Source organism: Photinus pyralis, unplaced genomic scaffold (genome assembly GCF_008802855.1).
Source record: "Photinus pyralis isolate 1611_PpyrPB1 unplaced genomic scaffold, Ppyr1.3 Ppyr1.4_LG4, whole genome shotgun sequence".
NCBI lineage: Eukaryota > Metazoa > Arthropoda > Insecta > Coleoptera > Lampyridae > Photinus > Photinus pyralis.
This window is the reverse complement of record NW_022170511.1, coordinates 36,253,953-36,326,041: the sequence shown is the minus strand read 5'-3', so window position 1 is coordinate 36,326,041 and position 72,089 is coordinate 36,253,953.

Genomic DNA, 72,089 nt, shown 5'->3' with positions numbered 1-72,089 from the left:
ACTATTATTTGGAACATTTTTCCATGAAATAGATGTTTACCAAGATGTGCACTACTACATACAATCTGTAAAGGCAATGGTCTAGTAGCCTCTTAAAAATATTTAATTTTAATAAACCAAAGATTTACAGCATTATCCGGTTGTGAATTATTCGGGAGCGAATTTTTCGAGTGCGAATGGTCCGGGTGCGAATTATCGGGGAGCGAAATGTCCGGGCGCGAATTGTCCGCACACGCTATGGAACCAGTTCATTCTATCTTCTTGGAAAAGAATTAAAGATGTAGCGCCAGATTTGGGACACTTAATAGCATATCAAATTAGATAAAATGTATGCCTTTATAACCACACCTTAAAAGTATAGGATTTAAAAAATCCCCATAAGAAACTTCGCCTCAAAAAATGTACGAATTCGCCTTCATAATTATACATTCGCCCCCGAAATAGTCGTCAGGATTTTTATTGCTTGCTAATGCATTACTTATCATCAATTTTTGTAGAAAATTTACTTAGGGATTCAGTCATTTTTGACCGCACAAGCCGATTATTACTGCTTCTTTACAAGACTCCGTGCCTGCTCCACGTATTTTTTAGTATGTCTGGTACATCGGTGGTACGTCTCACCTGGACTTCGTACGACAGATCGGTGCGGCAATCAAACGTTCGAATTCTGTAAACGTAGCAAGTGAGAGGGCTATTATTTGTGCAAATAATTGAAAAGACGCGGGTAGAGAAACTTTGCCGACGTTCTCCTCTTTAATTACTGACGTTAGCGTTATCAGACACATGCTTTGCCTGGAAGCTTTATTTTAGACGAAACCCCTACTGCCTACTTAAGATGTACAAAACGCGACAAAAGGATAATGTAACGAGCCTATTGTCTCACTCATACCTAAGATTATGTAATAAAGTACATCAGTACTACCCTTAATACTGTTGATTATCACCTGAGAGCCTAGACGAGGGTTCGTAATTAATGGATTGTAATATCGTTCAAAATCCATTCCATATACTTGCACGTGTTCACTTCCTACGATATCCCTCGGCTTGTCAGAGTCTTGCTATAATTATATCCCTATTATTGCAATATCATGTTACGGCTTTGATGCAAAAGTCTGAATTAAGAGCGACTTTCAATACCCGCCTTTGTAATTAACGGTATCATTGTCATTTTATAATGAGGAGAAGCTTACTTTGTGACACAGATACAGAAGCAACTGCTTCGTGCTTTCTAATATTAGCGTAACTCGCCAAAAGAGACAGGCATCGCATACATTAAGAAGCTTTTAAAACCTAAATTAGACAAGAATTAAGTTACAAGAAAAACTAAGCGCTCTTACTCATTATTATTCGGCATGGACGCCAAGCGACGCTCACCTGTAAAGAGAAAATGAATCAGATTTTCACACCAGAAATCATAATTTTACTGGGTGCAAGATGGTCGAGAGAAATTTTACGGGCGACCCAGTAACACCAGCGTATAATGTAGCGTTTAATATTAGGTAGCTCTACGTAAATGGGACAGTTTCATTACCTATGCTCTATCTCTCTATGATAACTTCATTATTAACTGCACTGGAAGACAGATATCCTGACTTCCGCGACATGCAAATATAGTAAAATGAACTTGGTCTTACTCTTCCCTGCGATATTTTCACATTAGCTCCAAGCTGACGTGATAAATTTCGCGAGAAATCTTATTGAACCTGAATAATGGTTGTTGGTTGTCGAGCAGATTTCCTAATAAACTCTGTGCTTGGGGGACAAACGAAGGAAAACTTACTGAAATTAAATTGACCATGATCCAAACAACCAATTTCAAAATTATGCTGGTATTCTGAACTAACGCAGAAACTAATAACTAAGTAAAATTGTATTTGTCAGGACTTACTAACTTCATTTTCAAAGTTGACGTATATGCGAAAGTAACAACATTCAATAAAGACTGGAATAACTACTTCACTACAGCTTCATAATTAATCAAAGCGAAAAGGTCAAGCATTATATTTTTAAGGTTACCCTTTCACGTTTAAGATCTAAGATTGTTGGTATTATCTTCAAAAATTATTTAAACCTAGAAATTCAGAGTTAATCGTCTCAACGTACCTACTGTTTTAATTGGGAAATCTCTGTATTCTGAACGTAGTTTTTTTTCAAACGGTTAATCCCTGCGTTATCGATCGCAATCCAGCTTCTTTAACTATCACAGGAGTGTAAGGCTAATGGTGGGCAGAGCTGCGCAGTATTCGATTTTGTAAATACTTTTTAGTATTCAAATCCTTTAAAGTATTGAAATACTTTGTAATGAAATACTTTATGGAAGCAATATATTTTTGTAACTCAAATACTTTCACAAATATTAAATTTAGTATTCGAATACTTCGCAAAGTATTTGGATACTTCGCAAGGTATTTGAATAGGTACTTTGAGAAGTATTCGAATACTTAACCTTCCTTTTTTTACCAAAAATCGACTACTCCAAAATTTCTCGGGAAAACACTTTTTCTTATTACTTTTGGTGCGTAGAATCCAAAACAATTCGTACTTTTTCGATCAGACTTCTCAATCAAAAGGTATAGACTAGAAACCAATTTCGAAAGAAAATTCAAAGGGCTGTAACTTTTGAACTAGTAGCCTAATCTTGGAACTGTTTGAAATTATGGATTCTGCAGGCCACATTCTATAAGAAAATTTTTTTCCCGGTCGATCTGAGATAATTTTTTTTCGGGCCTCAAAAAAAGACCTTCCTTTTTTACCAAAAATCGACTATACCAAAATTTCTCGGGAAAACACGTTTTCTTATTAATTTTGGTGCGTAGAATCCAAAACATTTCGTACGTTTTCGATTAGACCTCTCAATAAAAAGTTATGGACAAAAAACAAATTTCGAAAAAAAATTCAAAGGGCTGTAACTTTTAATCTAGTAGCCCAATCTTGAAACTGTTTGAAATTATGGACTCTCGATCGATCTCCATCTCAGACAATTTTTTTTTCCGGCCTCAAAAAAAGGTAGTACTTTTAAGTTCTTCAAATATTTGAGAACAATTTAGAAATGTTTAGGGAAAGTTTCCATTGTCACAAAATCAAATATAAAAATCCGATACATCTGAATACCGAACTCGATAGTCTACGTAACTTAAAAACAATAGGGACCCTTCTTATATCCTTAAGACCATGTGTACCAATTTTCAAAGCGATCGCACGTTTCTAAACAAGTTATCATGCACACGGACAAACGGATGGTCAAAAATGGATCTGTTCCAAAATCGTTAGGATTAATTTCAGAAAGGCGTACGTATCATGTGCACGACGTACGATCGCTTTGAAAACTGGTACACGTATTCTTAAGGATATAACTGGTATTAGAAAGGTCCTAGTAGGTACCTCCTATATAATAATATAATACGCTTTTACTCCCCTTAAATTTGTATATAACAATAGAAATATAAAAAAAGCTAACCCCATACAAAGTACAACTTGATTTTTTAAGTAGTATTAAGCCTTTTATCTAGTATACTATTTTAAATTTTTAATGTATTTGAGTGACAAGTATTTGAATACTTTTCACTGTATTCGAATACTTTTCAAAGTAAGATAATGAAATACTTTTCAAAGTATTCGAATACTTTTTATAGTATTCGAATACCTTTGATAGTATTAGAATACTTTTGAAAGTATTCGAATACCTTTGAAAGTATTCGAATACATTCTAAAAATCTAAAGTATTTGAATACTTATTTTTTTAAGTATTTGAATACTTTTCAATGTATCTGTATCTAGTATTCGCTTGTGCTGGACGTAAAAGTATTTAGTATTCAAATACCTTTGATTTGTGTAAAGTATCTACTATTTAGTACCTATTCAAATACTTTTTGAAAGTATTCTGCCCAGCTCTGATGGTGGGTTAATACAATCATTATCATTAAATCACTATCATTAGATCATTCAGACATAGCCAATAGAAACAAAGGTATGGCTTCGTTGGTTAACGACGCACAGTAAACCTTTGTTTCTATGGTCTAATGCGCGTCTCTATTTCCTTTCAGCTGCTCCAATCATCTGTGGTTCCTAGATATTCACAGCTTTCTAATGTTCCAGCATTTCATCTTTCACACACATTTCCACTTCTTCTGCCCCTACACTTCTCATTACCTTAGTCTTCTTCTACTTTATAACTAAACCATATTCTTTCTCCCCATGTTCAACTTGTTCAATTACTTTCAGATCTTCTGTATTTTTTGCAAACAGGAGAGTGTCAGCAAAGCGAATAAAATTCTTCTTCCTCCAATATTTACGCCCTTATCACCTTTCCAACACTTTGAAGGCACGTACTCGGCGTATATATTAAATAATGTCGATGATAAAGGGACACCCCTTCCTGAGGCACTTACCAAGTTCAAACCAAAACATTCCCCAGATTCGTATGAATGATTACATAGAGATGTTACTTGCTTCATTCCTTCTTCCTGAAGGCACCTTAATATCTCTACTGGAATTCCATCTATTCCCGTAGCTTTACCTGATCTTTCATTGCTGTTTCTACTTCGGTAAACATAATGCATGCTCCTTATATATTCTTCCCATCGACTTATAATTTCTTTCTCATCTTTCAGTACTTTTGCATTTCTGTCTTCCTCCTAATTGCTACAACCAGTTCTTGATGATCTATCCCAGGTAACTTCTTTAATCTTATTGTAAATAATATCGTGCCTTCCTATCATATCAAGGTTTTCTATTTCATTACATTGATTTTCCCACCACATTTTCCTAGCTTACTATCAATTTCTTTTCTCAACTCCGTATTTAGCCTCCAATATTGTCTTCTTCCTCCTTCGTTATTGATGTGTTTGTAGGTACCTCTTTTAATCTTTGCTATCATTTCCTAATTTATGGAAGGCTTCTTTGACCTTGTTCAATTCTTATACTTTCTCTTCAGCTGCTTTGATTATTCTCGCCTTGATTCTGTTCCACTCTACACCTTCCTCGACTTGTAGTAATTTCTTCATTCTTCAATTTCCCCACTTCATCGGTCATCCTTGTCCATAAACTAAATTTGTCTAAAGTTTGATTTTGTTTTGTTCCGTGCTCTTTTTGCCATTTTAAAGGTAGGTACACATCTACAGGTGCACGCCAAAGTCCCATTGTGCCTACCCGCCTTTCTTTCGCAACTAGGATCAGTACTCGTTCCTGTCAATAAAGGATAGAACCCTGTTTAGCCTAAGTTGCTTCACACTCCCCAATTCCAGGTAGCTGTCGCCAAGGAGTCTCTGATCAAGGCAGACCACATGCCCGGTAGTTTCATCTAGCTCGCCACAGAACCTGCACGTGGGCTCCTCCAGAAGCCCAATGTTATACAGGTGATAGGGCATCATACACAACCATAGATTACTGTGATTACACACAAAGTTCCTTGCTGACAATAAATCCTATTCCGTTTTTCCTCTTTTGCATCATCGCAATTATTCTGTCCCTGTCCTCCCCATCTTGCTTCACTTACTCCAATCAAATGCAGTCTACATTTAATCATTTCTCGCCGTAGACTTTGAAGCTTCTCCTCCTGTAGTACAATAGTACTAACGTTGCAATCCTCTATTTACATTTTTCCTTCGCCTCATTATATTTATTGAATGTACTCCTCGGATACGGTCAACTCCGCAGATCCGGGTTAGAGACTATTTTAACTGCAGAAAATTTAATATTCGAAGAATCCATATTTCTTTTCACTTTTCTCTGACACTCAAGGAGTCTTCTCCATCTAGATGCCATGGATTCTGAAGAGTTCTTTTGCTTTTAGAGTGATTTCTCACTTCCTCGACAGCAAGGTGCCCCGACCCTGTACCCCTCAACCGCCCTCCACAGAACATCGTATGCTTTACGAATGTTTTTCTCAACTTATTTCGCTGTTAGCCCAAAACCGAATCGATTCAAAACTTATTTTTAACTAAATAACGCCTACAAAATGACTTCTTATTAACGAAAACGGCGACTGTTAATCACTGATTCGTATCTTTCGTTCTTCCTTTACGAATTAAATTAAAGATCAATACTCAACATCTCAGGTATTGTTAAATAATGTCACGCTGTATTTTATATAAATACAAAAATTTAAATACGCAGAACAAAAATGTGATTGCCAGTTTAAAAATGTAAACTGTGAACTTTCCCACAAGTTTAAATTTACCCAAATTTTGAAATTACCTTGCACACCTCTAAATAAATCTCCGAAATAGCTACTTTCGAAATCTAAATTAAGATCCACAGTTACACTACCATAGAAAGATACTCCTTAATTGACTTAAAACTCTGCATAACATAAATTTCACGAAAATGTAGGAACAGTGTCGTAGCTCTTGTGGACATTTGGGAAAATACCACAAATGTATCTACTTGTTGCACAAATAAATACCACGGAAAAGAATTCTAGTTTGCATCGGCACAAAGATCGCGTGGTAAGAAAAATTGCGTAAGTGTACTAATCGTAATTCCTGATGTAGCAACCCTCTCTACATTTTCTCCCAGTTATAAATCTGTCATATTATGAACTAATAATGGGGTTTCACCTGAAAAAGATGATAAATCGACCTACAAGTAAGAAATATTATTCCACCCTTACGAGCTGAACAAAGCAATTCGTAATCGCAATGGTAAAACTTAAAATTCCGCCACTATTTATGTTCCGCGTCAAAAAAATTATTAATTTCGAAGATGGAAATTCATAAAGAAGCACTTCATTACATTTTAAATGATGCCTCCCTTTTCATATCTTCGAAAGAGAACCTAATCGATATATCATTATAAGAGACATGATCAAAAATAGATTGACTTCCTGCCTAAACGTCAGAATATAAATCTTTTATTTGCACAATATTTTGTATTGGTATTGATTGGGGTAGATAATTCTACAAAGAAGCGGTAGTTCTAAAAGCGATTAGTGTGGGAGTTATTATTCTCATTAGCGAAGCGTTTATAATATAATTTTATTATCATCAATTCTAATAACGCTGCGATGATTGACTTTGACTGGCGTAACCCAACCACCCGACGACAAATTCAAGTTAAGCTTTGCTTTTCTGCAAAATAATTACTCAGAATGCTCATTTATTTAAGTATATTAACGTTAATATTGTCGGAACAGCAAGTTCGTTTCAAAATTATTATGAATATAGCGACGGTTTGGCGTTTTCCATTGTGCTTTGTGATGAACAGTAATGCATTTGGAATAGAATTTGCGTAATTTGTAACCTCTAATTAGGCTAGTTCGGTATTGTAATATTGTGCGTCGGTATTTAGATTAATTTATCAAATTGATCGAAAGTTATTTTGAGGGATAAATCGTGTCAATTAGTAATGGCGCGATGAGGACTAATAAACGTTTCCGGATAACACGCGACAGCTTGATACTGGATATTTTACAGGCTTTTCTCTTTCGCAAAAGAGGACCGCTAAACACACAAAGGGATAGTAAAACTAGAAGAACATAAAGGGACCGGTAATATTCAAGCCAGCTACGGTCACTTTGCATAGAAATGAGTCTAAATTGAAATTGTAAAACTGTATATTGTGGCCACAAGCAATCAAATTAGCAATTTATATTTGGTTTCCGCGGCTTTATATGCGCGACATGAAATACTTTTAGTGGCGCACATAAAAATTTTGCGGCACGAATAATAGTAATAAGACGTACTTCACTTTCGTCCAAAACTGAACTATTAGGCGACCTTAATTATCACATATTAAACGTGACAAGCGGAACCAAAACTTTTACCCGCATTTAAGGGAGGAAAGGGGGGATGGCTCGCATACATATTTCCGTCCGAGCGTAAGCTCCCGTACATTTTATATTTTGTCACGTACCCGTAATATAATTTTATACTAGAACTACTGGAACACGGACTTGCTTAATTTAATTATGCGAGCACTTTAATTTTCTTGTTTGATGAATGTGATGTAATACTGTAGCTCATTAGAGCGTCGTTAACACCGTTTTAGAGGGAGCATCTCTGAACGTGAAATTAACACATTTGCCACATTTTAAAGGGAGTAAAGGTGTACAGTAACGAATGTCTTGAACTTTTCTTCCGTACGTGCTTGACAGTGGACGGATATATACACTAAACACCGTCGACGCTGTAGCTGCATACATATTTTAACGCTGCATAGTAATTTCCTAAAGGAAATGGTCCATCTTGCGTTCCTCTAGTTACATGACGTGTAAGTGCTCTAATTAGCTAACTTTCTTTAGAACAAAAGGTGTAACATGTTGAGTAATTATAGTCACACTGTTTTTATTTTAAAACAACGAGAACTGGAGGAGAGTCATTTGTTAAAAACAAAGAAATCAAGGCATTTCGCTGTACAGGGTGGACAAAAATACGAGCAAAAATATCACTCGCTTCCCCTAAAATTTTGATACAGAAAATAACCGTGGCAAAATAATACCTTTTATATTGTTTCAGGGGTTTCCAATTAAGAAAACGTGAACGATTTTTATAAAATGTTTCTGAAAAAATCTGTACCTACCCCAAAATGTTCTAAAGAAGAAATATCACTTTATCTTCATTTTTAAGCGTGCGGGGATTAAGCATTTAACTGAGGCTGCTTCCATGTAATTCTTACATGATTTAAACCAGAATTAATTAGCACCCGGTACATGGATGAACTCAACCGGGCGCTTAACGAGAAATTGTAGGTTCTGGACCTATGTATTTCTTGGAGTTGGAGATAAGGCAAAAGCAACTGCTTTAATTTATGGCACCTTACATTCCTTAAATTTTCTATGAATGCCAAAGGCTACTTGCAGCCTACGATGACATGCTTCGGCGAAATTATTTGTTCAGTCTCGTCCATTTAAAGTCCGAAAATAAACGGATGGAAAGGTTGGCGGTACTCTGGTCCCATTATTTCTTAGCCCACCGATATAATTATTGCTGAACCATTCCAAAATTGGTTCGAATTCATTTGGCAAATAATTCTCTAATTCAGCAATGGCAGTAACCACGTTCGCTTCTGGAACAAATGCCAGTGAAGTGATCATTTTCGCTTGTAGTGCAAATTCTGGATCAGAATTGTACCGCCCAAGGAGATTGCAGGAAGATAAATGCGAAGATTCTTTATAAGGTGGAATAACCACTCCCAAATCTCTGCTTGTGGGAAAATTTGTCGTATGGATCGGATTCAATTGTGGCCAAATTTCTCTAATCATTGTGAACAATTTAAGATATGTCTCTGTATTTTTATCGGGTAGCAAACAGTACAGCACCGGAAAAACTGAGCCCTTATCCTCGTGCGTATCTTTTCTTACCAGAATGACAAATATTTACGCGAAAAGTAGTGGACACAATATGACAGTGCCGTCTACAAATAATTCTTTCATACTTGCACTCCAGGCTGAATGGTATTGTCGACCAAATATCAATATTCTGAACTCTTCCAGAATCCGCTAGTAAAAATTCTCAAAATTGGTGGGGCTGTACTCGTATAGCGAGTACTCTTGTGGAATCTGAATTGGCTCGCGAGTTTTTGGATTTGCTGGTGCTTTTTATGTCTTTATTATCACTCTCTGAATAGTTTCTCCGCATAACATTTTAGCTTGGGAGGATTCCTTTTACCGCAGTCAGAACGTTTCCCAAAACGCATCCTCTAATTTGTGAAGGATTTTCCATCGTTGTCGTGGCTAGGTCCTTTACTGCGATATTCACTTGTTGCAAAACAACATTTGCAACATTTCCCACTGTAGTGCATGTGTGCAGATTTCGGATTGAATGGAACTTTCCACAATATTGGTCCATATCCTTCCTTTGCAACTTTCATGCATGGCATCGCAGATTATTGAAAAAGATGCGGGTTTTATTTTTCCAATTTTCCGTCTTTATATGAAAAAAATTGAAAACTAATACGGTTGATGGGCGTAAAAAAATTTTTTCTACAAAAAACTTTAATACATTTTTGTTCTAAACTAATTTGGGGAGCCAATAATCGCATGTTATGAATTTTACATTGAAATCCCTATGATGCGTTACGCAAGTCGCCACCCTGTATATAGAGGTGCAGTTTTGGGTTTTGGGGTCTAAATTTCCGAAATTACAAAAAAAATCTGAAACTATTCTTAGGAAACATCAAAACCCTACATTATCATATGAGAAAGGGTAAAAATATAATTTTGGGGGAAAGCACGATACTAGAAGGAGAATATGTATCAAAGAAAAAGATATGAATTTGTACTGCGTTCACAGTAGAAACGAAAGTTTAAGTATAGTACCTTTGGCTACCCAAAAATAGTCATACTCAAATTTACCAAATAGTAACGAAAATTCAAGCACAGGGAGGGAACTTTTAGTTATATTTCGGATATAACAGCATTAAAATGGGAAAATTAAGTCGCCTATAAAGGAACAATACAAATAATAAGCATTTCATTGCAACTTAGTCTCCTCTTCAAAGGTGTAAATAGATTTATATTTATTAAAATATTCTTTCGATCTTATATCTTCAAACAAAACACTGTTATTGTTATGTAATCCTTGACCTAACTTAATTAGTTTACGAAACACAGCAGACCACACTTTTTGATATTACCCTACAGTATATCACGAGTAGTTGAAGCAGTTAGGCCCACAAAACATTGTCCCAGTGACATTTTTTTTACCACGTGGAAGCATTTCTATAGTAGGTATGTATCGATGTATGGCATCTATGCACAATTTATATTAATAAATATCTTACATGACGTGAAGACCGATTATTCCTGATTTGCGTTCATTAAACAAATTAGTAAAGCGTACCGCGTCATCAGGCGTTAGTAATTACTCCATATTTTTGTGTAACAATGCAACGTATGCGCTTATCATACTATCTGTCTCCACTGTCTCCAACATGTAATAATTCTCTTCGCTTCAAGTATTATGGGGCATATGGGAGCATTGAATGTGTAAACGGTGTTGATGTGGGGCATGATTTAACAAGGCCATAATGTATCACGTCGGGAAATGCACAAATGTACATGCACGCTGAAATCATTAAATATTGACCAGTAATGCCCAAGTAAACAAGCAAACATAAACGTTTAGGTCAAGGCGGTAAACAAGACTCCATTGAATTGACTTTTCGATATTACGTACACTTACCGATTTGAATCACAAGCAAACAGGTTTATTCGACAGTTTCGATTGACATATCTAGGGCAGGTCGTATTGCACTATTGGAATTTTTATATTCACTACGCCTTCATGCATTTTCATACCGTCTGGCATTCGTATATTTTAATTTCAGGTAAATATTTATTGCAGACGCCAATATCTATTGTTCTGCAGCACCGCATACCTTATTTGCAGGAAAAATGTTATTATCTTATGCAATATCGCAATAAATGATAAATGTAATTGCATTTTTATTTCTTCTAGGTATATTCTATGTGGAGATACCACTTCTATATCAACTTTGAAAAATTTCACTGGGAGTCTTTCCCTTCGATAAAACCTTTCAAGAACATAGTGTTGCGATTTTTGACAACTGTCTAAGAAAGTGACAATTTTTCATAATCAAAAATTCACAATTTAATTCACGGGAAGGAAGTTGAATAGATTTTTCTCAAAACGAATCCAGCTGAATCATGGTGGTTTTCCGTTTAACAAAAATGGCCTCGATGTTACTGACAAAAATCGTTTCTCATTTAACGGAATTGCATCAATGTTGACTATTGCTCGATTTTAAACGAATCACTGTAGATAATATAAATTTTTCGTGCAGTTGGCAAAAAGGCAAATGCAATTAACGACAATTAATCTTCCGTTGCGAAAAATGGGGAGCGACTCTCGTTTGATGGAATAATAAATTTAAAATGGAAACAATAAAAAGAAATATACGATAATTTGTTCGCGTAGTTTTTTTCTCGGCCCAAGGGATATATTCCAAATCTAATCCGTACTGATTAGTTAATGATGAAAATAAACCTTTCAGGGAAATTGCAGCGTTTATAGTGAAACTAATTGTTCGCGATTCATTGTCGATCGTAATTTACTTTATGTAGAACGTTATGTTTTACTTCTGGTGACATTCCAGGCCTTGTCAACCACGACACGGTTTTGTAACATTGATAAGCTTTAATACGGTTTTGTATTGCTTAACTTGTCTACCTGCCAATTACTACAAGACATACGCGAACTTTGCCATTACCTCAGTTCTTTATTTGGATTTTTTAGTAGCAGGCTAGAAGGATACATCAGAACGTGGGATACGAAACCAGGTTTTTCTTTGTAAAATTCGTTTCGTTAACATCTTGGAAACCATGACGTTTGCGACTGAAAACTGTATTAGTGATTTTGGTGATGGAACAAGAATCGCCAGGTAACAATTAAGGTCACAGGTAGTCCAACAACATTTCTTACCTTTGATGCAATGAAAAACCCTCAGTACACTGCAGAAATGCAAGTATTATTGCAGCTTTGGCAATGACAGATAATTTTTAGCTTCCTAGCATGTGCTAGGTAGCTATTGCGATAGCCGTTTTTTGAACATTTCAAAATTTCATCAAATGTCGACGTTTTAGACCATTTTAAGCAACTTTTAAAGAATAAAAATTTTTTCCGTCTGTATGTACGTACGTACGTACGTACGTACGTTTGTTGGCAATTTTCTGAGAAAACGGCTCGACGGATTTTGTTGAAATTTTGTATATATGTTTTAGGCATACCGAACAGAAAAATAACGGGCCGAATTTTTGAAAAAAAATTTTGGAGCGCCGTAACGGCATCGAACTTTTTTTTTCAAATAGCAACCTAAAATTTTTATTCTATTATTTGACCTTATTTTCCTGTGTACAACCTACAAAAAATTGGGCCGGGTTATATTATCAAAAAACGGAGAAAAAAATTGTCAAAGTCAAAAAAATTGTGTTGCATATGTGCAAAACGCAACGATCTTGTTTCTGAAGCAATTTAAACGAAATTTCTATGGTAAGTCCCTTTAATAAAAGCAAACAAAATTCATGCGCAAAAATCGTGTTGCGCAAAAATCGTGTTGCGCATGCGCAGAAATGAAATTTTCTTATTTATGGAACAATTAAAACGAAATTTGGATGGTAGGTCCTCCTAATAAAAGAAAACAAAATGCATGCGCAAAAAATCGAGTTGCGCATGTGCAACATCCAACTTTCTTATTTATGGAGCAATTTTAACGAAATTTGGATGATAGGTCCCTCTAATAAAAGCAAACAAAATGCATGCGTAAAAAATGCACCTTTCGTATTTTATATGGTATGGAAAATATTTTAGATGGACGAACTTTTATGTTTTATTTAATTTTTTTATATATATCCTGTACCTAAAAAATAAATATTTTATTTTCAATGAATTTTGTCCCATTAATCCAATTTTTAGCCTCCTAGCTCGCGATGCGTATATATGTATCTATGTTAGTAATTTTTGAAGTTAATGGGTCGACTAATTTTGTTCAAATTTTGGATATACCGGCATGGAAACAAATAAGTAGGTATTGTGTTTTTTACTTAAGCTAGAAAGAAACCCAATAAGCATTATATGAGTGTCAGAGAGACATAACTTTATCGATATTACACTGACAGTATCGATTAAATGTGTCGTGGATACTAGCCTACTCAAAAGACGCATGAATGGCATCAGCACCTTTAGCTTGTTGTGTATTTTATTTCACACTTGTGTAATGCTTATTGGGTTTCTTTCTAGCTTATTATGTCAGATTTGCAGTAACTTCCATTCCTATATATACAGAGAATTTTTTTAAATGTATACTTTCGGCATATGTAACCTTTAAAAAAACAGGTCAATCATGGGGAATAGATGAAAACAGGTAATCAACTCTACGCGAATTTGTTTGAAATAATCTATGCTATAAAAATGGTCGCTTAATGTCAAATTTAAGTTGCCCATTAGTGTGTATTTTTTATTAGTGTCAAATTACGATTTTTCACAACGAATAAATTGGAATGGTATGTTCGATAACAGTTCAAGAAATGTTTGACGTATCCTGAAATCGTGTAATATTGGTTGCATACAATTCCACGAATTGACGGTTTTCTCTTCATAGCATGAGCTAGGTACAATGCGAAATTTCTTCAAATGTTGACGTTTTAGATCATTTTAAGCAACTTTTAAAGAATAAATTTTTCCCGTCTGTAAGTGCGTACATATGTTGGCAATTTTTGGTTTCAGCTAGGAAGCTATTCTGTCAAGAATTTGACACCTGGTTTTAAAGCGTTCATAGACTTTCTAATGGAGATTTTATTTCCCTGGTAAGATACCGTAAGGTTTATTTTCTTGTCACACTCAATTAACATCGATTTCGAACCCCTTCATCTGGATGTCACAGTTACGCTCTATTTGAATTGCTTCATCAGCTTCTTTTAAATATACAGAGTGGCCCAACGAGAAGTATACAAAGGGCTTTTAGGGTATTAAATTTAGAAATTTCGAAAAATCCTCGAACACGTCAATTTTGTATTCGAGGGGGACAACTTTTGGAATACAAATCACGAACCCAAGTCTTCACCCCTCTACGTAGGGAGCTTAACCCCTAAAATTTTAAATGGAATCCTATGGCAAATGGCACACTATTTTAAAGCCAATTTAATCGTGATTACTAATCTGCTTTGCTTTTTAAATTCTATTGATTCGTTTCGGAGATATTCGCATTTGAAATGGTTTTTTCCCCTGATTTAAGTCCTTTAGATTACTTCTTGTGGGTATATTTAAAGAATAAAGTTTATGCTACTCCGCCCGGAAGATTACAAGGGTTGCGAGCACGTATAACCATAGTGTAAGAATAAAATACACTATGGTATAAGTCAACAATTTCGAGCGATTACCCCTGAAATCTTGCAACATGTACGGCAGCGTTTTGAAGCAAATCTTTATTATTGCATGGAAGCAGGCGGAAGACAATTCGAGCATTTATTGAAATAAATGTTGTGTGTTTAAAGTTATTTGTTATTTTTTGCACAATTTAAACCTTTTTTAATACAAGGTGACTTACATCGCATTTGTTTTGGTTCAATTCAAATGCAAATATCTCCGAAACGAATCAATAGAATTTAAAAAGCAAAGCAGATTAGTAATCACGATTAAATTGGCTTTCAAATAATGTGCCATTTGCCATAGAATTCCATTTAAAATTTTAGGGGTTAAGCTCCCTACGTAGAGGGGCGAAGACTTGGGTTCGTGATTTGTATTCCAAAAGTTGTCCCCCTCGAATACAAAATTGACGTGTTCGAGGATTTTTCGAAATTTCTAAATTTAATACCCTAAAAGCCCTCTGTATACTTCTCGTTGGGCCACTCTGTATACAGGGTGTTACACGACCGTTCGAAAAAAAAAATCGGGTTGTAGAGGGCATCAAAACAAGCACTTTTTCCAAATAAACCGAGGGTCCAACGTGTTTCGTTTGGGAGCCACCCCCCAAAGAGTGTTGAAATCTGCATTTCTTCTTTAATTTTTTCCTCAGCAACCATAAGAGTTACAAAGTCGGGTGGCATGTCTTTGAATAGGTTTTTGGGTATGCTCTTTCCGATTTTGCAATTTTTTTTTCAAAATTCCTACCCCTAAAGGGCGCACCCCTAAAGGGCGCACCCCTAAACTAGGGTGCAAAAAAAAATTCTGATTTCGACGAAATTTGGTATCTGGGGTTTTTTTAACATGAAAATCACGAATCTGAAATTAGTTTTTGAAAATTCGAAAAAAAAAGTTTCACTGCAATTCTTGGCGGGACAACGAAAATAGAGATAATTCCACGAAATTTGTTGTGTACATACTAAACGAGTTAAGGAACAAAACTGTCGAACAGTTTTTTAAAATAACTTTTCAAACAAAAGTTATACTCATTTGAATGTTGGTCCTTCGGGTCGCGAAGTGTCCCAAGCCTACTAGTAAGCCCTAATTTCGCATGTGTTGGTTGACAATGTCGCAAAAACAAAAGATTAACGGTTTGAGTCGATATTTTGTTATTTGGAATTAATTCGGTCATTAAATGATTAAAAAATTCGATGTATCGATTAAAACACCTACCAAGGTATTTTAGAGGTCCAGAAGCAAAAGTCCTTTATGCTTGTTTATTTATACCAATATAACCAATCGACCTTTAATATACTATTTTATCTATATTTATATTTCTTATTATTCTTATGTTAGGTATGCTTTATGTTTATTTTGTTTGTTTTAATATTGTATTACTTGAAGAATAACGTGCGAATAAATTATTATTATAAATAAAAAGAAATACTAAGAAAGGGGTATCACAGACAAAATGAGATGAAAAGGCAAAAAAACAAGAACGTGAATACACCAAAAGACCCCTAACTCTTTCACGGGGCGTACTCAAAATTATCGTATTGGTATCTTACATTGTAGCTGTTCAGACACAGAGTGACCAATCGATTACTTCCATTACACACCAGCCTCCGCCGACGTTCTCTTTTTGTCGAAATCTGTGAATTTGACGAATGGTTTCAATAACTTTTCCCGAACCCCAAGCGCGTATTGTATCATGAAGCAAAAACGGTCCATATCTTGGAATACATTTCTCTTGTCATGTAGGTCGATTTATTTTCTTCATTCGCCATTACATCGCCTATTGTTTCTATTGGCTTAATAGAACGCCGGACGAAAGTTTTAAATTTTAATCTCCTCTGTGGTGTTATATCAATTAAAGCTCTGATTTGTTCGCTAAATTTAAGTAATATAAATCCGAAAATATTGTTTGTCCTGGCGTAATTGCTGCTTACGCTGCAAGGCTTCGCATATTTTTGCCCGCTTTGTGTGTTTTAATAGTGTTATCCTTTGAATAGAAAGGCAACAAGCAATGAGGTTGTGTGTTCGGTGGCGTTGGGTAAACATAGATACCATCAGCTCACAGATTACAGATATGAATAATTTCGCAACAATTAATGAAGTGCGGTTGTTAGTAAAAGCACTCAAAGCTCTTTACGACTCGGCCTTACGGGAGTTTTGCTAAGCTCTCTCTATTATTGTCTCTACAACTTCTATTCATCACTGTTTTGATATGCATATGACACGACCATCTTCTATTATGCAAATAGCAATCAAGCTTCTTTTTGTGTTTACATGTTTATATCTTATCAGAATTTAATGACTTTGCGTCAAATGGGAAAGCGTCGCGAAAGTACTTCACCCTCCTTTTATTAGCGCAACGTTTATACGATTTTGACTTCTGTATGTTAATTTCCTTACAATTACCCTCAAGGAGTTTGAATTGTTGTTTGAAAGTCATCAAAGTCCTCCGAATATATAGAGTTAGCTTCTAGTTTTGGCGCTCATTACAATTTCCGTTCTACTATTCTACGTCGATTATAGTAATTTTGTGATTTATATCGCCTACGATAGTAATGTAATCCGAAATAACGGAACTACTGTTTTGCAAACTTTAAATATATGGGCATTTGCTCTCTAGATGAGACTAATTCGAAAACTACTAATATTTGATTCGGAATCAGATTATTCTTTGCAGTCAATGGTTTTAGATTTATTTTTTCGCTCTTTGCATTTTTTTCACACTTTTGCAAGGGTTAAGGCGACAGCCTCTAAAATTAAATGACCCCGATGCTGTATTATTAGCATTTCTTGGTGCCTTAATTAATTCTGCCGAGTAAGGGAACAAACAAAATGAGCATAAGTTCAATTGTCGTCACAACGTAAATGGACGACTTGACATTGGCCACAACGTATTAAAACAACAAAAACTTAGAGAACACTGATGGATGAGTGTATATTATATCCATGTAATGATAGAGAAGTTTATATTGAGAAGAAACGAAAGTGCTTTTATATTTAGTAAAAGAACATCGGTCCTAAATATCAGGCGGGATTTCAAGAACAATCTCCCTTTTCATATTGAAAAAGTTGTCTTCAACAATCCTGATATATAGAAAATGTTATCCTTCTTATTTCTATTCTCATAGCGTTGTTAATACACACGAATCATACTGAATACTTCATTCAATGTGAGAAATATTTATCAAGTTTTCCTAAATAACTTATCATAAAAATATGTCAGAAATCGTAGGAGATTTGGATTTACTGGTGAGCTCCAACTCAACAAGTACAAAGAGAAAAAGGGAGATCGACCTTTTTTCGTCTACTTTACGTCACTCTCTAAATTGCGAGAGATATTTTGGCCAAGATAATTTATGATTAAGTATTATATTATTCACAAGTTCTGGTTTCCGTAATTTAATACGTGTTTTTGTAACGTCCTAAGATGTCTGCCGGATGCGTAGGTCATAAAGCGTTTTTCGGGAATTATTTTCGGGTTGGCGCATTCCACTGATACTAAACGCTTAACACAAACAAATTACGTTAATAAATTGTCTCTCTTAAGTTTATTTGGTCTTGATAGGGGTCTCCGACGGGCACTTTTATTGCTTGCGTCTTACAGTCCAGGAGAATTCGACTGCGGACATTGAAGGAAACGGAGATGCACTGCGACAGTCGCTTTTAATTTTATTCTTTATAAGATATCTGTCCTAGACCTACAATAAATTGTATGGGATACGATCGAGAAAGGATGGATCGTTTTGTAAGGCTCCCGTCTCATTCAAGCAAATTTTGAACTGGGAACATCTTTGTTTTTGCGTACCTATGCACCACCAGGTTGACAATCAAACCAAATAATAAATTGCACAAGTAGCATTCGGTGGTCGAGAGGCCAAAAATGCTTGAATTGTTCCAATATTTTCTTCAATTCATTCCAGATACTTACTGTTTACTGTTCGAAGAGTATAGTAAAATATTTACTATTGTAAGAAAAAAGCATGAATTTCTCGGTAACAAATCAAACTCATTAAATAGTAATGGCGTCTACCTAGAAAGTTTTACAAATTTAAAACGTATTTTAATTTTGGTCGTTTCCTTGCGGTATATGAAACAAAAACACGTTTACGTACTGAATAAATTAGTAAGGACAGTTAAGTGTCCCCAAGTAATGATTGCATTTCTCATAAATGATTAAACATCGTACAATATGCAAAGGAGCGCCTTTAGCGATGGCCGGCTTGGTAATTCCCAACTAGTTACAAACAATTTTCGAAAGTTTGATAGGCGCTGTTACGCCATGAACGGTTTGTCCATCCAGGTTGGATTTTAACATTTTAAAGGGTCGTGCATCCATAAATTTTTCATCGAGAGGATTGGCACTGTGTGGGTGTTGTACAGTCGTTCGATAACGTTTTCAAATGTAATCTGTACCTACATTTATTTTATTTTTAACCTGAAAATTACGTATTCCTTCCCACCATCGGTCCTGTACTCATTTCTGCATTATCTACATACGTCTAGTTCTACGTGCAGCTAATTTAGTTTAGTTTTTCTTATTACTTTGACACAAACTTATCTCTGATGTGAAAGCTATCCCTTCTCCCTTTCAAATAATCACAATTTTCGTATATTTGAATAATTTAGCCCTATAAAATCCATCGTTTCTAAAACGATTTTTGATATTCTGTGCAGTTCGCCATCAAAATTTTTCATTAATTTTTCTGATTATGAAATAGTCTTGTCAAATACCATTCGGCCATCTAATTTTTCCTGTGAAAAAAATCGAAAAAATTCGCGCAGGTGCAAAAATCCTCGTCTTCGGCTCGGATTTTTGTTACCACCAGCACTCACGCTTCTTGTTAAAATATAATAATAATAATAATAATAATAATATATTGCTTTATTGAGTTTAGCACATTTTTTTTGCGGTGTGGTACATTAGATAAATATTAATGCTCCTTTGGCTATTGTGGATGTGTACACACGTGCTTGAAATTTGCTACTGTGCTATTCTCAAAGGCGAAGTTCGGTAAAGAGCAATTGCTCTTCTCCGCTCTACCACTTAACCTCAAATATGTCTGCGCAAGGAACTATATGCGATGGAAAAGAAATATACATGTAATCATCAAATATCGAGATAATAAGCGACCCATGTTCAGACCCCTTCTTACATACACATTCTTGGGACTTGTCAACACTCGAGCATTAGTGATCGTATTCGATTTTTGAAGTGTTTACTAGAAAGATGTTTCATTTCGGGCAGGAGGGTATTATAGAGTACAACAATGTTATACGAAAATGTTCTAAGATACAATTTCTTAGATTTGTATTTGAAGAGCGGCATTGATAATAGCCCCTTACCACGAATATTAACATTGTGAACGTCAGTACGATATCGGATCTTTCTATTTAGGTATTTTGGAAGACCAGTGATGATTAACGAGTGGTACATACATAGGGAGTGTAGTTTCCTCCTCTGTGTCATATTTAACCACAACAATTCTTTTAATTTATTTGAGACATGGCTGCGACGACGAAGACCTAAGATAAATCTTACACAATCATTCTGTACCGTTTGTATACGTCTGGCAGACACTGAATCAATGCATGGTCCATATACCGTGTCGCAATAATTAAAATGTGAAAGTACGAGCGAATCACAAAGCATTTTTTTTAGTATTAACGGAAAGGTAAGATCTATGGGGATACAAAGATTTCAAATTGCCATACGCTTTCCGAACACAGTTGTTAATATGCTCGCGGAAACGTAGATCGTTACTTATGCACAATCCTAAATTATTTGCAATATTACGTATAGGAATCGAAACGTTATCAATATTTAATTGCAGACTATTATCGTGCACCAGTGCACCAACACTAAATATCATGGATATGGATTTTTTGGGATTAATAAGCAGATTATGATTTTTCGAATTAGCATATAGTAAATTTAGATCATTTATTTTTTTAAATGCTTCCGTTACGTCAGGTCTGCAAAACGAATAATAAAGTTGTGTATCATCGGCATACAGATGATAGCTGCACGTTTTTAATACCTTATGCAGTTGGCTAGTATACAGTGTGTACAGTAATGGTCCCAATATTGATCCTTGGGGAACTCCCGAGCAAATAGGTGTTGCATTCGAAAACGTACCATTTAATGTTACTAATTGAGATCTATCCATTAAGTAGCTCCTCATCAGGTCTAATGCACAGTTTGCAAAACCTATATGCCTTAGTATTGCCACTAACAGATTATGATGAATTGTATCGAACGCCTTACTATAATCTAGTAGCACTAAAACTGCACACATGCCACCATCCAATGCACAAAGAATATCATCAATTACCTGCGATAAGGCCGTACAACAACTATGATTCGGCCTGAATCCGGACTGCATTTCAGGTAAAACATTATGTTGAGTAACAAAATCGCGAATTTGACCTTCCATGCACCTTTCCAGGACCTTAGATAGTACCGGTAGTATGCTGATGGGTCTAAGATCAGAGTAACTTTCTGGCTTTGCAGTCTTTGGAATAGGTTTTACTATTGCTATTTTCCATAGGGATGGAAAGTCACACTCTAAGATGGCAGTGTTTACCAGATGGGTAATGTATGGAATAATAAAAGGGCAACATAGCTTAATTAATTTTATGTTAAGGTTATCCACTCCAGAGGCATTTGTTTTTATGTTTGAAATAATTTTATGTATTTGTTCGCAAGTGACGGTTGTAAACACGAAATCAGCCCTACCAGCATCAAGTTTGGTTTTATTATAAGATTAATAAAGAACGAATTTATTTGCTCGGCGTTTTGCATATGTGACGGGATTTCAATATTATTCTTACGAATCAATCCGCTACCATAAAATTGACGCCACTGATTGTATTTGCTTGCGCAATAGTTGAAATAGGCTTTTTTATCATTTTGAACCACAAGATTTGTATAATATTCCGGATAGATTTATAATATTGCCAGTGTTGTGGATTTTCCGACTTCCTACTTTTACGGAGAGCATTATCTCTTAGCTTCATTAAATATTTGGTGTTCTCGGAAAGCCATGGCGATAGCTTCTTAACGAAGACTTTAGTTTTAAAGGGAACGTGTACGCTAAACAGATGACATAGAAGATTATTAAAATAGTTTAGTTTATCATTTACACCATGTATATTTACTATATCGTGAAATGGCAGCGAATAAAGATCTTGGTCAAATTTGTGAGTATCCAGTTGGTTGTAATCCCGATACAATACAGGGCGCTGTGGCACTGGTTTTTTTAAATTTAAATTTAAGGTAGCAATGACTACGTCGTGATCAGCCAAGTTACTAACGGGGACTATGTCGCATGTTGAAACAAGATCATGATCATTAATAATCAAAAGGTCGAGAATGCTGCTAGTTGTATGCGTAACACGGGTAGGAGAATTAACCAATTGATAAAATCCCACATTTTGCAATGTAGTGTTAAAGTATGTCACCTCGGGGTTATTATGCATTAACAGGTTTAAATTGAAGTCTCCCAGGCATACGACATATTCATGGCTTACTATAAAACTTGTCAAAGTTTCCTCAAACTCATCTATAAAATAGTAGGGATTACAATGTGGCGGTCTGTACAGACAACCGAGTGCTAGTGTTTTATCATTAATCATCAAACCTACCCATATTTGCTCTATTCTACATGAAGAGCACAGTACAGCATAGTTAAAACATCTCTTGATGTATATAGCTACCCCACCGCCACGGCCATCTCTATCTCTACGGAACAGAATGTACCCAAGAATACTGATTTGATCATCATTAACATCACTGCCAAGCCAAGTCTCCGACACCATAACAACATCGAAACTACCATTTATCACGAGATCTGCAAAATTATGAAACTTATTAACCAATGATCGAACGTTGACATGGGCAATTTTCATTTAAAAATAATCAATGAATTCCAATAAGTTTGGTAAGATACCCAATCAACTAAAACTAACGATATGTAAATTATAACTTAAATAAATTTTATAAAACTTATAAATCTGGACAAGTCCACTTGATAATCTTGATAACTTACTAAAGAGAATAGTTCCTAACGCAGCTGCAGGTATCGCAAACAACAAACGGCAAAGTACAGGTAAAAAAAATAAGACAGTTGCCAAGCACGTATGTGCACTCCGCATCAGCCTCCAAAGATACTCACTATGTAATGTGGATTGAGCTCGAAATACACTGAAATTGAAAATTAAGTACATTTAATCATAATAAAGGAGATACATAATAACTTTTGCATGAATAATAATTTAAAAAAAAAGGAAAACACCAATTTCGGTAATAAGGGACAAAAACACGTGTCTACTAAATTAAAGATATTACTACATTAAGAAAAATAAAACATGAAATGGAGTAGCAAGTGATAGCGACCTTTCGGAAGAAATTGTTTACAATTTAATACATCTTATCTGAACGAAATAGTAAGTGATTACAGTCCAGGAAGAGTTATTGAACACGTTGATATCATACTTAATGTTATCGTTGAAAATTGCATATTGTAGGAACCACATAAAATAATCCTTTTTCACTGAACTACATCACTACATTTTATTTCGATTACAAATCCAACTTTAATTACAACTCTTCTAATGAATTTATGAGCGCAACCTTCCGCTTATTTTTGACAAATATTCTGCCATCGTACGTCCACGTATTCTGCACACTGTACTTCTGCATAGCTGCTTGTAATAGTTGCAATCTACTTTTTGTGAGATCTTCACGGATGGTTATACCAGTGTTTTTCAGTAATCTCTTGGCCGAAAATACTTCCTGCCTTTTCTTATAATTGTGAAACAGGATGATGATTGGCCTCGGTTTATTATTAGATGCCACCTTGCGCCCGATCCTATGAACACGCTCAATTTGTTCTGATGTTAACTTAATTTTTAATTTACTGTTAATGACATGAAGCACCAGTTCTTCGGGACTGTCGGCTTCATCTTCTTTCACTCCGAAAATACGAAGGCATCGCCTGCGGCTATATTGCTCTTGAGAGTCAATCTCTTTCTTCAAATCACAAATTTCCTTCTTGAGACACTTATTTTCACTTTCCAAACAATCTACTTTCTTGTGGAGCTCTTCCATCTCCTTTTTGGAATTTTGAAGCACGATGTCGGCTACGCTCATGGAAATGGCGTTAAGAAAATCTTCACTCTTAAAAAGCTCCTTAATTTTTGTAGACAGGATCTCATGGATGTCATCAATCTGATTTTTTGTAAACGGCATTTTCACTTATTTACGTATACCAGATAACACACTTAAATTCGAATTAAACTGGAAATTCCACAGAAACTCGTACTTATTGTTAGCGGAGCGCACACGCACACGTCTGTTATTTACGACGACACATTCGAGAATATTACTTAGCAACGTGTCGATTTTTTCGGAAAAATTAAATGCCCTTACAATAATCCCTCGAGGATGACTATTTTGAGAGCGCAGAACTTGATGCAACAACGAGTGCCTAAATATTTTATTCCTTTTGACCAATTTAGTACGATTAATCAACATACTAATTCAAGACTCATATTCGTCAATTATATACCTTCGTGAAGACAGCAACCAAAGATAGCGACCTTTTCTCCGAAGATGCCCGAATACCTCAGAAATACAAAAAAATGTAGATAGCGTCCACCTTTACAAACAAGCAATGCGCGAGTAGTTATCACTTTCTAATTTATGCAGAAAAATACTGCTATACATATCCAATAAACAAATGCAAAAATAATTTCTTGCAACCCCTTGCGTCACATAGAAATCCACCCCCAATGTGTTTATAAAATTAAACCGACAAAACGCGGGTAGTTATCACTTTCTAGTTTGCGCAGAAAAATACTGCTCTACATATCCAATAAACAAATGCAAAAATAATTTCTTGCAACCCCTTGCGTCACATAGAAATCCACCCCCAATGTGTTTATAAATCGAATACGGCAAAACGCGGGTAGTTATCACTTTCTAGTTTGTGCAGAAACATACTGCTCTACATATCCAATAAACAAATGCAGAAATAATTTCTTGCAACCCCTTGCGTCACATAGAAATCCACCCCCAATGTGTTTATAAATCGAATACGGCAAAACGCGGGTAGTTATCACTTTCTAGTTTGTGCAGAAAAATACTGCTGTACATATCCAATAAACAAATGCAGAAATAATTTCTTGCAACCCCTTGTGTCACATAGAAATCTACCCCCAATTATTTTTGCATTTGTTTATTGGATATACACGGTGTTTTGTTTAAGATGAGCCATACGACGGCGTTGAGTTGTTTAAAATGGGCCAGAGGGAAATTTACATTGCGTCAATACTACTCGCGGATTGCTCGTTTGTAAAGGTGGTCGCAATCTACATTTTTTTTAGTATATCTGTGGTATTCGGGTATCTTCGGAAAAACGGTCGCTATCTTTGGTTACTGTCTTCACGCAGGTAATTATATTGGAAATTTCCCGCGTCTTGTCCTTTCACCGCCGTAGGACTTGGCCTACTGAGCCAATGCGTAACACCATCGTTGATTTCGGGTTTTCCGCTCTACAGCCGACATAAAAAGAAAATAACCGAATCAAATGGCACTCAATTTTGAAGTATCGTGAAATGAACCTTTCTTACCGCGCACTCTGAATCGAAAGAAAAAACCATGTTGGTCTCGTTTTATTGCAATTATACCCACAATTAAGGGACAGTAGCAATGGGAAAACAAAGTGAGCACTACAGACGTGTCCTGCACTTTTACCCACTAGTGTTTTTCTCATGACTGCATACATATAGCAGCACAAACGAGAGGGGTTTTATTGTGCTATAGTGAAGTTATTTGCATACATGTGATGTGATTATCGACATTCGCGTACATATTGAAATATGGCGTGCTTTGATAAATGGAAAATGGCACGAGCACTTATCCAGTGTTTTAGAGTTAAAATATTTAAAGTACTTATGCAACCTTTTAACTTTTAGAATAGTTCGAAAGTTTGGAAAACGTGAGTTAACGTTAACAAGTTAATTGCAAATGCAAATTTATGTAATATTGCATAAAGTAATTCAAGATTTAACAACGCAAAGTTGCTTAGCAGCAAAAAGTTGAGCTTTCCCCATCTAAATGACCGTCGGATTTTCTAGGGAAAACGCATAAACATTAGAAGTACCTAACTGCCCCGGTTTGTTGTATGCTTTTGTAATGCATATCAACATGTGTATTAGTAAAATACACACGACGAAAGCACACTTTTCATAATAAAGCCCGGCCGCAAAACTAAACAAGAAGTAATTTATAGGGGACAGAGATTGTAAACAAGATACGCCGAGTAGTTTTTCACACCCCTACCGCCGAGGTTGGTTATTCTATTGAAATGAACTGACGTTTAGATAAAAATTTAATTCCATTTTATCGGTGTACTTAGTTACAAAGTACTCGGCGTAACCACAGCGACGGACAAAACTAGGTGGAGGAAAAAACCGTTTTGTTAATTTAGTCCACGTTTTTGGCAGACGTGCTGATACATTGTTATATATTGCGGAGTAAGTCGAGTAAAATTATTGCGAAAGGAAGTTGAAAGTAATCCGAAGCGGGAAATTGAAAACACGCGGCCGTTTAGAAAACAAAAGTCGTGTGTGCATCCGCTCGACGTCGCGCAAAACAGACAATTCTATAAATTCCAAACTTGTTTCATATTCAAATGACGTATATTTACATATTTCAGTAATTAAGGTAACCTAGTTAAACATCCACAGAGGCCGTAGGAGATATAAAATATTGCGCAAAGTATAAATTAACATATCCACAAAAAGAGTCGGTCGGGACTTTCACATAATTTATATTAAATGATAAGAATAAGTAAACGTTTACACGAATTTATTACGCTACTCCTTTTAATTATGTACACTGAATAATATATCTGCATTAGTGTTCTCAAGTTTACCGAGTACCCAGGTAACTCTGAAGTTAGGCATGCCATGGGTTTACAGCGAATCAATTAAAACAGAACAAGACGTATCGCTTTCGAAAACAACATCCCCCCTTCCGGCCTCTCTATAATCGATCCTCCAAAAAGAAAAAAAACAGTGAAGCATTCCTAAATGCTAAAATTATAGTCGAAATTGTCGATGCTGGATGTTCATGCAATCATAAAAAGAATGGCAGTATAGGTATACTTCAAAAAAGTTGCATTATCGGTCTCAGCTTTTAGTGAGATCAGAGAATAGAAAAATCCGGTTTTCATAAATAACAGCCGTTGTAGTGTGAGTAGAAAAACTAGTAGGGAAACAGGAATATATATTATATAAGTTTAAACTTGGATTTGTAGAATGTATAATTATAGTTACTTTGAAATTGTAGGCGTTTTCACGTTCAAGAAGCTTTGTTTCCAATTCTTGTCGTCTGTCGCCGTTTGGCGTCGAAGAAGCGTCCCTCTGCAGGATCAAAAAAAGGACAAGTTTCAGCTACGATCTATTGAAAGTAGCTGTAGACTTTGCGAGGACGATGCAGGTTTCTGTCCAGAATAGTGCTTTACCACGTCCAAATGAAAATGAATATCAGAAAATATAATTTCTATTATTGTCAACCGCAACGTTTTTGGATCGAGAAAAAAAAGTATATAATAAATACAGACGTAGGATATGCCTAATTTTTATTCGTATTTTGGAGGAAGCAAATATACCTACCAATATTCCAGCATGGTAAATCAAAGTGGCGTTTTATACGTTTATCAAATTATTGCTAAAAGAACGTTTATTTATTTGCATATTATTAAAGTAAACCGTGAACGTGAACGTGGCTTATATATACGAACAAAAATCGTATTTTAAACGTATGGTATAAAATTGGGCTACAAAAAAACGTATACCATACTACCAATACTGAATTTATCCTTTCAAAACACTTTAAAGTCGTTTATTAAACGTATGTGTGTTGGCTGGATTTTTATACGGAACTATGTTGCTAGGATGACCATAAATGTCATACAATCAACTTTAAAGAGAGGGTAACTGGAAATAAAAATAAATAGATAGCGCGATTAATATTAGTAGAATTATTATGAATAATAATCATTTAAATCAAAAAATGCCCTACAATCCCTGATAGAACAAGAGGGACAATAAATAAAAAATAAAGAAAAATTAAATAGATAGCGCGATTAAATTGTTTAAGTTCTAGCTTGGGTAATTTAACGTGACTTGGTCTGTAAATAATTTGTCATTTAATTCAGCACATATTGCTGGAATTGAATAAAAATTATCATCAACCCTGGCTTATAGCGTATTTTACGAAATGATCCGGTAAGCTCAAGGTATTTATAAATTTACTTCAGCACATGACACAATTGAATAAATAACAGAAAATTGTATATACCACTTTGTCTGTTAAACACTAGCTCAATCGGCGGTATCCTGGTAAATAGATTGCCAAAGTGGCTTTTGATGGAATTTGTTTGATAGCTTTAAGATCGTTTTAAATTTCCTGCAGAAGGTATGTTCTTCAACCCTGAAAGTACTACATTCCCCTAATGTGCATCTTTAACAAAATTAAAATCCTGAGAGCTAATCGCGACAAGCTGTACTTAATGATACAACACACATTTTTCATTCTCGGTAGATTAAGCTAAACTGCTGTACAAAGACAATAAGAAACATTTAAATATTTCCCTGCTTGTTTGAAATACTTTTTGTTGAAAGCGGAACCCAATTTCACTTCAAAAGGAGAAAAACGAGTAACTAAACCGTCGTAGGCTTACAAAAGGAATAGGAAATGACCTACTTGGTTTCACCGCTGCCATTAAGTCTATGTATGTAAACGCAAATAAACACAATAAACAAAATATAAACAAAAAAAAATGTCGACATAACGATATCATCAATACGAGCCAGTCAAATGGGAACGGTATGTATGTAATTCACGCGTCATTACACCGTTTGAAATATGCAATTGAAGTTGAAAGTGTACGTTTTTACTGCAACTTAATGTAGTCGAACTTCATATAATTCAACTCCTGAAGTTGGCTGAAATTGTACGTTGGAAACGGAAACGGTAGTTCCCTACTTCTTAAAAGCCCAACTACTATTCCCAGTCTAAAGTCACCAGCAGATCATAAAGGGTTATTACACTTTAGACTTTATTTTATTGCAGTAGAAAAACCGTGAAGGATATGATATTTCCACTATCGTAACGTTCCTACAACGATATTAAATTACTTACGTGCGCTAAGTGAAAAAAGGATTTCATATAACCGCGATTCCTCAAATGTCATTAAAATTCTTATGTGCATTTTAGGAACGTGATAAAGGGTTGTAAAGTCGGGACGCAGAAAGCTTAATGATTACAAAGATCTGTTTTAGAACTGAGCTGAAAGGCAACTTTGTTGCATGGCAATTGGCAATTTACGATAATCATAGTAGCAGGGCTACATTTATCTGCACTATTCAGGGTCGGTCGACTGTTGAGAGGAAAGAAATTAAAACTTCGGTTTAGTCGCCAATTGTATAGGGTAGCTGGGTAGCGCAAAATAATCACGTTAAACGGAATTTGTCATTAGTGTAACTCATCTATCATACATCGAGGCCAAAAAAGAAAGAAAACCAACCTGAATCTGCATAATCAAAACAACTGGAATGAATTATCGGGAGTAATATGGTCACATAGTATATAGTCGGACTACTTCATTATAAACCTACAGCAAGAAAAGTATAATGGGGTCCCACCCCTAATAAACTACCTTCATTACCAGGATTTTGCACGGTAGAGATCCCGGTTTCACTCACATTGAAAACTTTTTATGGACCAAAATTATGTACAGCCAAAGGTTTCCGTAGGTTATAATAAAATAATCATATCATCTCTTTGTCAAAGGCCGATATTCTATTGTTACGCGTTGTCTTTAACTGACGATGGCTGTAGTTTTGAGGGGGTGCATTTTAGGACTAGGAAAAAAGTCATATTTTGATTTCAAAATTATGCCCTTTAAGTATTGCTACTGAATTTTGAACCACCCTGTATCATTGAGTTATTTCGGCGTAAGTTTTTTTTTGGAATAACAGTAAGTTGACAACAATAAATGGGTAAACATTAAAACATATCTACAGGAAATGGGGACAATATTCAGATTGGAAATTCGAAGGCCAAAACCAAAACCCCACTTCCTCCAGAATATAGCTAATAGTGTTTTTTAATTCCAAGCAGAAGTTTCGTTCAACGTTATTTTAGAAGAATATTCAAAAGAGCCCAAAGTACATTAAGGGAAATTATCAGAATCTTTAGTTACAGATTTTACAATTTTCTCGCAGTCTGTTTCACATGCTCTGGTTGGTTTTTAACAATTAACGATTTTTAAGATCATCACAGTTTCAGAATTTAACAGTAATCTCCCTGGATTGTTACTTGCAGTTGAAATAGAAATTTGAAATTTGGTTCACAGCCATAATCGACCATTGCGAATTGAAAGAAAATTATTTCAAAATATCGTCGCTTCCGTAAATACTGGAAGTTGGCGCCATATTGTTTCTTTAAATAGGAGCATACCTATTTCAGTTTTCTAAATACACTATTTGATTTCGAATTCATCACATTCAGATTTGCGTACCTATCTGTTATAATTTTTGACATTTACGTCAATTTTTCTCTACAAATTTGGAGGTGCAAGGTTTCATTCAAAAATTCATATTTCTTAAACCGTTCAGTACAATTGAGTGCTCATATAATTAAATTATAATCGAATCCTTAAAGTCTAAGTAATTTTTTGAGTGTCTGCTGAAAGTCTTGAAAAAGTTTCTAGGATTGCTACGATTTTTGTAAATTAGCAATCAAAAAATGTCAAAAGCTTCAATTTTTCAAATTGCGCTACTATTTCTGATAGAATTTTAGCGACACTTTTATCAAAATTCCGTATGCTTATAGCCAGTAGTTTTTGACTTATTGGCATTTTATTATTTTCACCATAAATAACAAACAAATCAAATAATGATCCATAGTGAAAATTGGACGTATTGACATTCCAAATGAAGCGATTCCTTCCAAAGCCTACCACATCTAACGAAAGAATATGAATATTTCTTTCAAGAAATTGCAATAACTCAAAAACCACCGGATATAGCATACAGAATATTAATAAAAGTGGCCCTAAAATTCAAATCTACCTTAATTTCTGACATCAGAAAAACTAGTTGCAATTTGAAAAACTAAATTTTGACATTCTTTGATTGCTAACTTTGAAAAATTGCAGCAGTATTGAAAACTTTTTCAAGACTTTCAGCGGTCACTCAAAAAACCCTTAGATTTTACGGATTCGATCATAAAAAAGAGTATAATTCTCGTTCAATTAATATGAGAGTCAGTACTTTTCATATGGTGCGTCGAAGCAACGATAAAGAAGAAAATTTCTGTAAAATCGGAAATATTATGTCCAAAAACCTGAGCAAAACCGCAATTCCGTTCTTCTCTTCTGGTTCCTGAGAAAAAATTAAAGAAGAACGCAAATTTTAAGACTTTTATTGATATAGCTTTAAATTTCCAATATATTCGCAAAGACAATTTTTTGACATTCATCTCTTCAATTTCGTACAAGGTCAATGTATCATTTTTAGAGAAAATAGATAGTTTTACTTTTTTGGAAAGACCAAGCATTTGGTAATACAATTAATTACAACCAAGAAAGCTGAATAGGTACATACGATATGATAAATGCGCCTTATCTGTTTATTTTTACACGTATGTTAGGTAGAGGAATCTTGTGATTGAAAGGGACACTATTCTAATTTGGTAGCAGCGCGGTGAGCGATTTCAAAATCCTTCAACGCCAGCTTTAACAATGTAACACTTGGAGAACTTTTATTTTAATATGTAACTTCAATTGCTATTTGCTTAGTTTTAATCGCGAAACATAACAAGCGTGTACTTTTTAAAAACCTATTAAAACTTTTGTCGAAAACTTTTTCAAAGTATAAGTACTTTTAGTCCTCACAGTTTTTGTAAACGCGACTTCCTTATGAAAGTAAAACGTGAGTGTGCAACGTTGTGTACAAATTTAACCCCCGCCCCGTATTAATTGCGGGGTGAAACCGAATGAACGGGGGAGGTTCTATTTTTATCTCTCGGTACATTTTAAATAAGCGCAAAGCGATGCAGCGCACTTTAAAAAGTTTGCAGGACTTGTTAGAGTTTTAAGTGTTGTGCCAGCTTTAACCTCAATGGCATCCGAAAAGCGGAACACAACACAATTTCACGGGCCGGAGCACTCATGACCTCTCTGTATGTACGATATTCCTCCTGAAAGGGAATAGGAATACCACCTACATTTTAAAGCGCAATATTGCGAAACAAGTCAGGCTAATTGGCGAGATAATATTTTTCTCAAATAAACTGAAGGGCTTTCGGCACAAAAGTCAACAACAACAAATCAACTAAATTTCCAAATGTGGAGGGAGCGTCGTTCGTTGGCATTGAGGGATGACAAGCGCCAATGCTACACAAACTCTCAAATGCTACGAGGAGTACGAGGTGACATTTCATTTATAAGACTCTGATTTCTGCGTCAAATTTCCGCATAAGGAAACTGTCTCCGACGGGTCTAGACCAATACTCATCTGACAACTACATGGCACTCTGCAAAAATTTCACATATTGGATTTCTCTTTTTAAATAACTTGCAGTGTAAGACATTCTGTTGAACTCCAGCGTCATTTGTAATACGTTCGAAAAGTTATGCGCGGATTGAAAGAAGCTGTTACAATAAATATGCATCGGAATTGGATATTGAAGAAGAAAATCCGGGCACCTTCGGAAAATGTAGATTTAATAAATACAAACCGGTCGGCTCAAAACTAAATAAGTTTGTACTATACACGCCATTATATGGAGTAAAGCTGAAATCAATACACTCTAAACACAAACGCGTTCGAAGATTTCCATCACAGATATCGGTAAATAATGAACACTTCGTCGCGATACCACCAAGTTAGCGTTAGCCGTCGCGACGCAATTGTGAGCACCTCCTTAGTTACCAATGAATTCTAAATTTAATGTAATGGGATGCATTTGTGGTTGTTAAGTTAGTGGAGAACAAATCTCCGGGGTTTACGGTACAACGCCGAGATAATATCCAATTATAGGGGAGGCCTTTACTCACGCGTTATTAAGAAATAGTACGTTTTATTATTTATTTTCACAATTTGTAGACAAAGAAACAATTGGCGTTCCCGAAAACGTACTCTCGTCCCGCTTCTCCCTCACAAACCAATTGACAAAATAAACAATTTTAGACAGCTGCTTCAAGTTATTCGCCCGTTTTTGAGCTTATACCTTATTTTATTTTCACGTTTTTGTGATGACAAAGAAATGAATTTTGGCTTCTGGTAAACTAATTAATTTCATAACGTATTTTGCGCACCTTTTAATACGAATTTAATCGTTGAAAAATATGTTTCAGGCGCTACAGTGTCTGGATACACAAACGGGATTTAGTTGCACCAGACCAGGTTACGCTTCTAAAAATAGGGACTAGAGTCTAGGGACACTTTACATTTGCCCTTCACCTATAATTACCTTGCCTTCTTGTGTAATACATACGTAATCACAATGTAACACAATGTGCATTCTATACTACGTCACAGGGTTATGCCAATGGTTATGCCCCTGAATGAATTAATCGCCTTTATTTAAAATAAATAAAGAAAGAAATAGGCATGTGTCGGATTCCTGGCATATTAGTCACAGGGAAATTAATTTCTTTCATGAATTAACACTTCTAACTAAAGACAAATACTTTGTCCAATATGAGGTATAAGTAAACCTGAGATACATGTAGGTTTTTTAGGTTGAAATAATTCCAACAATAAGGGTATGCCTTCCTGGGTAGCTAATAAGTAGCATAACTTCAAAATCTATTTACATCTTCCCACACGAGTTCTACTTAAGGGGTTTTCAACAAGGGCGGATAGATGTCGTTTTTTGACCCTGACACTAAAGCAGTTATTTATTATATAAGAGGATATATATATATATATATAGCTTTATTGACGGCCAAGCCAATATTTTAGACTTTAATTTCAATAACATATTTTACTTAATATGTAGTCAAAATAACGCACTTTAGTAAAAGATAATTATGTATGATTAGATATTAATCGTATGAATAAATTCAAAATTACTTAACCTACTATTCAAAAAAAAAAATAATAATCGAACAAATCTAAATCTAAATCGCTCCTACAAAAAACAGTAAAAAGTTAAATGTTATGTCGATGTCGATGTCTTGGTTAAAAATTGTTGTTTCAGAAGGTCTGCGATGAGTTTAGTTGATAAATAAAACAAGTCTATTTCTGGAAACTCGTTGCATGTAGCAGGGATCCTTGCTAACGGTTGACTCATAGTGTAGTTGTATCGATAGGTACCTTCTTTAAAAAGTTGTCTTGATCGGGTAGTTCTTTGAGGTATCGTGAATTGGAGAGCACTGAGAAGCTCAGGACAATCCAGAGTTCCTTTTAGTAGTTTAGCTGCGATTAGAACATCAGCTATTTTCCGGCGGTCTTCAAGCGGTATAATATTATATTTTGCCATGATGACGTTCTTGGAATTCAAATTGCCAGATTTGAATTTTATATAATTCAGGAATTTGGATTGAACTCGTTCAATGCTACGAATTAAATATTTGAAGTTAGGTGACCATATTGGACAAGCATATTCCAGAGTACTCCTACAGTAGACGTTAAATAGAGTCACTAAAACAGAGACATTACGAAAGGATGCACAATTTCTTTTAATAAAGCCCAGCACTTTGAAAGCTTTATTAACCTTTTCGTATATGTGTTGGCTAAAAGTCAATTTTTCATCAAAGAGTACACCCAAGTCCATTATGTCGTGAACTCTTTGAAGCGGAGTATCATTAATAGAGTATTTAAATTCGCGAACAGTTTTTTTCCTCGATACAGTAAATAATTTACATTTACTAGCATTCAGAGACATGCAATTATTTAGGCACCATTTGCTCAATTCATCCAAATCCCTTTGAAGTGAAAAGTTGTCCTCTGTGGATGATATAACGCGAAATAATTTCAAGTCATCTGCAAAAAGCAGGCAAGAAGTGTTCTTCAGGGAATCGGGTATATCGTTAACATATATACTAAATAAAAGAGGTCCAAGATGACTACCTTGGGGTACTCCTGATAAGGCTTCTATCAAGTCTGACCTTTCTTCGGCTACTTTCACTGTCAACTTCCTCTCAGATAAATATGAAGTGATCCATTTTAGCATAACTCCGTGAAATCCAAAAAACTCGAGTTTCTTTGTCAAAATTATATGGTCAACTGTGTCAAACGCTTTGGCGAAATCTGTATATATGATGTCCAGATGTGCATTTTTCTGAATAGCTTCATATGCTGCCTGTTGTAGTAGTAGAAGGTTAGTGGTAGAAGATCGTCCATTTCGGAATCCATGTTGTTCGTCGCAAAGGTAATAATTGATAGAGTTTTTGAGTTTCTCATAAACAATTGATTCAAAAATCTTAGGAATTGTAGATATTATAGCAACAGGTCGATAATTAGCTATGTCTGATTTACTTCCTTTCTTATAAATTGGAATAAGTGCGCTTGTTTTCCAACGCTCGGGAAAACACCCTTCCTTCAAAGACTCATTAAATAATATATGAAGAGGCATTAAAAGATTAGAGGCACACTTCGTAAAGAATATTGCAGGTATTTCATCAATTCCGGGGTTCGATTTCTTTAAGTTCAGTAATTTCTTAATAATATCTGATTGATGTATATACAAGGAATTTATGTTAAGATTATTATTGTTTGAGAGTTCCGATGAAACCACATGATGGTGGTGATTGACGGTATAAACAGATGCAAAAAATGATGCAAATGCATTGGAAATATTTTGGTCATCGGCAACAATAATGTTATTGTAGGTCATTTCATTAGGTAACGATCGATCAGTACGTCTGGATTTAAAGTATGACCAAAATGATTTGGGATTTCTTGCAAAATTATCCTCCAATCTTAATATATGATTATCATGAGATATCTTCTTTAGCTGATTGCATTTGGTTCTTGCACTGTTAAAAATTTGGTAGTCTTGCCACGCTAATGTTTGTTTGTATACTTTGTGGAGACGTTTTTTCAATTTTATTGTTTGGATTAACTCTTTTGAAAACCACGGGGGAAATTTGTGACAAATTTTTTTCCTGACAGGGATAAAGGCGTCTATCAGTTGATATAAGATGCCATAAAACATGTTAACTCTATCATTCAGAGCTAGCATTTTATTAAACAGAAAAGTCCAGTCACTATTGAATAAGTAGTAATTTATTGCATCATAATTACCGTGGTGATAACTGTAGAAAAATATTTCTGATTCATTATGTGATGTATGATTGTATGCATTTGGTAATTGAAGTGTAAAACAAAGACTTGGATGATACTTATCACATGGTACGAGATCATCGGATGTCTTAGTATCATAAATCATATTTCTGTTGGTTAGAACTAAATCCAAGTACCTCCCGATTAGATTTGGGATATCGTTAATTTGCATGAGATTATGTAAGTTTATGGAGTTAGCTACATGTTGAATTGGTTTACTTAAGGTCATATTATTGTAATTATTGGTCCAATTAGGTATGTTAAAATCACCAGCAACGAGTATGTAATGCGGAGAGTATGTATCTACCATTTCATCTAGTTCATTTGTTATTGCTACGTAAATATCGTCGGTATTGGAGGGTGGAACGTAAATTGCGCCTATTAATAATTTCACATTGGAAAAAGTTATGAGACAGTAAGTACATGGTTTCGAGTGTGGAACAAGATGGGAGCTCTTTACAAGTAAAGGAGTTTCTAACAGCTACTAGTACTCCTCCTCCCGATCGTTTATGACTATTGATAATATTACGGCATTGATTAATTTTTTATTCAATGATTACGGTCAGTGCGAAAAATATTGTAGTTATGAAAATTTAGTTCTGCCGAGTTGACATTATTATTAAGCCAGGTTTCACAAAGTATAAAAACGTCGTATGACAATTCCGGAATATTTTGTTTTAATATATCTAGTTTTGTATTAATTCCCCTTACATTTTGGTAGTATATTGAAATTGACTTGGCCGATTCTAGTTTAAAGGATTGCTTCTGGGAAAATCTTTGATAATTTTTGGATGAGAACCAAAATATTTTATGCGTAGACCCGTTTCACCGTTATTAACTCTTTCGTTTAATTTACCTTTTAAATTTTGTAAATAATTCAGCTCCATTTTAGTTTTATCGTTGGTGAGACGAATTCCCCCAAGATCTTTTTGATGTGCCATCTTCAACAGTGAGATCACCTTTAACTCATCTCTCATAGTAACTTTAATGGGTCTATGACGTATGGTATTATGATTAGGGTTAGGTTGGGGGATTTTACCAATTCGGACAATATTCACAATATCATCATTCTCAATATGACCATCCGCTATTTTCATAAATTCAGTTTTGTCATAACTTCTTTTATCATCAGAATTTTGAGATGAGGTCTGTTCAGGAATATTAAACACTATAATATTTTTCTTGCGTTTGATACGGTCTTCAATCTCTGAGTGCATGGCAAACATCCGTTCTTCGTCTGCCGCAGCTTGAGACTGTTTTAAAAGGTTTACTTCATCGTATAGCAACTTGTTTGATTTCTGTAGATCTTTATTTGCTTCTTCAAGTTTGGAAACTTTTGTATCTAAATCGTAACGCAAGTTAGCAAAAAAGTTATTCAGAATCTTTTTGAAGGATTTTTTAGTTATGGGCTCATCTTCTGCGTCAGAGGAATCCTCGTCATCCGACAGGTCCATTGCAGCTGAGTTATGAGTACTCTCATGTCTATTAGGTGAGCTAAGATATTCACTATCATTAGCTAGTGCTTTAGTTAATTTGTCTGTATGTTTGGGACAAATAATTACGTTACCCTCTAGCTCTTTGTGTACTTTACGGCTGATGCAACTATTGTGGAATACGAGATCACACTGGCTACATGTCTTATATTTTATTTTGACATTTTTTCCGCAAAGGGCGCAAGCACTCATTTCTTTAACTCAGTGGATCAGTGAAGATAGTAACAGAGATTTTTGTTTAAATTACACAATCAAACCGAATAGGGAAAAAGACAGGGAGCACACGCTTCACTCCACGCGGCCTTTCGTGGAGAATTTAATTAGACAAACAACAACTAGGCCACGGAAAGGATAACAATATGCAATAGATAACAAAGGAGAATGGTTAAACATGCAATATTAATCTCTAAGTAATGTTTATCTTATTGCGTTAAAGGTTCAAGGCAACTTAAAAATGTAGGTAAATTGTAAGAAAATGTACTTAATTACGAGATTACCTTAGTTATTGGCGGCTATCCAACTTCGGTAGCGGCACTACTTTGGTTTACTAATCACCTCAATACAATTATTTTAGGGAATTATAAAGTACTACATTAGAAAAATTTAAATAACCGTAAGAGCGATGTACACACGTCCATACGCTTCGCATTCAATTCAATACCAAGGATAAAGGGATATTTTAACCATTGAGTGAAAGATGTTAATTAACTTTCACGAAATGGTTAGATTCCCTTTACCGTCGTGTATAATATAAAATTTTAGTTTATGGCGGAAGCCATATAAATCATTGTAAAGCTTCTAACAATTCCGAATTTAATTTAGTGGTCAAAAATAGAAAGCTTAGGGCTTTCCGTCGCGGTCGTTTCCATATAACCAGCATTTCGAATATTCCAAACGTCATTTCGTGTCACATTTGAAATAAGAATGACAGATGTCATTAGAATGCTCAATCATCTGTTTTACTTTATCTACCTTAGCGGTTTAAGTCTTGTTAAAGTTAAAGAGCGACTTAGGGCCAATCGCACCGTCAAAATTAAGTATCCCTTAAAGTTAAGCATAACTTAAATATCATAGCAACGATTATCTTAATAATCGTTGCCATAGATTTTTTTCGACTTAACTTTAAGCAAGGCTTAATTTTTTTGGTGCAAGACCCACTTAATCTCGAACAACGGCTACCTACCTAGATGTTATGACTGTTACGACTTGGTACGGTGGTTTTTTTTAAATATGGAAATAAATTCTAATCTAATATTTGCTATAAGAAAATTTTTTTTCCGGGTCGATCTGAGACAATTTTCTTTTCGGGCCAAAAAAAAGGCAGTGAGGCAGTGTATAAACCTTCCTTTTTTACCAAAAATCGACTACACCAAAGTTTTTCGGGAAAACACTTTTTCTTATTAATCTTAGTGCGTAGAATCCAAAACAATTCGTACTTTCTCGATTAGACTTCTCAATAAAAAGTTATAGACTAGAAACCAATTTCGAAAGAAAATTCCGAGGAAAATTCAAAGGGCCGTAACTTTTGAACTAGCAGCCCAATCTTGGAATTGTTTGAAATTATGGATTCTACAGGCCACATTCTATAAGAAATTTTTTTTTCCGGGTCGATCTGATACAATTTTTTTTTCGAGGCAAAAAAAAGCAGTATATAACCTTCCTTTTTTACCAAAAGTCGACTACACAAAAATTTCTCGGGAAAACACTTTTTCTTATTAATTTTGGTGCGTAGAATCCAAAACAATTCGTACTTTTTCGATTTCGGCCACTGAGTAGACTGGGGTTCGTTTAAACAGACACATTGGGATACGCTGACTAATGTGTGCAAATTCAGATCACTTGGTATCTCTGCAAGTGCGCCAATTAAATTAAATATTGCATTAGAATCACTTACAACGTACTGCACAATTAACAAGGAAGTTAACACTGAAAAAACTAAGAATAGGGTTCAAAAATCGAAAATGGCCCTGCAGTGAAATCACCAATATAGCTAAATATACCCATAAATCCATATAATCAAATATATCCGAAATTATCTACACAGTACACAAGTGCGAACCCAGTTCCAGGTTGTAGCAATTCAGTATATTCCAACTTGATTTATTTCATATATTACAAACAGTGAGATTTATTGTAACAAAGCACCCGTTTTGCATCCTGAAGTCATACCCGAAATTATGACCACACCGTATATTTGTGAAGTCGGCCAGCTTTGCTGATCACCCGGTATCTAGAAGGGTTTTAAGTTGGGCGCCTCGTTAGCAAGTAGTTTCTGAATTTACTTATTTGCTCTACTAGACGAGGAGTGAGCTTTTGTGTGTTTTCATTTTCTTTAATTGTTTTTTTTTACCGCCGATAACGCAAGTAAGTTTCGTATTGAATTGATTCTATTTGCAACCGTAGGAATATTTAAAATGTTTTTATAGCCGCCGAAAGCTCTCTTGCTAGGGAAGAATCTCGGGAAGAATCTTATTAATATTAGTTCCGTTAATAAACGATTAATCGATTTGAGTTTTGTAATGGTATACGAAAGTCCAGAATTGAAACCGGCATGCAAGGTCGTACAGTTTAAGGAAAATATCAACGTGATAACAGATTGCGCCACCTGATCTCACATTCCAACCAACTAGAGGGCATTGCTGGACGGCCAAACATTTCATTCCGACTACTTGGTTAAGTATAATAATTAAGGATTGACATTTAAATTAGTGCCCTATGTCTACTTTTAAAAGACAAAATCCCTTCTCAACTTTTTAAAAAGAATAAACATCTGGCTGTCATTTAATTAGTTTGAATATTGTTGTAAATTTTTACGCTCCTTTGTCATTTAAAAGTAGACATAGGGGAAAACAATACATATAAAAGGGCAACACGAAATGTATCCAAAACAAACCAACAATAATGCCAACCCCGGTGTTTTAAAAATCAATTACGTAATACAAATAAGCTTCGAAAGCAAAGTTTTGCGAATTGACTTTCGGAAAATTGATAATTAAATTCGTAAAATGTAATCGGACGCTAAAATCGCTATTATTAAACAACATTTATGTGTAATGCGGGAATATAAATTTCATTTCCGCGCATATAATTTCTGAAGGTAAGTGGAAAATAAATTAGAGACGGAATCCGTTAAAATTCCTTATTATTCCCAAGTTATTGTATTAATGAGATTTTCTTCAATCAGATATAAAGAATTTTCTGCACTCGCGCGACACTTTAACAATTAAGGGAGCGTTTAAAAACTTTTTCTTTTCGGGCAATAACTTCTTTAATGCTGCCATATTATGTTTTACTCGGTAGTAAAATTCATACTTACGCTCGTAAAAAAGTATACAACGAAGTAAGGTATCCACTGTATAAATTATTCACAGTATGGCCAAGGTGACGTTACATGAAAAGGGTTGAATTTCATATACGCTTAAAAATCGATTTCGGATTTTAGCCGATAAACTGTGAGTGTTATTACACGAAATTTTAGAATCCTAATTTAATGCAAATTAAATTGGAGGAAGTAAAGTGAATATCGCTGAGAGTCGTACTTAATCTATCGGGGTGTAAGGAATCAGGGGGCGCTTTTGTCTTTCTTTAGTAAATTTTGTGGAGGCACCGAGAACAATGGGATGTCGTCTGCATATAATGGAGATATAAGTATCGTTATTAATCCGCTATCTCGTGTAGCGCACACAACACTCTCTTGCGCTTCACGCCTGGAAAACTCCAGACAAAGAACCGAACTCGACACGCTCTAGTCAAAGAACTTATTTACATCGTTATGTCTCTGCGAAATATACAAACGTATTTATAGTATAACTTTTTACCCTTCGCCAAGTTTATACTTCTGCCTTTAAAAGATAATTTTGTTCCAAAGAATCATTTCAAAACCGCTCCCCCTCATCACTCTCCTCTTATTCATAATAGTAAATCGTTTCAGGTGTGCTCGTGAATCGCTCAGGCGTTTCCTACTTCCTCTTTCATTACATGCGTAAAACATTCTGTCAGTCTGAATACACTTTACATTCACAATCTCCCTTGAAACGAAATTTTGGCATGAATACCTGCGCCATCACTTGCGAATTTGGTCATCGCTGGCTTCTATACAGTTTCATAGTAGTCGATATCTAAAAAAAAAGCATTTTGTTAAACAAGGAGGTTGGTCCCTACTCTTTCCGAAATCACGTCGAACAATTAAATCAGTTGATGATGTCAGAGTTGCTGCCGAAACGTATAAAAACGTAATTTCGGTTTAGGAAGTGCAAATAGCAGTCGGGAGATCCTGTATGTAAAATGATTTAAGTAATTTCATACGATCTGAGGAATTTTTTTCAAATTTCAAATTTTCTTGAAGAATGATTTTAAGGTTGGTATTTATTGTAAAGTTAATCAGTAATTGTTTAATTAATTTAATTCTTTTTCTTGTATTTAGTTTGTAATTATAAGTTTAAAACGCATAAATAAGGGATCATGTAATTGAAATTTAATCGTAATAGTTTTCGATTAACAACGCCGCATGTAAAATAAGCAAAGCAGGTGTCTGAAGTTCGGGCAATGGTGGCGCAATGGTGAGTGTTGCCGGGGAACAACCATATTGAATTTATGAGTGGAAGTTGTTTTTCTTTTAAATAGAAAAAACGAAAAATAACGCTGCTGTTTTCGGGTCGATTGAAAAAGCGCTAAATTTTAGGGTTTAGAAGATAATGTTATTGTTTTTTTTAACCGTGAAACCAAAACAATAATATTCAAATTAAATTAATATGACAGTTAGATTTTTATTTGTTTTAAGAAGTTGTTTGTTTTTTTGTAACAGTACACGTAAATCCCTGTCTACTTCTTAATAAATATCACTGTATAAAAACTAGCATAATTTAGAATCTGGTTCATAACAGCATACTTTTTACTTTTATTTGCAAGTTCAGAAGGATGATGCGTTTCCATATATTACTATAGCGTTACAAAGAGCAGGAAAATGTCAGTGTCGTCAGATTCCAAGCGATTGCGGAAACTACATTTCATAGAAAAGGAGGTGTTAAACCAATCTCGTTAGTCTTTTGTACCTAATTTTAAAGTTGAAACGTACGTAATTTCCAAACTAATAAGTTTTACCATCAGACAAAGTTAATTTCTTTCGGTAATTAAAATTCCAACTACTCCTAGACGTCAATTACAAATTAGTCCTATTAAAAGGTATTAGAGTCAACTCGCTTCGCTCTCATTGATTAAAATTCTACGAGAATTTTATTATGTCAAGTTCCTCTGTCCAATGAAGTGTATGATGTGATTGTGGAAAACAAGATAGTTTCCTTAGAGTTTAGTAATAAAATGTTGGCGTTCCTACCCCTTCTGTTGCAGTTCGTATAGCTCCAGGTAAATTACTTATAAAAGGCTTCCCGCAATTACTCTCTGTTCTCTTTAAACTAAGAAAGAGATTGAAATATTTGCATTTTCAGTTTATATTAAAAATACCTTTCAGGCTTTTCTGTAGGGCGACAGTTCACCAACAAACAGACTGAATTTTAATAACTTAGTTCAAGTAGCAATAAGATGCAAGTAAAGGAAATAAAGTGAAGTGTTTTTGATAAAATCTTTAATAATAGCAAAACTCGTAAAGGCGTAGATTGCCATAAATGAATGAACATGGCAGTTTTATTTTCAAATATTAAAATTTTATTGCGAACCCTAAGATTATGTTGGTAAACCGCTATTAGAAAACTCATTTTGTGTCTGAGAACGAGTTTCACATTAAAACTTGCATACAGAATCGAAATGCTTGAGAAAATTGAAAAAAACTTCAGAGAGTGTAACACGAAATTGAAAGTCGATATTGGTTTATAGAAAGAAATTAAATTATGTGATAGCTGGAAATTGTACGTTTACTTTTTGATCTCTTTGTTTGCTAATTGAACGCGCCGAGTGGGGTATCTCAGACACAAATTTCTCGGAATTATAAAAGGAAATTTTTGCTTCTGACAGTGTGAGAAGGGTTAATTATCATTACAAAGGAATATTAATGTCACAAGGTTAAAAGTGTACAAATTGCAATCAAAAATGTAAATAACTATTCGTTGTGTTATCTCTTGGGGTATATACGCTTGCATATCCCTTTACCTAAATTGTGTTTCTGCCGAGGGCTAATTACTTCTCTTTCAGTGAGCTAGTTGAAATCTCCAGTATTTACATACCGGTACTTATTCAGCATTTCAGTAGTATGAGTTCGTAGGGGTGGTATCTCGATTCCAAAACAACGTGTGAATCTGCGCTTTTCCCCCAATTTATTACCCTTGGACACAATGGTGGAGGATTTTTCATACGACAATTGTGTATTGGAAGATGGATTTTGAAAATGACTTTTGTTGGTGGTGGATTAAATGTCCCATTTCCATACTGGAATCCCATTTTAAGAATTAAGCTACATTTTACACTCCTATTCCGTTTAAAACCTGACGTTTTACAGTTTCGTGAATTTCAAAAACAGTGGTTGATAAGTACACTTCAAAACCTTGACATTTTTTACTTTAAAATTATAATTTACTTATTTCTGTGAGAAAATCGAAAAATTTAAGGGGGGGTGTGTTTTGTTCTCTTCGAGCAAGGCGCTGTCCGTCCCGATTCCAGTGACCAGTTGTTTTTTTTAGGAACGGCATCCATCAGGTTGCATCACCCATGCTGACGCAGTTGGTAATGCTGGAATGGACGCGTATCTTCAGTCGTCTTGCAGCATCCTCCTGGGACGCTTCTTCTTTCGCTACTGTATTCCGGCTACAGGATGATGATCCTTATGTGTTCGAGGTCGGAGTTGTCTGTGTTAGGTAACCGTCTTTCAGGAGATACGCCGGCGGTTTCCTGGAAGTGAGCGCACGACCGATTTGAAAGACATTTTTGCATCGGGTCATGGTCCTCTGAAGATGTTCTTTCTTCCAGTTGGTGATCTTCCTTATGTTCGGGGGTGTGGTGACGAAAGGCTTCGTGTGAAAGGTCATGATGATAGGAAGGTGATCGGAACTCCAATCCTGGACTATTCTTCTTGTCTTGATTGACGGCCATTCGGGGTTCTCGTCTTCGGAAGTACAGGGGTTGGGCGATCTCTCTACGTGAAGGATGATAGTAGGGGAAGCCTGCTCAGGTGCTGCTGGGTCGGTGGCCAAAAGTGGTTCCTCCAAACCAACCAACCAACTAGTTTTACCCTTCTCCTGCAACTGCGTTAATAAGGAACGTGTAGTCTATAGATGCAGCTGGTGATGATTCAATACAAATTATTACCAGCTTTCTAAATTTTGATTGGCTTAAAGAATTTCTGAGGTAATTTTTGAATAATTGAAGTTTAGAAAAACTACTCTCGCCACTAGGGGCAGACACAGGGATGTTAAAAAAATTCTTATAGCTACAAAAGTATTTGAGTAATAAACTAATCAGGTTGTTTTGACCCAAATGATTTAAAACAACCAAAGATATGGATATACTAGATATGCAGGGTTTTTTAGGACCTTTTTATGGTATCCAAAATTATAAAAAGTTTGCTACATTGCATGGTTAAGGGGGATTTATTATTTTTTTTAATGGCAAACACTAGTTTTCATTACATATTCTTGAAGGGTACTGCACATTTTTAGATACAGCAGCATAAAAAATTGATTATTTATATTACGTAATCAAATTAAAGAGAAAAAATGATTGTTAAAATTAATTTAATAATTTCACTAGTTTGCATTGAAAAAAACGTTATTCTTTGTTAGTTATGTGAAAGCAATTTATTGTATAAAAAATCATTAAGTCTATAGAACTAAGATAGCCACTTTTTTTAATGAACAGCACTACTTATTGGGAAGAATTAACTTTTTTTTATTATGACAAAAAAAAACAAAATCAAACTAGTAACATTATGAAATTAATGACTATGTTCCTTAATTTAAAATTTTCTCTTAAATTTGATTATGTAGTACAATAAGTTTTTTGTGCTGCTATATTCAAAAGAGTGTACTCTTTAAGAATATGTCATGGAAACTAGTGGTTACTATTTAAAAAAATACGCCCCCTTTGACCATGCAGAAGTACGCCATTGACCACAAATTTACGTATATTGGTAGCAAAATGTTTGTCATTTTGGATACCATAGAAAGTTGTTTAAAAAATGTTTTGAAGATATATTCAGCGTTGCAGACAAAATGTTCACCCTGTATAATGTAAACTCTTCTTGAAAATCACTTTTTATCTATATCATTAATTTTAAAGATGACACATAAGCACTGGAAATATTCGCTATGGGTGTCAATCGTTTATTCATCGAATTAAGGGTGTCCAAAATATAAGAGAATATATAAATTGTATATATATTCTATTTTTTACACTATGTGATAAAACAAAGATTCAACATTTTCATTTTTAAACTCAAAACAGTGCAATCAACACGTGCAACGGCCCTTTTTGAGAATTGCCACTTCAGCTTTTCCAGTGCTCTGGTGTTTAAAGAAAATTACTGCTTTTGCAGCCCCTCTACGGTGCCGCCTGATGCGGCCGCATCTCTGCATCATAGCACCGCAAGGCTCTTTGATCTAGGTAAATGACATTTTTTCCCATGGCATGGTATTAGCCCTTAAGCATTCTTCTCTTTCATCTTACCGTTAAATTTATTTGACTATGGAAGCTAATGTATTTAGATGGGGTTCTATCAGATGAAAATAGGTATGTAACTGTAAAAACATTTAGGGCGCATTTGTGAAAAGAAATGCAAATATTAATCTTCCCTAAAGCACCTCTCATTCGATTCTAGCTCATTTTAAATTATTATTGTCTGCAAAAGAAAGGAATCACAAACATACATAGTACATACCAGGAAAATGCTCGTGTCGTTATCCTTTCTGTATACATAATACCTATATGTATTTATAGTGTTCTGTGCATAATAGGGACATTTGGCACTTGACTGAAATTTCTTCAACATAATTTAATCTATAACCCAGTTAGGGGTCTTAATTTCACTCACGAACTGAAAACTAATTACAAATTAAAATGCACTTGATGCTACGGCGAAAATTTATCCTAATGAATCACGTTGGTTGCAAATTGTATTTATGCACCCTAAAAATTAGCTAATGCAGTTTGCCAATTGACTGCACATCTCCATCCGCCCTTCGGGCTACATACTTTGTTGAGTCATACTGGGATGTTAAGCTCAGGGGAATTTATATATAAAGTAGTTAATTTTCTATAATCCTTTACGTGCGGCCACCTGATCACGCTGACCGTAAACCGTCCCCCATTTTATGGAATTTTACAAACTCAATTCTCTCGGTTATCGCCTTCCAAAGACGTCCACCGAAGTGAAGTCTAATATAATTCAGGATTAGGTATCTTAATGGTAAGTAAAATGAAACAAAACGGTCGCATAAAATCCCACTTTTAAGCGTTATTTTATTAATAATCTTCCTTAAGTAAGGACGGAGTAAAAAAAGTGGCAACGGTTTTCCGATTAAAATAAAATAAAAATAAAGAAAATGGAGGAGCGTTCTTAAGTTGGTGATGTGAGTGGATTCGTTAGCGGCATTTCGCGAAGGAGCGACCGAGATAGATTTCGTAATGTATGTAATAGAAGACATGGATGTCAGTGTTCGTAACGCACCCCATATCCGATAAAGACTCATAAATATCACATTAGTGGCTCGTCGGTCTTCAGGGTTGCTATAAGCAGCGCGAACATTACTTCCTCGTTTGCCGCAGCCTTTCCACAAAAACCAACTGCGGCGGTTATATGCCTATTTTAAGCTTTTCTCCTGTGGGATTATATAGGTCCTAGCATACTATAGACCTCATTTCTTAGTAACAACGATATTTCAGATTTATGAAGATGAAGACAGTACATTTAATTAAGAAGGTCGAGGATTCATACAAATTTACCACTATAATCCGCGTGCGTATTATCATTTTATCCTTATAACGTTTTAATGAAGCTAATCCAACTGGGACGCTTTGTGATTGTTCACGTTTTGTATTAATTCTTACATTTTCCTCTATATGAAACGTAAAATAATGAGGGTTGGAATAAATATCGGATACGCACAGCACAGCTTGGGAAAAAAAGTAGAGTTGATCAACCGATACAGCGCGTTTGCACGTACCGCCACTTCTAAATTGTCTGTTTTAACGAGCTGCTGGCTGAAAATGGAATGTATCAGAATTTTAATACTGCCAAAGGAATAGAAATGACACATTTAGCAATCTATGGTAATTCTACGAGAACAGAACAGCACATTCCTATTATCTACTGCAAATGCCTAGTGAAGCTGGAAGACGAAAAATGTGATACCTACTCCTAATTTTCTATTTTGCTAAAATAAATCAATACTTAAATAAATATCAATAAATCAGTATTCACATTTTCGTATTTGCAAAAATACCAATTCGATAGGTTCATGAAGAGGTAACGTAAATACGGTTCAAGTCTGTGTGACTGACACGTCGTTCTGGGTGTCGGGCATTAAAAACAGCTGCTGTTCTAAAATGCAGATCGCGCTTCAGAACCATAGATGAAAATAATTTCAACTCTTTCGGCTAACGTGTACACCATTATGAAATCTTTAGTTAAATTCAAAATTTGTAATTTTCTTGCCAAGAAATACTAAAAACCAGACTAAAATAATAATAACCGATCAACAAATAAAGCAATAGAAAATTATTATTTACTAAAAATTGCTGTCATTGTTTTTCCAAAGCATCACTAGATCTAAGAAATTTTTTTTTATTTCAAACACTGACAAATTCATCAAATACTCAAATTACTCATTTTTATTACATAAATTGTGAATGGGCAGTTTAAATGCACCAGTGTTGGTATTTCTGAAAAGCATTTTTAAGAGCTTTCCAATGATGTATCACAAGTGATACGTCACAATTCAAAATTTAGGCATGGGGTGGCGGGGGGGTACGAGGTTGAAGTTGGTTCCTTCTTTATACGACCATTTTGCTTCCCCCTCGATTCTACCGAAACGGTTTTGGCCATTTTGTGATACCTCTAATATAAAAAACGATATCGCCCATTGAAAGTTTTAAAAGTGTCACCCTGTATGAAAGATCGGTGGCATTCGATTCGAGGAATCGTAAGAATTCAAATAGCAATAAGAATGTAAAGAGTCCTCTGGATTTAATGGATTTGAAGAATCTTTAGTATTTGAAGAAATAAAAAAATGAAAAAGACCATTTGAATCTGAAGAATTTTATAAACCGAATGAAATACTGAGGAATGCGATTAACTTCAAGAAATAGTATAATTTAATGGTTCTGAATCATAGATTCCCAACCTTTTGTAAAGCATCGCCCCCTTAAGGTACAAAAAAATAGCTACCGCCCCCTAGTCGTTAATGGTTTGATTAACTTTTCGGTACACTGATGCACAATGTTGGTAATATACTTCTCAGATTCCTCCAAAATTAATATCCTCCCATGTTATACGTGTTTGGGAATACAAAAAAATCATTTGAAGGTGGCCGTCATCTTGAATTTTTTAAATGAAAACATTAGTCATTTTTTTCTCTCCAAAATATGCGTAACAATGTCACTTTAAAGTCCTCAAAACTGCAAGTCCTAACGAATTCTATCGAACCATTTCAGTAGGAGAGCCTTGTTCCTTTACTTATATCAGATAATTGATACACGTCACGAGAAGGAGAAAACAAGGCGCTTTCCAATCACGTGTCGCCTATTAACAAAATTTCAAGATGGCGACCGTCCTCAAAATCGGATAGTGAAGAACTTTTTTTCATTTCGAAACATTCATAACAATGTCTCGTTGACGTTCTCCAAACTTAAAATCAATCCCTCGAACCGTTTCAGCAGGAAAGCCTTGTCCCATTACTTTGTAACAATCCTGTATGTGCAAAAGCTTATGGTTATTCGAAATGATTCAGTTTAAGTAAAATACGTTTTAACCGATTCTAAATACTGAATTAATCAATTTTTCAGTAAAATTAATTAAAAAAGTTAATAGTTATGCCATGACCATCCCTCTGTATGTACATAATCAACGACCCCCACTTTTGGGAATTGAAGGAGTTTGAACTTGACCACTGTTTGCTTGGAATCAGGAAATTGAAAGGTAGAATTTAATTTTTTTTATTGAGCCGGGGTTGCGGATGTGTACTGAGAAAAATTTCATTAAAGAGCGAGATCGGTTTTAGATGTTTTGTATGTGGCCCGAAATTAATAGTAGAGGAGCTAGCTCGAAATCCACTGAACATTCCATTCCATTTTGGCCTATCCGAGTATGCTAAAATCGACCGTAAGCCACTTGAATAAATAGGAGGGGGAAACGTAATTCTCACATATGATGATAATGAGGTTATTCTACTAAATCTACCTGTCAATATGCATTTATATGCAGTGTCTCGATAAATACGTTTTTAAACCCATCAAAGCTCGATGGACTATCGTAATAGAGATATTATCAACTGAAGAATTTTCAATAAAAATAAAAATTGTTTGACAGGAAGCTTTTAAATTTTACCTGACATCGGAATTCAGGTCAACTGGCCATTTTCCCGACCAATTTTAGCAATTCTCTGGAAGAACCGTATGACACTTTGAAGTTAAAAAGGTTTAAAGAAAACCCACCCACCCACTTAAAGAGAAAGAAATTAATTAAATAAGGGCTTGCTTCTGTAATTTCGTGTCGAGGTCTTTTATAGCGCACGTTGTTTAATATAAACACCCATCATGGTCTTAATTACTCTGTTAATCAGTCCGTGGGGTTGGGTCCATGTGCCCTATAGTCTTTAGACAATAAATTGCTGAAAATCTTTCGATTTAATTTGCACCCCGTTGCCTAATATAATAAAGGTAAAAGTTACAAGATAAGATAAAACTGATGATTTTTGATCTAAAGAATTAAATCTTGAAATTTAAAGTACGAATTTTAAATTTGAAACTGGAATACTGAAGGCTATTCTCTAACTGAGATAAGATAAGATTGATGATTTGGGATCTTAAATCTTCAAATTTCAAGTACGAATTTGAAATTTGAAGCTAGAACACTAAAGCCATTCTCTGACTTTTAACATCGCACTCCGAACTTTAGAACCCTCACGCTTTAATTTAAAAGTTTAGGGTTTACTGCAAACAGGAGCGGACTGAGTATTTACGGGCCAGGTGGAATTGCATACGTTACGGGCCATTAAAGTATTAGTGTAATGATGATGGTGTGGGGGGGATGAGCTCTGCGGTGCACCACAAAAACATTTTTTGCTTCATTTTAAAGTATTCCTTTCTCGAAAATCAATATTAGAATACATTTTTTTTAAATTGCAGCTGATAATTAAAAGTAACAAAATATACATAATCCAAACGAGGCGCGTCGCCTATAATTGTGTTTCAGCACTTTCAAAATACGCCAAAAAATGATAAATTCATTGTAAAACACTTACATAAAAACATAATTTTTTAATGAACAACCTAACATCAACCCCAATGACAATGAGAGAAACGTGTTAATAATTTATTAATAGTGCAAGAAACTAAATACAGCACATACTTATAAATTTCCAACGGGCCATTATGACCTACATGCCAGGTGGCAATCGCCACCCGCCACCCCGGGCCAGTCCGTCCCTGGCTGTAACTTTTGAACTAGTAGCTCACTCTTGGAACTGTTTGAAATTATGGATTCTACAGGCCACATTCTATAAGAAAATTTTTTTTCCGGGGCGACCTGAGACAATTTTTTTTTCGGGCCTCAAAAAAAAGGCAGTGCATAAACCTTCCTTTTTTTACCAAAAATCGACTGCACCAAAATTTCTCGGGAAAACACTTTTTCTTATTAATTTTGGTGCGTAGAAACCAAAACAATTCGTACTTTTTCGATCAGACTTCTCAATCAAAAGTTATAGACTAGAAACCAATTTCGAAAGAAAATTCAAAAGGCTGTAACTTTTGAACTAGTAGCCCAATCTTGGAACTGTTTGAAATTATGGATTCTACAGGCCACATTCTATAAGAAAAATTTTTTTCCGGGTCGATCTGAGACAATTTTTTTGCGGGCCTCAAAAAAGGGCAGTGTATAACCTTCCTTTTTTCCAAAAATCGACTGCACCAAAATTTCTCGGGAAAACACTTTTTCTTATTAATTTTGGTGCGTAGAATCCAAAACAATTCGTACTTTTTCGATCAGACTTCTCAATCAAAAGTTATAGACTAGAAAACCACTTTCGAAAGAAAATTCAAAGGGCTGTAATGCAAATTGTGTAAAAATAATTTGCTTTTGAATTCCAGGATCACAACATATGAGAATTTGTTCTTAATTTTAGAAATGAGCTAAAAATAAGTAAACCACACACATTCCCTTAAGGTTTATTCATTTAAATCAATTCAATAATTATTATTCATTTTATTACATATTCTCTTTTCCTTCTCTTGTTAGGCTTCTGCAGACCGTGTGTATTTTATTTTAATCAGTTAATCGCTTTAGGCACGAACATTTTAGGTTCAACACGAAGTTTTAAAAGTAAAGTAAACTAGGAAAATACTAACGAAACTTAATTACCAACTGGTTCGCTCTCTAATGTGTACTCGTATGTCTGATTTTGAGGCTTAGTCATAAACGTACTTTAATCAATTAGCCTTTGCTCGTAATTTCGTTAATTTTTAAAGCGATTGTTCACGCGATACGCTAATCTTATCTATCCATCTACGTTCACTCGGTTATTTGTTTACGCTCACATGACTAATCGTGTACCAGGGAACGGCTGTGCGTTCAATTAAATGTGTCAGTGGTGCAGCAATTTTTTTTGCATGATGCTCAAAATCACAAAATTTTGGTAGCTTATCCAACAGATATGCAATTTGCACGCAAATTGGACGGGAGTTGCGCGGATATTTTAATAGAAACTTTCAGTGCTTTCAGAAGTAGGTACTATGAATAACTTTGAGAATTTACATTGCGGCCATTTGGTGTAATAATGTACACGAAAGTTTGCATTTTTAACGCTTCGAATATACATACCGCATACATAATTGATGAAAAAAAAGTTAAAGAACAATTCCTGTAAAAGAACTCCATTTTCTGTTATCATTTATTCTCTTTTAGCCAATTAAGACGGCAAGTAATTAATTTACTCACGAATTCGGCATTAAGAAAAAGTTAAATAGACATTATAAATTTAAAATAAATGCAAAATCTACAAAGTATCCCTAACGTGTCTAAGTCCTCAATTTTATGCCGGATTATTTAGATCTGCTACTTCCTTATTTGAAAAACGATACGTAAAAAGCAGCTCCATTTAGGAAAAATGTAAATTTTCACTAATGAAATATGAATTTACGACGGCGGCGTGCGCGGTGTTGAGAATAAAAAAATTCACAATGGGAAGTTATTATCATACAGAACCGTAGTTATCCGAAACCGATTTTAATAACAGTTTTTCGTAACGGAAACCGAGACCGCAATTAATTTATTACTCGCTTAATTTACATGTAAGCTCGGAGATAATTTGCATGATCGCGTCCGAAAACGTTTTAATCCTTTTACATCGGCTAATGCCGCCACGCGTTGAAGAAATTCGCGAAAGATAAAGAAAGGGGCACGACGACAATTTAAAATTACCAAATGTGACGAAGGAACGACCGCGTATATTCGCAAAAGCACTGGGACCGTGTATCACTTTTATGTTGGCCAAAACTGAAGCTAAACTTTATACCGAGGCAGCCATGCGTGTAAAGTATGTAAATATACATATCTACACCCTTGTATGGTTAGAAGGTTTTGAAATATGAGGCCTTTTAAAAAAAATTGCTTTAAAATTGTATTAAGATAATATCCTGGAGTGCCGATTTTGTTTTTAACGTTTCCCAGGCCTCTTGTTTCGCAATTAAATGCACAAAAATGTCTAAAGCGCCTGTTTTTCTTTATTGTGTTCGTATATAAGATTTATTTTATGGCATGACTCTCAAGCCCAAGTTATTGGTCAATCTAATTCAATCTATTGATCGCTGATATTTTCACAGTTTTTCCTTTATTGGGGCAAACGTAATTTAATTCTGAACAGTTTTACTATAAACATTTGGTACGGTTTACATGTGAAATTTTTGATTACCTATATAACTGAGGCGATTTATTGAGTTATTGATATCTCACTAAAAACTACCGGTCTTCTGATATACCCGGCTGCAGGGGATTCGTGAGGAACGATTTATTTCTCTCTCGAATTGAAATTTAACAAAAAGACTGTGTGCACTATGGAATTAATTTAATTATTCACGTTTATTGATTACCTGTAAGTCATTGCTTATAGACATCGATTTCGTACTCCTTTCACGTCCATAGTGAGTATTTCTGGAATGTATACTTGGTTTTTTCCTTTCGCCTACATAACAGACTTGAATTCATTAATTTATTCTTGCTTCGAATTTGTTTAAAGATTTTTGCTTTTGATTTTTAGTTCATTGGAATGACTTCCCTAGAAGCTATTTTAAACTACACTTTTGACTTTTAAGATACCATTTGGAACTATAACGCAGTCTGCTTCTTTTGGAGTTCTGACTCTCTTTAATCGTTGCAAGTAATTCGACAATCTTGTTTTCTGTAGGTATCTTAGTCCCACTCCTTGAAGGTTTTGTTTAATGGTTTGAGCCAACTTTGAAGAAACATATTGCTTTGTGTGCCACATGATTTTCCAATTTTAAAGCGAAGTTAATATACCTAATGAAGATAATAAATAACAAGCTACGATTAATCGCATTCGCATATGATTTTCAGTGGGGAATTTTTGCCACTTAGCTCGCATTCGGAAACCAGACTTATAATCTGGCTCATATTCAATAGCACTGATCCTTCAACTCTTAGAAACCGATTGGCGAAGGTTTGACTTCGCTGTATCTGTTCGTCCTCGAGAAACCCCGCCCACTCAAAAATAAAGGCAAAATAAAATAAAATAAAATAAAAATAAAAATAGAACGGATAGAACCATTACGTAAAAGTATGCATAGAAGACACTAAGATGCCAATTGGCATGGGCCATGTCTACTTGGGCCAAATCTCAGTCTGTAATTAAAACGAGAACTAAGGATATCAAATATAGGAATAAGAATAAAATATAATAAAAGAGGATATCAATTGGAAACGGAAACAAAAAAAGCAAAAGCGATAAGGAAAATCAAAAGCTGAATTAGGAATAACTGAAAATGAGATATGGACATTTGAATTATGGAACACGCAGAGCTTGAGCGGCAAGGAGGTTGAAGTTATCGATAAATTTGGAGCGAATAGGATTAACATAAACAAAAAGGAAGGGGGAGGGTTGCCTTAGGTTTAAGGGATAGACACTATGTGGTTTATACTGGAGTAAAAGAGTGGGAGAGGGAAAAAGCAGGAGTATAGATAAGCTTTTGCATAAGGATTGGTTCTGTGATGTGAAATATTGAAAAGCAATATTGTAGGCTGCTCAGAATCGATATTGATAATTAGAATCATAAATTGCGGTCGATTTATTATCGCAAAATGAGTCTAAAAAGATTTTGGGATAGTTTAAAGGGCATATGGGACAGAGTGAAACAGAAAGTTTATGATCTTGGGTTGGGAGATGCAGCTGTAGATAAGGAACCGGGGTTTCCAGTTGGTACGTATGAAGAAAATACATTGAATGGTAATGAATTTCCGTGTGTGATGGAATCTAGAAAAAATCACTTATAGATTTAGTGTTACATAGTACAAAATGCATATAAGGGTACAATCGTAGATGTAAGGGCAAATCGTCGGAACGAGATAGGATCGGACGATTTTTGGTGGATATTGAGGTAAAGAGTAGTTGAATTAGTAATTGAAGTTAAACCATAAACGAGGAGTTGCGGCACACAAATTTCAAGAATGAACAAGATATAGAAATATTGTGGGGGGGCGTTCAAAGAATCATTTTGCTGCGGGTGAAAAAGTGTGCGGTACGAAAGGTAAGGTAAATGCATAGTGCAATTCCGATCTAAAAATAGAAGTATATAGGAGAAAAAACTTTTGCGAACAAAAAAACTCACTAAAAGCTTTAGTATAACTTTCCATCGTACTGTAAATCCTATTCAATTTACATATACCATAAATAATTGTGCGCTTGAAAGAAAATCTAGCGTTACTGATCTCGGAGTTATTTTCTCTTCTGATCTTTCGTATCAGAAACACATTGATTTTATTTGTAATAAAGCACTGAGACAACTTGGATTTATGCTGCGCTTATCAAAAAACTTTCGCAATCCCTTTATCCTTAAATTAATGCACCTGACTCTTGTTCGTTCTTCTCTCGAATATTGTTCCCAAGTTTGGTCTCCCTATTATTCCATTCCTATTTCAAAACTCGAAAGGGTGCAGCACAAATTTCTTCGTTTCTTCAGGTTTAGGTTACGTCTGAATTCATTTGCATACAATTCTTACCTCTCTGTTCTTAAGGTATTAAGCATTAATACTTTGCTTGCTCGTCGTCAGTTTCTCGATTTTGTCTTTTTTTATAAACTTCTAAATGGTTGTATTGACTCGTCATATTTGGTGGAATTAATAACATTTAATGTTCCTGGAAGATCACTTAGGTTTAGTCTCGGGTTTAGTCAATCGTTTAGCATAAAACTGTATAAAACGTTATATTTACAACATTCCCCTATTATAAGAATGATGCGTTTCGCAAACTCCTATCCGCAAATTGAAGTAATAGGTGTTAGTTTATCTGAACTTAAACATAATCTTAAGTTGCTACTAAATGATGTCGACAAATCATACTACCAATGTTAGTTTAGTTATGTTTATTATGTTATCAAAAATCTCTAAACCTTCCCCATATAGTTTTATTCGTTGATAGTTTTAAAAATAACAGCGACTATAGTTTCGGCGTACTGCCATCATCAGGCCGAAACTATAGTCGCTGTTATTTTTAAAAACTTCAACGAATAAAACTATATGGGGAAGGTTTAGAGATTTTGATAACATAAATATATTTCAACCCCCATTTCGAGGAACGATGGATCCAACTCAAAAAAAAAAAAAAATTTAGTTAGTTTATTACTGCTCACTATATTTATTTTTAATTTCTTTTTTCCAGTAATTTAAGCATAATTATCTTTTGTATATGTGAATTGTACACAAAACTTTAATTTTTTGTGGCCTCTCCCGTAAGACTTATAAATAAATAAAATAAATAAAACAATGCAAAACTATGAAAACCAAAGGAAATTAGATTAGAATCAACAATTTAATATCTACAACTTTTGTACACTTTTTTACAAAAAGTTTACAACAAAATAGTGGTTTAAAGAAATTTTACCAATAAATTACCTAAGTAATTATCTACAAATTTTAATTCAATCATTTTTCTGCAACTTTCATCCTAACGAAGTTATTTTAGGAAATAAATTCGTGCATTCATCATATGGATTATGCGATATCAAAGTATTATTCTCACAAATGAAATAATTGAATGTTTCTAGATGCTTTAATTGTTTTTATTTGTTTGACAGTCGCAGTTCTAATTATTCAGTATTCAGTAAGTCAATTGCCCCCTTTTTGTATTTGATATAATGGAGCCTTTTGAAAACTTAAAGGTAGTTCACATGTTAATAATTTATTGGGAGGCAAGGCGAAATTCTAGGGCAGCTCTAATTCTTTATCACTAACGATACCCTAATTAAAATGAAATAGAAGAGTTCCTGATCGTCGCTATTTTGAAACAATTCGGCGGAGATTGGTTGAAACTGGATCGTTAAGGTAATCTTCTGAGACCAGCGGTTTCAGGAGGATGTTCTGGTTCATTGTGCTGCAGATCTAACAATAAGTACACGCCGAGTTGCTAGAACTCTTGGAGTAAGCCATGCGAGTGTGTGGAAGGTCCTTCATGAAAAATGTATGTATCCTTATCATCTTTAGACGATTCAGCATCTGAAGGATACTGATTTCCAACCCCGAATAGAATTAGGTAGGTGATTTATCGCAGGAATTGAAAATAACCCTTTCGGATTCCATCCTCTGCCCGAATGGGCGTAATGGGATTTATAATTCACTGCTATTTAGGACGCTGAGAATCCCTACGGTCTTTATTTGCTGCCAAATCGACTGACTGCAGCAACGACTATGGCACAACTCTGCCGATTCTTTTAGAAGATTTATACTTACTCATTAGGCAAATGATGTGGTTTCAGCACGACGGTGTCAAGAATTGCGAAGGCAACCTTAAATAGAACATTTCCCAATAAATGGATAGGACGAGGAGGCCCTACTAGTTGGCCCGCGCGGTCACCAGATGACCCCACTTGATTTCTTCTTTTGGGGAAAAATAAAGTTGTTGATATATGAAACCGAAGTGGAAACGGAAGAAGATCTTGTGGCAAGAGTAGTTACTGGGGATATAAGGGATAAACCGGAAATTATTCAAAGGGTTATTCAAGAAGAAATGCGATGTAGAAGATGTGTGCAAAGCCATGGTAACCATTTTGAACAATTTTTAAAGTAATTATAATTAAAATTAGAAATACAGACTAACTTATTAGTCTGGTATAAATGCCATAACAATTAGTCCTAAGAAACGTTCAATTGTTTCATTTGTGAGAATAATACACGGTATCACATAATCCTTAATGAATGCACGAATTTGTTTCCTAAAATAACTTCGTTAGGGTAAAAGTTACAGGAAAATGATGACGATACAATTGTAGATAATTACTTAGGCAAATTATTGGTAATTTTTTATTAAATTGGTGGAGTAAGTTTTGTGCTATTCAATTTCCAAAATTTAAAATGACCGCCATTTTTTTGTTGTAAATTTTTTGTGAAACAGTTGTGTACAAAAGTTGTAGATATTTAACTATTGATTTCAGACAACCGACTACAAATAATGGCGATATAAAGATTGCTAAAATAACCAAAAAAAGGTACAAAAGTAATAATGGCATTGTCTTCGTTTTCAAGTAGGTATCTAGAGTCTAATTAATATTACTTACACATGTGCATTTTCAGGAAAAAATCTTACAGTGTATGTTTGACGTTTTTCACACTTACATTGTAATTTTTTTTTTCATATCTCACAATGCAATTTTAATGATATTCACCCTGATGTACACTTATGCAAATTTTCACTTATTGACTTTTAGTCACTGTAAATTTACCAAGTAATATATTTTTATGTGGTATGTCATGTAATATTAATGCGTTTTTATTTTACATAATATCTTTGAATATAAAATATATTCAAAGATAATATGCTACAATACTATTCTAATTTCTGCAATGGCTATCTTTGTTTTATCATCCTTGGAGTTTTTTCCTTTAGCTAGTAAGTAAAATTCAAATTTTTGTTTCCATAAACTACAGTATTGAAAAGTACCAACGTTTACTTTTTAACGACTATCAAGTTTTGAATGATATCTTCCGCAGATGCGCGATCACAAAATGCTCGCAATGTATTTACTGCAATTTATCGCATATGTCATCGACCGTTTTCACTGCACCTGTATCAAAACACACTAAAGGCTAGATCTGATCCAATTTTTGATATCGCGATTGCTAGAAATATCCAAAAATCCCATGGTACCAATTAACAACCTTAGCCACACAGTTTCCTATAAAAAGCGTTTATTGTAGACTAAAACCCTACGTATATAATACGCATAAATGTACGGCGGATATTTCTATAGCCTTGTAGCAATATTATGCGTTTATTATTTCTCATTGATATACGATTTATATGCGTATGTGGTGTTATATAGTGTGTCAAATGAATGCTTAAAACGGTTATTTAAATACGTATTATCAACGGAGAACGTAAACTCTATGGTTTATATATAAGAATAAAAATCATATTTTAAACGTAGGTATAAAATTCGTCTACACAAAAACGTATACTATAGATACTAGTAATACCGAATTTATCCAATCAAAGCGCGTTAAAAACATTTTTTAAACGTAAGGGTGTTTGCTAATTGCTGGGAACACCAAACCATTGTTTAAATACTTTATTTAATTTAATATTTGTTTAAATACTTTATTTAAACAATGACCAAACTATTCCATTCGAGTTAAACTGACAAATTTTGGGTAAGTATCATTTTACAGAAGACGTAATCGCAAACAAGCTATTACGTTGACATCGTTGTCTTTAATTTGCCTTTGTATGACCAAAAATTCGAATGATCAATATTTGCATTCCCATGCCATTAAAAATCTGGGATGACTTATATAATCTATGGTTTAAGTGTGTTTCATTAGTTTTGTAATCTTTAAAACGCCTTAAGTAGGCAGCACCGTCTACTAAGTAGCATTTAATGTAACATAATTTTCACATCGAAAATACGCTAAATCCATTAAAAATAAGTGTTTTATACCTATTGACCTGTCGCGTTTTCTTCATGTTAACCTCGGAAACTTTACACATAAATAATTTAAATTTTGTGCGTAACCCCTATTCGCGCATGTAAATTTAAAGATCCGAACAAAGGAGTGCCACAATTTATTTAAGAAATCATGCATGTCTGCTGGGAAAATTGCGCCATCTTCTATAGGTATATATTTATCGAGAGGGTGGAGAATTTTCGGGGGATGTATAAAGACGCAGAGGAGAGAGTTAGATTGATTGTGCGTTGTCGTGCAAGATTAGTTCTATTATCGAGCGGCGGTGCTGCAATCGCGTTTGTCACGCAATCAAAGTCCACACGATCTTGTTCTTTTTTGCCACTCTGTAAAACTACCACGATATTATTTTCCAGTAACCCACAAATACAACGCTCTAACATTTTTAACGCGAAACGCGGTCGTTATATAAATTTGATCTCTGATCTAAACGACGCCCTAGGAAGAGAAATGAAAAATTTCTAAATCATTATGTGTAAACGATGTCGTTATTCAATTACAGGTAAACCCTTTCTGTACGTCTGATCCACTTAACCTCTTTCCTGGTACAAGGAATCAGAGCTGGCGGGCAAATATCGAATTATCGCTGCTTGTCTTCATTCCCAAGAGGATATCAATAGAAAGAGCAAAGTTTCTAACAGAAATAAGCACAACCTACAAAAACAACTAAAGCTAAACGATAAATTATATGTTTTCAAACAAGTCCTTTTTATATCCCCTATATTCCTCGATTGTCTACCTATAGAACAAAAATTCCCAAACAATCTTATAGAAGGACGTGAGAGATTACACTTGAAAATCTCCCTTATTTGCATCTTAGTTTAGATTCCGAACCGTCTTAAAAAGTTTGCCCAAGTTTTAATTAACATCGCGAATAAATGCATTTTATTAGTTTAGTGGCCATAATACGCGGGATTTGCGTTTAATTGAAAACATTAAAATAAGAGAATATATTCTCTTTTAGTTTACGAACAAAGAGTTAAATAGGGCCCTATTTCTAATTTCAACATTAAATAAAGCTACGGGATTACTGTCTAAAACACGCTCTTGCTGAACAAGGGATGACTCACTAACAAAACCATTTTAAAATTTACTTACACTTCAACCGAACCAAACGAGCGTAACGAAGGGTGGTTGCACAAAAACACTGGGTTACTCTCGATAAATATTGGGACCGCTGCGTATAGGGGGACCGGCTATTATTGGAACTAATTGACAGTAATGGTAAATATGTGTTTCGATATAAGTATATTTTAGTTTCACTCAATTTCATTATCGTACTTCTAATAGATGGAATTCAGTTTGGGACAGAACGAATTTTTCTTTGCTATCAAATTGAATACATGAAAGAATGGTCTGAAATGTGCAAATAAAACTTTAAATTGCAGTTTTGATGAATTTCGCATTCTGTATACATATAAAATTGCTCGTTTCACCGGAATACGCTGACATACAACATGTAACTCGGGTGCATTGTAACATTCTCGTTTAATTTTATAAACATTGTAACCAAGCAAGCATCACCTTGTTTTGTACTTTCTATATCCTTAGTAGGTACTGAAGTAACAATCTCACAAGCTTAACTTTAGCTATGTTGCAATTACGATGGTGAAAAAACATGTCTAATGATATTGTAATTAAATATGTCTGTACCCGTACGAGAATGCAATCATCGACTTGAAAGATCGCTAAACGTTCAGACACAGATAAGTATATTAATTATATATCAATGATGACCAGATATTTCTTGAGAAGGATCTTATCAGGCTCTTAAAAGTATCAAAAGGTCTACGTTGAGGGATAACTTACATAGGTTGTAGGACAATTCGCACCCGGACATTTCCCACCCGGACATTTCGCACCAAGGAAAATTCGCACCCGGACTTTTCGCTCCCGGACAATTCGCACCCGGATAATTGGCACCGGAATAATTCGCACCAGAATTTCGCTCCCCTGAGAGGGTATTTTGTGTATGTTGACTTTTAACATAGAAAGTCGGCTGTGAAGTATTAAATTAACTCGGAGCTTGAAATCTCCAATATTACTCACCAATATCACGTTTTATTACTTTGTGCATGAAATAGACGTATACCTACATTTAAAATTTGGATACTTTCAATATTAAGGTATAATTTGGAATCGTGACGTCCATTTTGTGTTCAAACTCTAAATGGGATAATTTATTAATATTGAATAAAAGTTCTCTAAACCGTTCATATCACTCAAAATTTGGAATTTAGTACTTATTTTATTGTAATCTTCGTATTAAACATGAGAACACTTGCTAAAGGTACCATGATTGAACATTTATTTAAAATAAAACAAAAAAAAGTAAAAAGACACTCATCCGTGATGTAAATTGTCCATGCCCTCATGTTCACAAGTCGACGGATGCTGCTAAACGCTGGTATCGGTCTATCAGCAAAGCTGTCACCTGACATTTCTTAAACCTATTTACCCAGTTTTATTGTACCAATTCACAATCAAGGTTTTTTTCATTTGGAAATTTTTAGCACGTACAAATAATATTGCAATAGGAATATAAAAGTCTAAATAAAATTTTAACAATTATTATTTGTTAATAGCTGCAAGTTAAGTTTCCTAGTTCTCTAACCTTCGATGTCGTCCATTTAAAGGACACATAACGAAATACGTATGTATTGTCTTAAAAGAATCTCAAGTAAATTATAATCATATTTGAACGTAAAACAAATAGATTCTTGAGAGTTTCCGTAAAATTAAAGAGATAAGAACTGTAAAGTAACGAAAAAAGCAAAAAATGTTGATAAATATCGTGAAAAAAATTGATCTTGCTATAAATTATATGGCTATTATTTAAATAATATAGTACTGAAATTGTGAAGATCCATGACTCTCAATGGGGTGCTTAAGAAGCTTCGGAGAAATAACACCAAAATCTACCCATTTATTATTATAACAATTTTTATGGGGAGATTTTGGTGTTATTTCTCCGAAGTTAAATAATATACGGTGGTGCATTAGAAACCATACATAGCTATTTCTGTAAATTAAAATAATTTTCAAAAAACGCTTTGGCACGTCAAATTGATCATGGAAGGAAACAGTGTCTAAAATAAAACTTGCTCAGTAATGTCTTTGTCTCGCATCGATGACAGTGCAACCCTAAAATCTTAAATGATGCATCGTTGGTAAGGTCGCCCATCTCTGAATTCGGATATGTAATTTTTTTGGTTTAGTTGTTTCATTTCCAGCGCATTCGACGATGCAGGTACAAGTTTTCTCTTTTTTATACCACTTGCAACTGCATAATTTTGAGGCACGATCGCATTAGCTTCTTAGTGATCGGCCCGACATCCTTCCAATGACATAAACAACAGCGCGCCCTCAACTTACTTTTAAAATACTTCAAAAATAGGTATGCCATACAAAAATTAAAAAGGATGTATATAGATACTTAATAATTACAAACATTTAAAAGAAAAAATTATCAATATCGACCTGTTCCTAAAACGTTTCAAGATTTTCAAAACCCTTACTGTTTTGATTATTAACAATCTCTTAAAAAAATGCCACAATTTTTCCATGTATTTCTTCAAACTATAAAATAAATAACAGTAAGAAAATCAAAAAGAAACTTTTAAGTTCATTCACTACCATAGTTGTAGCAAAGATAATGCAAAAAAATAAGCAGTTAGTGTAATTTTACTCAGTCACCAATAATCATCATATAGCCATATGTGGTCAAAGAAACGTAAAACTGGTTCTAAGAAAACTGGAAACTTACGTTTTCTGAACACCACCACAACACTACCACCAGAAATAACATTTTTTTAAATTAAAAAAAAGTATACACAAAATCAAAACGCGTGCTCAGATAAATTTTAAAATACCACTCTGTCAAACGTTCAAGGATGAAGATACTATACAGGCGTTAAAGTTCTAATTAGTTGTGGTCCTACGTACTTAAACCTGATTTTTCGGACCTAATTACTTTTACCTTGTAATAAAAACCCTATTCATCTTCCAGAAATAATAGAAAAGATGTCATTACGATATTTCTCTTATTGTTTCTTTATGAAGTGCAATTTGTTATAGGGGTCTTTTCAAATTTTCCTTTAATTACAATATTATCTTAATTACTTATCCAAATTTTGTGCCATTTATGAAATGCATTGTTCTATTGTCATTTATACATACTCGTTTTGTCTAAAATAAATTTAATTCATTTCCTTTGTCACCCTTTTCAACTAAAGAAATAAAGAACAATTTTTATGTGTCTTCATTAAGAAATCTTTATGTAAGGGAGCGTTAAAATTACTTCCTTTTTCTATTTTCATCTTGATCTTATAATGTAAATATTTTTAACTTTAGACTTATCACTTTGTTTGTGTACGGTATTATATGTTGATTCTGTTTTAATATTAAGAGCGTCTCAAAAGTAGCGAATATTACACATAATAATATTGTAGATATACTATAACTAGGTATAACTATTTGGTATTTAATTACTCCACAAAGACGTTTCAGTTAGCTATGCTTATTTTCTCAAAACGAAAGCGCAGTAGATAAAAATTATGTGTTCTTAAATTACAGGATTTAACTATATCAGACTCTTCATACAACTTAAAAAAAAAACCTGCGTGATTATATTTAAGAAATGGAAATACTTAAAGAATCGCAATGTGTTGAAAATGAAAGACCAAATAACTATTATTTGAAACGTTATTCCATGAAGTACATGTTTACCAAGATGCGCACTACTACATACATTCTGTAAAGGCAATGGTCTAGTAGCCTCTTAATAGTTATTTAATTTTAATGAACCAAAGATTTACAGAATTATCCGGGTATGAATTTTTCGGGAGCGAATTTTTCGAGTGCGAATGGTCCGGATGCGAATTATCCGGGAGCGAAATGTCCAGGGTGCGAAATATCCAGGGAGCGAATTGTCCGGGCGCGAATTGTCCGCACACGGTATACATAAGCCTTGGGAAAATTACCCTTAATTAAAATTACCACATACATAAGAGGCAAATTGTACTTAATTTTTTTAGATATTTTTTGAAGAATAGGTTGTATGACAGGTTTTGTAGGAAAAAGTTGCAATACGTGTGATTCAAGCGCAAAGAAGGGTACCGTTGGCATTTGGGGTTGAAATGTGCATTGAACAAGCTTGATGACAAAAGTATAATTTAATTTCTATAGTACACAATACGCTATAACCTACCCTTTCTCAATCCATTTTATTTAGAAATCAATTCAATGAATATTTGAGGAAATTTCTGGATCTTAAGTAATTTAACTTAACTTTAATACGGTACATTCTCATTACCATAAACAGTGCAGGCATAATGTGACTTTTAAAGTTGGATCTGATTAGACAGTGTAACCATAATTCTGGGCCATCGTAAAGAGATATACATATAAATAAAGAAAATAAAAAAATAAAAGTAAACAAGCACATTGCAAATGGGTTACCTAAAAAATTAAGTCAAGACTACCCTTAATTAATTAATGTAAATAATATTTCTGTCTGGTTCTATCACATAGAGAAAGCCCTTACACACTCTCTTACATCGATGCCTACACCACGAGGAGCTGTTACGCTGCGCCCTTCTCTTCCACACGGTCTCACTCGTGCGCTACTTAAAATTGCGACAACCCTACAGTTCCGTATGAAAGCGGAGCGACTGCATTCCACAGATCCAAACTGTCAATCACTAGTACTCTGGAAATAGCACTGCCTCCACCTTTAAAGGGGAACCCTGACGGGAACTGATATTGAATTTTTTACATTTGCACAATTTTTACAACAAAACCGTTGCGTCATTACTGATATTTAATAGCTAAACCTCGTATACTGAAAAATTGATTAATAATATTGTTGTTGGTATACGAGTGGAATTAAATGCGCTTAGTATTCGACGGTCGAAGCACTGGAAGTTTAAAAAGAAACTGATAGTGCATTTGTACAGATCGTCGTAGAAAAAGGGCGAAAAAGAATGCCACAAAAAACGTGGCGGTTTATATGAAAACGTTAAAAATTTGAGATAATCCATTTGAAAATTGCAACCCTCTCAATAATACGTCCAATAACTGATTCGATCAGCGTACATAACCGTCAATCTCGTAATATTTTTATCCATTTCATCGCAAATCTGTTATTCAATCATACTTCCAATTGACGGTTGCACCCCAATGTGCATCATCGGTAACAAAGCGACGCATAAATCCATAACCGAAACGACCTGTTCCGGATTATAATGTTTCACTTCCTAGGGACTGAATATTCCCCTAATGTTTGCTTACAATATAGCGATCATCGGACAGATTCGTTAAAATTATGGTTCGGCGAGAGCTTCTTTCTCTGTACCTACGGGATAGGAAGCGTGCGAGATAAATTTAAGTGTCTCAGGAAAAGTGCAAAGAATATATGCAGGCGGCATTGTCAAGGTAATCCATTTATCACATCCTAGGATCTCTGAGGGGAAAACCACTCAAACCTAAAATGTCATCTTGGGATGGAAGAATGTTTGGTTTCCATTTTCCGAGTACCACTCGGACGCGCGCGCTCTTATAAACTCGAATAGTTTTATTCTTTCTATTAGCAGTCCATCTGTAAATTTAAATATCTGTCCGTCTTCTGACGGGTCGGTACAAAAAGAATTCCCGCGTGTAAACGAATTGCTATAAAAACAGAAAATTGCATTTTGGTCAGTCGACTGCACCATGCCAATTGAGAATATAATGAATAGGGCACTGATTCGAATTTATTTCCAAGTGGTGATCATTTTTATCCAACGCTTGATTTATCACGCCTGAACTGGATGCCAAAGCGATATATTTTCTTTTTACAATTGCCTTTGAGGATAATCAATTGACCTAAGCGCTTAATATGATGATTTGTGAACGAGATTATAGATCTCTAATTTTAATTGCTTTCGAATTTATGGCGTGCGAAATGTAATTGAAAAAAAAATACAGTTAGGTGCCTTTAACACGCAGAGCTTTATTTTACCCATTGACCTTAAATTGGGGACTCGCTGTTTCATTGCCAATTGAATCTGAACACCCTTTCAGTTGCACATAGCCGTTTTCAAAGGCTAGTTTGTACATGAACGTTTTTGAATTTAATCATAAATACTGTATGAACATTATCCGTCTGAAAGAGCTTTGTTCAAAATGCTTTTACAATTTGTAATCCCTCGCCCTCTAGTCTATCTGGAACAGAAATAATTATGCATATTCGCAAAATCAGAAACGAAATGGCGTTTTTATATTCAGTATCATTCGTGCTCATCTGTTCGCCTGTCTATCCGCTGAGGCATCACAACGTCATTAAATTCTGTAAAACGATGAATTCCAGCATGCAAAATTAATATAAAGGGTACACCAAATCACAGTATGTACAGTGTACAGGGACTGCACAAGAGTAAGAGTGGCCTTTTCTGACCCAGACTGAGTCACATTCCACTCTTCCTTCTCAAATACTGAAATCTTGAATTGATAGACAGATTAAAGAAGGTCTTTCTAGTAATTGTAACGCTTAGGATTAAATAAATAGTTTAGACAATTTTAGTCTAGAATTTTCCACTTCAGATATCAACATACCTATCATTTCAACAACAAAATCAAAAGTGACATTTTCTCAATCCTAATGGGACCATAGTGCTACGCACTCGGGATTTTGTTACGTGGCAAATTGACTCAACGTACTTCTAAGCAAAACATTAGATGAAAACGTCAAAATCTAATCGGCTATTTTTATGCACTTGGGATATTACTGTTGACGAAATCTCTTCTGAAGGGCGCCCAATTTTATGCAACTAAAATACCTTCATAAAACAAATAAAGATCTGGCCATCATATAAATTAATGTGAATATTGTTGCTTTGGCTTCCGTATTTCTATTTTCGCTCATGAGATGTATTCAACTGAAGAAAAAGTTGATATTATTAATTGGTATAGGCCGGTAACAGTTTAAGGAGCGTAAGAGATTTATTTTCTGTGAAACCAAAGCAACAATTTTCAAATTAATTAATATGATTTTTGTTTGTTTATTAAGTTATTTTGGTTGCATAAAAGTAGGCGCCCTTCTGAAGAGATTTTGAGGAAGTGTGGGACGAAAGTCATCAAGAAGAATAAGAAAACCTAGATCCTATGATTAACCAGAAGTAGAAAGTGCCTAAATTGAGCTTTTCAGGAGAAAGTGTAGGCGAGTCCCTTTTCGTGCCTAAAGTAAAGGAGGGAACCTTTGATCTCCGTTCCCGACGGTAGATTAAGAGAATCAGGAATTTCTGTCGATATAAGGAGGCTTTAAACCATTCCCAGACTTTAGTGCGCTCGCTTAGTTGGGAAATGGGACATTTTTCTCAAATTCAAGGGATGAGCAAACAGAGACAATGCTAGCGAATGTTTCTCATAGACTCCTAATGAAGAGGAAAAAGCTGGACGAAACACTAAAAGAAATAAAGGCGCTAGCTCTTGACATCTGGCCAGAAATTGTAAAAATGTTTACGGGGACCGGCACTTTGGAGTAAATATCAGATGACCTACTTCAATACGTATGTGGTACATGTTCAGAAGCAATTGAAAGGAGAACGTTCAAGCCCCGTCCATCTTACCTGCTAAGGGACCTGGAAAAAATTCCACCTTCACAGACGAATATATTTGAGGAAAATCAATTTTCTCTCTTTTTAAATCAAACAGACCCGAAGTGTGCAAAGAATCTTTCCTCCCCCAGAAAAGTCAAGAAATCGGTCCTCTTTCCTTAGCCAGGCGAAAGTGCCCCTGGAACCAAGCAACCAAAGCCATTTCGTGATGGAGTGAGGATCCAATCGAACAACAAGACTATTGTAGCATTCCACCGCAAAGAAGGGGGAACTCGCTATGACCGGAAAATTCTTGCGCTGGCACACAGCTATCAGATGCGACTAGTGTCGTATTACCTACCCGGAATGAACAATTGCATTGCGGATAGACGCTCCAGGATCCAGAATCCTGCGGAACGACATCTGAAACTTTCAGCGACGGAGTGGATCTTCGAAAGATGCGGTGTTCTAGAAGTGGACTTATTCGGCTCCAAGCCATCGAAGGTAGTCGCCAGATATGTGTCGATAGAAATCAACGAGGAAATTTTTTTTTCAACGCCTTTAGGAAGATGTGGACGGTGCATCTGAGCTGGATTTTTCTCCCCCGGCTCTGATGCCGGAAGTACTAAATCACCTCGATCATCCATCGGAGATTCTTCTGATAGTGGCTCCCAGATGGGAGACCATCTTATGGAAAAGCAACCTAAAGTAGGTCCTACGCTAAGGGCGAACAGTAGGACCAAGGAGTCCTGAACCTGACTGAATTTTTGTGCCGATTGGCGCTCTTTTATACTCCATTTGTGCTCCAGTTCTGCGGTGTCACTGTCAACTGATCAAATTTTTACGTCGCAGTTAGCGGCAGTGTTGCCTCGATCGTTGCATGCACCTTGTGACGTTGCCACAGGCCCTTACTTTCAAGTAAGCGAGATTTTAGGGCCAATCTTTTTATCGATAAATTTATTTGGCAATTAAGTACCGTGACATGACAACGATTGGAACAACAATGGTATAGTATATCCATGACAAAAAGTGGAAAAACTAGGCCTTTGTCATTACTGTATTTATCGTGATGATTTAGTTGCCTATTTTAATATGCACGGAGAAAAATGTATGTTAAAGGTAATTAAAAATATAATAATAGCTATCAAAAAATATAATACGTATAGGGATAGCTATGAAGAATTATAAAATTTATCATATACACATTGTTGCAAGTGTATAGCTAGTTTTACTATACATATATTATGTTTTAACTCATACAAAAAAACTGTATGTAACGGCAACCATCTCATATGCATGCTTTTGTAATACGGGAGTAGTTGATTTAACATCTCCGCTTTGTATTAATAAGTAACTTAGATTATTGCAACTAATATACACACCCTGCCAAAAATCGACTGCACCAAAATTGCTCGGGAATTCTTATCAATTTTGGCGGATAGAATCCAAAACAATTCGTACTTTTTCGATCAGACTTCTCAATCAAAAGTTATAGACTAGAAACCAATTTCGAAAGAAAATTCAAAGGGCTATAACTTTTGAACTAGTAGCCCAATCTTGGAACTGTTTGAAATTATGGATTCTACAGGCCACATTCTATAAGAAAATTTTTTTTCCGGGTCGATCTGAGACAATTTTTTTTTCGGGCTCAAAAAAAGGCAGTGTATAACCTTCCTTTTTTACCAAAAATCGACTGCACCAAAATTTCTCGGGAAAACACTTTTTCTTATTAATTTTGGCGCGTAGAATCCAAAACAATTCGTACTTTTTCGATCAGACTTCTCAATCAAAAGTTATAGACTAGAAACCAAATTCGAAAGAAAATTCAAAGGGCTGTAACTTTTGAACTAGTAGCCTAATCTTGGAACTGTTTGAAATTATGGATTAAGCTTATGCTTATCTTGCAGATTCAGCATCATTAGGTACAATTACATCATATGTTAAAAATTATTATCTGGGTTGTTAAACTAACAATCTTTCAACCGCAAGGTTTTCATATACTAAACTGTATTATACACAAATAATAAACCCATTTCGTTAATAAACTATATTTTAATGTTTATTATCTATTTACTCTTGGATATATTTAAATATCTAAGATCATATTTAATACAATATCATTATTATAGTGAGAATAATTTTGATTAGACATATTCATATTGTACAGCGTGTTATAACGTGAGGTTAGTTCGGCGCTGTAAAACTCAACCCCCGCCGCATAAACGGCCAGCTAGCTCAGATTCTTAATTAAAAGAAGGGCTCGAGATGAGAATCTTCCACAGCGGTTTGTTCGTTTGGGCATATAACATAAGTTTTTGATCTTTGGTAGTCACTAGAAATGATTAGTTGAGCGCCACCCAATTTTGCACAAATTCTGACCTCTCCTGTATAGAAATTGGGAAAACACAAGAGAGCCAAATAATAAATTCACTACGAGCAATTCTGATTTATTAATCCTGACAAAACTGTGCAGGATCGGCAAATAAAATGTATCTTCAATACGACAATAACAAATACTTTAAATGACAAAAATAATCCCCAAATAAATTCCTGAACACTTCCCTAATAATTACGTTACCAGCCCCCTACAACAATGATCGAGCAAAAATGTAGTTAAGCTTTCGATGGATTCAAAGATTGAATTAAGTTAGCCCGAATAACAACTCATATAGGCAACACTGGGTACAAGTAAATTAAAAATCTTACCTTGAATAACACATACGCTGTCTTCTCCGAAAAAGAGCTCTCCTTCGAAGTTCCAGTTCTGTAACACAAAAACAAACCCCAAGCTACAACGCTCGGAACGATTATCTGAGCCGGAAGGGCCAAAAATAGCTTACTCGTAGCCGGCTCGTTTACCCATACGTTAAATACAGGTGCGTTGCTCTTGAAGAGAGCCACGACCTCAAACACTTGATGCGAACAAAATACAAAGCTCCGATCATAAATCGTCGGAAGGTTACACTAGATTAACAGTATTGAAGCAAATAAAAAAAGGTTGTGTAAAAGATCGTATCTTCCGAAAATTCCACAATCAGCTGGTCGCTCCCGGTATCGTTTAGGTGTTAGCGCTGATCTACTCGGTGGTACACCGGAATATTCGCAAGATGCAAATTCATCTACATACAAGGATTCGTCTGTACATGGATTGATCGGTACAAGAATTCATCTACTACATGGATTGATCTACTACATGGATTGATCTACTACATGGATTGATCTACTACATGGATTGATCTACTACATGGATTGATCTACTACATGGATTGATCTACTACATGGACCCCCTAAAAGTAATGAAGATGTAACACTCCCTAACGAGATTTTTAATAACATACCTGAAATCGTCAGGAGGGTAATGAAAAATACTTAAATCAATGAAATATGGAAATTATCCAAGAGGTTGTGAATCTGAAAGAATTTTAGATAACATAACGTAAAAGAAAACCAACGCCATTTCACTTACATGTAGGTAGGGCGATGAACTTCAACCAGATAATAG